This window comes from Thermobia domestica, chromosome 18 (assembly GCF_964235325.1).
Source record: "Thermobia domestica chromosome 18, izTheDome1.hap1.1, whole genome shotgun sequence".
Classification (NCBI taxonomy): Eukaryota; Metazoa; Arthropoda; class Insecta; order Zygentoma; family Lepismatidae; genus Thermobia; species Thermobia domestica.
The window spans coordinates 15786003-15858091 of NC_137471.1; the positions used below are offsets into that span (position 1 = coordinate 15786003).

Here is a 72089-nt window from a genome sequence, read left to right on the forward strand (position 1 = left end):
CATGAATTTTGTACCTTTAGAATCAGAATAGCATTGCTTCTTGTAAGAAGTGGGCCATATATAACATCACAATAATCAAAGATAGTATCAGTGTTTGTCGTCAGGAGTAGCTTGGTATCTTTGGACAGACAGTCTCGTATTTTGTACAAGTTTCTTAGTATTCCCAGAGCTTTGAACATTGGGTAGAGACGTGAATATTCATAGAAAGTTTATCATCAATGTGTACTCCAAGACTTTTTACACAAGGTGAATAGCTAATGTTTGAGTCCATTATTCGTTATTCTAATTTTTCAGGAACAATTTTATTCAACTGATTAGCGCATCCTAAGGGATTAATAACAAGGCCGTTATTAATACACCAGTTACTAATAGAATTAAGATCTTGATTGAGGAGTCGAACAATTTGTGGTAAGTCCTGAGGCAAGGCTTTTATAAACAATTGATTGTCGTCTGCGTAACAGTACATCTTTAAATGTTGTACAACAGATACCAAATCTGCAGTATATAAGGTAAACAAAACAGGCTCTAAAATTGAGCCTTGTGGAACACCTCTATCAAGAACAGCAGCTTCAGTAATTTTGTAATGAGAGGAACTACGTAAAGCAACCTGCTGTTTTCTCTTATGTAGATAAGATTCGAGCCATTTTATGGTATTTAATGAAAAGTTATGGTATTTCATTTTTGCTAAGAGAACATCATGCTGGAAAAGGTCAAATGCCTTTGAGAGATCTAATAAAACTAGTATTACCACATATTTGCCATTTAGTGCATGAAGCACATCGTCTTTGATACTTAACAAAGCAGTAGAAGTGCTGTGAAATCTACGAAACCCAGATTGTTCGGATGGAAGTATGCCAGAGCTACCAATATGACATCATTTGCTGAAGCACTAACTTATCAATTAAATTTAAAAGAACTGATAATATGCTTATTGGCCTAAGGTCACTAATTGATTTAATACAAGGCTTCTTTGGTAATGGGAAAACATTAGCTAGTTTCCAGGGATTAGGGAATTTACCATTCGATAAAGAGCAGTTCACAATATTAATTAAGGGAGATGTGATAACAGGTAAAGCTATTTTAAGCATGTGTGGGGTTATTTCATCAAATCCCGTGACATTGAATTTAATGTTAACGATTGCTCTTCTAACTTCATGTTCATGAACAGGTCTTAACATGAGAGGAGTTCCACAATCAGTGCGTTTCAGTGAACTGCACCGATTTATTTATTTATCAAATGTATCTTTCTTGTTACTGAGATTTCGGGAGCCTTAGCAAAATGACGATTTATGAGATCAGGACAATTTAAGTCTTCAGGGAGGTTCAACGATGAACTTTTTCCACTTATTTCCAAATTATGTAACGTCCTCCAAGTGTCTTTATTAGTTTTAGCATTATTTATACAATAGGAAAAATACGCAATCTTTTCTTGTCGAATAACTGCCGTAGTAAAATTACGAAGCTCTTTTGTACTCATCCCAATGTTGCTGCAACTTAGTGCGTTTGAACTTACGGAGCGCACGATCGCGTATTTTCATTAGCAGCTTCGTATTACTAGACACATAAGGCAATTTGTTATTTGAAACCTTTACCATTTTCATCGGCGCATGATGATCGAACAGATGTTTTAAAGAAGTCTGAATAAAATCAATTTTAGCATCTATAGATTCCTGAAATTCAATTTGTTTCCAGTTCAAGGTTTCAGCATTTTGTAGAAATGCATAATAAGTAAATGCATTAAAGTTGTGATAACGAAATATATCAAATTACTTTCTTGGCGGTTTTTTAATGTTCAGGATAGCATGTGTCACCTAGTGATCGAATGATCCAATGGGTGAACTAACGCCACTTGATGCTATCATGTCAATTTTATCGGTAATAATGAGATCGAGTAATGATTAACCGAACTCTGTTATTCTGGTTGGTTTTTAAATGAGTTGGACAAGACCAAACGTATCCAGGATACGGTCCAAATATTTTGTTTCGGCTTTGTCAGAACGAAGTTAATCACAATTAAGGTCGCCTACTATATACAGACAATCAACTTGTGGATATACATGTATAATCAAATCCTTAAGAATATACAATTTGGTGTAGGGGTACTTGGTAGTCTATACATTGATAAGATACCTATTCGTAGCGAATTTATTTTGACCATTACCGTGAGGCATTCTACTTGATCTGAGTTACGTATTTCAACTAGTTTTACGTCAAAATTTTCAAGATAATACATTAAAATCTCCCCAGTATGATGTTCTCTGTCTTGTCGAAGAACGGAGTAACCAGGCATATTAATGAGCCCTGTATCAACAGATATATAAAGCGAGCCTAAGATTGGTTCGACTCATCACTCACATGTCCAACACGCGCAACCAGTCTTAGGAGAACTTACGGAGATGATATGATTTGTCCAACTTTACTTTTAATAAATTAAGGGTTCAGATCATTAACTCCTCACAGTTATAATGACGTAAGCAATATTGAACACCAGGACTAATTGACCCAGGTTAGCTAGGCCTGAATAATGTGAAATGGTTATATAATTAAACAAATTAGTTTTGTATTAATAATTTAATTTTGTCTGCTTGTACAAAACTGGCTTCAGATGAGCTTGGTATCTGAAATTAGTAAATATTACAGTATAAGAAAATTATATATTTTTAAGAATTACAAAATTCTACTATGTTCGATGTTTCTCTGTCTTTTGCTTCATACATAACCTGATGACGTTCATAGTAATCAAATTTAGCTACAGTGTAGGAGTGTCGAATTTAAACATTAAATTTCTATTTTATTGAGTTCGGTCTTAATTACGAGCGACGGTAAGAGGAGAAATTATGCTGATTGTGGAAAAAATTAAATTCGAGATTTAAGCAGATTTACACGTTCCATTTCTCCTACATGTGGAGAAACGGATCGCTGGATAACTCCCGACCGTTCGTCAAGATATACAACTATCCTAGAAATCATGCCGTTCAACGCCTCGAGACTACATTTTAAATTTCTACCTGTCGTAAAGTCCTCTGGGCAAGTTTTTGTAATTTTCTTCAGACACCGAAAAATAACTTATTTTCTGAACGCCCGAAAAAAAATAAGATTTTCTTTAAAATGCTCTAACGATTTTCTTCATGTTTCACATATCAACAATTCATTAACAACCTATAATATATAAGTGATTTTTCAGAAAAATTAAAAAGCGGTATTTTACTTTTGAAGGTCGGTTGATTTATTCAGAATAACTACAGGAATTTTGTTCACATTTCATAAATATGTACTTCACTAATAACATTATACTGAGCCACCGTAATTAGTTTCAAAATCCACAGGAGCTAGTTTACTAATTGGATGAATATTTTGAATGTTTTATATATATTGTGGCAATACTCGTTTTTCAAGTTAATAATTATGTATATTTTCAATTTTATTTTTAATCAATGTTCATGTTGCAAGGATCGCATATTATAAAACATTAAGGTTAAGGTAATTAAGTGTTACGAATCAGATATAATGCAAGCTGCAGAATGTTGTTATTCAAGAGTCAGCATAATGTTGTAAATAGAATGTTAATAAAATGTCTTCGTTGAGAGTCTGGCAATGCAGGAAGGTAATGCAGACAATGCGTCAATCCGTGCATTAGCCAAATTCTGTACATTGTAAAAAGAGAGACTGTAAGCTTTCACACATTTCACAAAATCACGGATATGAGGAAATTGCTTAGAATCGAGAAATCAGAGTGTGTCGAGAGTTGCAGTTTTTGAGTCTTGACACATGGAAAGAATTTGTTTTTCCAAGTGAAAGGGGGTCGCACGTGCCGTCCAGCAGACGACAGGAGTTGGACCAGGTTGAACAAAACTGGAGGACGAGAGAGCTTCAGGATCAGTCCCCGAGGATAGAGTCTGGTAGATCAGTTCCTAGGAGGATCAGTCTTCGAGAGTCTTGAAACAGCTTTTAGAATCAGCTACAAGTATTTGTTAGTAGTCGTCATGATTAAGTCTTTGCGAGTTTAGTCAAAGATTGCCGGACAGTCAAATGACAGTCAACGGACAGTCATCATAGAATACATTATTCGATCCACGTAGAACGCCATGTCAACATAAGCATTTGGGAGAATTCCGTAACTCAATGCTCGTCCACACCAACCAGTAATTGGGAGCGTCAACTTGGAGCATCTACATCCAACACCGAGGTCATCATTGGAGCATCATCAGAACCATCAGGTATGTGTTACTCTCAATCAGGGCTCAAAGGCTCAATACTCGATCATAGCAATACTCGTCTGGCAAATATTCCGATTATCCGTTATCAACGCATCACAAACACTTGCAGTCATAAAATCTTATTTTGAGAAATATAGTTGTTATTAATCGAATGAAGTTAATGTTTCTTATTTGTATTAATCCCCATTTGGTAAACCTCTCGCATATGAATATAAGTTCATTCCCACTCATTCTAGATGGTGAGTGGAAGGCACTCAGTTTCACTCTAAAAAGCATCCCCAAATCAGGCACAGAGTGACTGGGTTGTCAATATTTCAAAATAAAATGAAATATTTAGTTTTACGTCCCACGGTTATGCCGATTAGGCTAAAGGAGACGGTGATGAATGAAATGGTGGAATGAAAGAAGTGGGAGAAAACGGGAAAACCCGAGGAAACCCACGCACACAATGTTTGTCCGCCACAAAGTTCACTTGGCGGGGGCTGGGATCGAACCCGGGACCCCAAGCACCAGACGTGAACGCTCTGCCACTGAGCCAACGCGGACCCTTATATATATTTCACAAATGCACCATAAAGGAAAAAATGTGAGTCAATTTTTGAAGAAAATGTGGACATCACTGTTTTGTGTTCGTAAGGTAAATGATGTTTTAAAAGCTGTAGAAAAAAGAAACAGATGAACGGAAATATTGTTATATAAAGAAATACACACCTTAGAAATTATATAAGCTGTGTTCTCAATAAGAATTTTGTGTCCTCATCAATGTGTACGGTTTGTCTTACCAAGTATGGAGATGTGGTCCTGTATTTGCGTTTCTAAACTATCTTTCTGCGTAAGCGCTTGCATATTGGATGTAAGGATACGTCCTTCACTTGTGTGAATAAACTTGTGCTTTCTTACTTACGTTTCCGTACTAAACGCTGAGCGACACTCAAAAGTGAAGATATGATCTTTGACCTGTGTACGCTTTTTCTTGTGGAAGTACCCGTTATTAGTACACGCTTTGCAGCAGTAAATGCAAAGATTTAAACTTTTAAATATGTGAATAAGAATCTGCGTTTTTAAGTTACCTTTCGTAGAAACCAGGAATTCAAGTATCTGGCTTTTCCCCTGTGTGTGTAAGCATGTGTTTACTTAAATTACTTTTTTGAATAAATGCTTTACCACACTGAATACAAGAATGTGGTCTTTGACCTGTGTGAATAAAAATGTGCCTCTTTAAACTCCCTTTCTCAGTAAATCCCTTTCCACACTGAACACATGAATGTGGTCTTTCACCTGTGTGAGTAAACATGTGCTTCTTCAAATCCGCCTTTTGAGTAAACGCTTTTCCACAAAGAATGCAATCATATGGCTTTTCGCCCGTATGAGTAAGTATGTGATGCTTCAAACCATCTTCCGTAGTAAACGTTTTGCTACACTTAATGCAATGATGTGGTCTTTCGCCTGTGTGAATAAGCATGTGGGTCTTTAATCTACCTTTTGTTGTAAAACCACTACCACACTCAACGCAAGTATATGGCCTTGCACCAGTATGAGTAAGCAAGTGAGTCTTTAATTTACCTTTCTCAGTAAATCCTTTGCCACACTGAAAACAGATATGTGGTCTTTCCCCAGTATGAATGAGCATGTGTTGATTCAAATGACTGTTTCGAATAAACGTTTTACCACACTGAATGCAAGAATGTCGTCTTTGACCTGTATGAGCAACCATATGGACTGTCAAATTATATTTTTTAGTGAACTCTTTGTCACACTGAAGACAAATATGTCGTCTATCATTTATATGTGTAAACATTTTCGTCTCCAAGTTAGATTCCTGAGTGATCTGATCACGAGGGTATGCGTGTAACGAATATATATCATCACTTGATATCTGAACAAAGGTTTTATATTTTGGGCTAGAAGTACTGAAGTTCGTTTCGTTACACGCAGAATTTGTTATCAAGTCGAAATTTTCGTAAACTGTTCTTCTACATTCATATGAAGAGGTTATATGCGACCTGAAAAATATAAAATACAATGTATTATATGGAGACAAAAATACCATAAGAGCACTAAGAAACGGGCACCGACAGCACAAGATCGTTTGTCAACAAGCAACTGGTGTTCGTTAAAGCGGATAAATATAAAATTACTCGGCGAACCTAAATAAAATATAGCAAATACATTAGTTACAAACGTAAAGCAATTGGAGAGTCTTTTCTATTTTCTAAGCTGTATTTTTGATATGGTTTTCGAATTGCAGAAAAATAGATTTTCTCTGCTAAATAATCATAAACTGACATCATGACCTCTTCGTTATGACATAATTTACAAGATGTTACGAAAAAATATGTTCATATTAGACAGCCTCTGCCCATGGTAGGATAACGACCGGTTATATTGATCGCCTCGGTGAATAGGACGATTGGTACTACAGGAGTATTATAGCAATTTCTGGTGTGGAAACGCTCGCGATTCGATTTTTCCTTCGACAAATCATTTCTTGTTGTATATACTATTCCAGTAGACAATGTGATTTAGGGCTAGAATAAATTTGATTCAACTATCTAGGTGGAGATCTGTAATTATATCATTATTTATTTGCCTCAACTCGCATGGATGATCGTATTCCTTACTTGCTTCGGGACAGAATGCTGTTTTTTAACGAATACAGTATATCTCATTTTTATAAGGGTCGCAGCAAAGGTCGTATATTGACCTATCTTTGTGTAATATGGTCTCCTCTGCTTAATTAAATCGAAATGTCTATGGCAATGATTTTTTTTTTTTTTTTTTTACATTCGCGAAGGCTTTTACTTATTCCCAGTTTCAATCTCACTACACGTTTTCACAAAAAAGTGTACTGATTGATAAATATTTACGCATCACAGTAACTTTCACGCTCTTGAATATCCCTCCCTAGTTAATAATGAAGCTACAGGACATTGCAATGAATGCTGTTCATGGTTCCATTCCACAGCGTGGCAGCATGTCTAAGAGGACGAGCACCATCATTGTATGACGATATCCATGGTTTACTGACTCATTGCCGGGCTCTTGCCACTTTTCGTTTGACTTTTTATTTAGCTTACCTTTCAGTAAACGAAGGTATGAGACTCGCACCTACAGTTTAACGTGGGATCCAAACCACATCCAACCGGGAATCAAGCTCGGGTTTTCCACACCAAAGGCGCGTGCGCTAACGTCTTAACTACGAGGAAGCTTTCTTGTCACTTTTGTCGGAGGTCCTATTGTAGAGTTTTCAATAATTTTGAATTGATTACCTGGCAATAAAATCTCATTAAATTTTCGAAGCGGTAAAACTGGACAAACTTTCGTTCTCTGCAGTGGATTCCCTCATTTAATGGCCACTGCTCTCTCGTCATGAATAAACAAGTGCCTGCAGCATAGGCTATCAAGAAGGGTCAACATTTGAAACCGATACGCTTTCATGATCCCTGAATTTGCAAATTTTTTTGACGAGTTAAACACTTCTTTATTCATATTGAGGGTAACTCGTTATATTTCCGGAGCACTAATACTAAGCGTTAAAACATTATATTTACTGCTCAGCGCTTCGACTTTTGTTTTTCGTGAATCCTGCAACAGATTTTATAGGTTGAATAATATCTCGTGATACTTAGATCGTGCCTTTGCGGCTGTTGAATTGCATCTAAGTAAAAGAGATTTTTAATCTTAATGATTTATACTGGTGTTTCCCATCTTAAAAGATTAAGCAGAATGACGTGTCATTAGCAATACACCAATTTCACTTGTGAGTTGTCTGTAAGCTCTTTGAGTGCTAGTTACACAGCGTCTAGTGTGGTATTTAAAGTAATCTTCGGGCAGAATTTCAGTAGAGGTTTGCCCGTTTCCGATGACGAAAGTCCGGATTCAACAACCCTTTTCACATCAAAAGGAACTTCTTCCCATATTCTTCTATTTAGAAAAGGACAACACAATTTGTTCTGCACATATAACAGAGATTATAGTAGACCTTTACGAACAGTACTTTTTTCAAGTTACTTTAGTTTGAGCTTGAATTATAATCCATCACATCGATTTCTGAAAGAACGTAGTATTCCCAAGATTATATTCCTTATATCACAATATTTGTTATCAATGTCAGTATGTTCCGAAGGAAATCCAAGCTTCAGTTTCTGCTAACAATATTGTTAATTATGTCCCCTATCGTTACCATTGCATTCTCACATAACAGCTTCAGCTTATATTAAATCGTCTTGTTTGCTGGACGAATGATACGGATTTCTTGTTAATAATAAGGACGCCTTTACCCCTAAAGAACTCGCTTTGTATAACCGCAGCATTAACTTGTAGTTTGATGGACTTTTGAGATTTATCTTTTAGATTGATTGATTTTGTAAATGAGTGAAAAGAGGGCATTTTTTTTTCAAATTCGAATTTGGATATGAGGCAAAAGTTCCATCATATCGTAGTACTTTACCACTGGAAATTTCAATTCTCTAAAATACATTTTTTAACCGGTGCGCAATGGGACTTATGCTTGATAGATTTTATAAATAAATACATGTTTTTTGTATATTAGGCAGCTCGTCCCTTGAAGTAGACTGCAATTCATTGTCGTGTCCAGTTGGATTTATAAAGCTACCGAACTTCACATTCTGTTGCAGGTTACATCAAACCAGAACTCACCGCGAGGAGGTGGCTGCTGTCGAGTTCCATCCCACCCATCCACCAACTTTAGACTGAAAGTTTCAGAAGTTTTATTCACGTCTTCGTGCAAAATACTGCGACGTTGTCTCAAAAGTAGGTATGCATATTCTCAAGCCAATTTTGGAACAAATAAAGACATCTCACTATCTCGTGCCCCACGTGCTGATGAAGAAGCTTCACTATTTTCACTGCTTTCATGACTTGGAAACTCAAGGATATCAACATCTGTATTTTCTTAAGTCAAATTTATGCAAGTTGTCTCTGTCACATGAGATAGTATTGGCAGTTCTGTTATGTTACACACATTCCAGTTTACCATTTCTGTGTAATTATAGTGTCGATACTGGCTCTTGAAAAAAACAAATTTCAGAAGTTTATACTATTTTCCCGATAAGAGAAATTTATCGGCAAAAAGGATTCGTGTAGCTGATCTGTCCGCACCAAGCATTGCAATATTTTCAGGATTCGCATAGAATGCATTTCTGCAAATTACCTTATTGACAGAAGTCTACTATGCTTCTTACAAACATCGCCAAACACTTTTGGTCAAGTACAAATATTTAGCTCCGCATTTGATAAGAGATTTCACTTTGATGTTGATCCATACTGGTGCATACATAAAGGTAATGAAAGATTTGTCGCATTTTGTGGAGATCTCCGTTCAATTACCCCGAACAACGTGAGTTGAATGCGAATGGAGATAAGGCGAAAGTCAGTTGTTGGTGTGGGTTTATCCAACATACTACCTTGTTGTGATAGTTCAGTTACTCCGTGAACTTTCCTAAGGATAGAGTGAACATGGGACTTTCGCAGAGCATCATTCGGGCGTGTATGCTGTACGAGTTCAAACGGGTCAAACGCCGCTGCAGCGGGGCGAAAGATATGCCAGCTTTGGTGAGGGTGTCGTGACTCCGCGGAAAATGTAGCGGTGGTTTAAAAAGTTTAAGGACGGTGGCGAAACACTCAAAGACTAACCACGTAACGGAAGACCAACACATGTCCAAAATAAAGATCTTCGGACAGTAATTGAGGCGAACAGTGGCCACATATTTGAGGAACTGGGACTACAATTTAGTGTGAGTGGAGAAATCATTCGGTAGCACCTCCGTCAACTTGGAAAGCACTATGAGTTGGGTTGACGGGTTCCACATGATTTGACTCTGCGTCAGATGGCAACACGACCAGACACCTGCGTTTCTTTGTTGTTTCGTTTGAGGAAGGAGCCATTTCTGGACAGTATGTTTACATGCGATGAGAAGTGGGCCTGTACGAAGCTCCACGGCGCAGTCATCATTGGCTAGTATCCCGTGAACCGGTTTCTAAACAGCCGAAACCAACACTGCATCAGAAGGTCCTCCTGTGTGTTTGGTGGACTGCTTGCGGCATCATGCATTGGGAACAGCTACAAGCTGGTCAGAGCTCTATGCAACTGTGTACTGTCAGCAGTTGAGCCATATTCAAGAAAACTCAAAACTCAGGAGCCAGCACTTCTGAATCGCAAAGGGGTCCTCCTGTTACAAGACAAGGCTAAGCCCCACACGATTAGGAAGACCCGGAACATGATTCAACGCACTGAATGGGAAACACTATTGCATCCGCCATACTCCCCTGACATTGCACCATCCGATTATCATTTATTCCATTCCTTGGGAAAATAGCTTATTAAACGCCAGCACAAACCCCTAGTAGAGGTGCAACATGCACTTGATATTTTCTTCGTTTCACGACCCATCAAATTCTATCGCGAAGGAATCCATGGCCTTCCAGAACATTGACAGAAGGTCGTCAATGCTCACGGGACTATTTCTCACATTCCACGTACGTCTTACGTGACATATCAATGTTTGAAGGTGCTGAGTGAAAAAGCGACAGAACTTTCTTGGTTAGCTTTACACTTTTACCAGGAACCTTGCGAGAGTTTTAAGCTCTTCTGAATTTGCGTTGATATACATAGACGCAAAAGTCTGCAAGTCGTAGGTAAACAGCAAGCATGCACACATTTCCTAGGTATCATAACTGTTACTTTTATTATAGTCTCCTCTTATGAGAAATCGGCGTATTTCTTGCAAGCACCTTTGATCAGAACTGAGATCACGGTTATTTAGGAATTTAGGAAGTTCCGAAGAAATCTTTTCGAAGGCGCACACTGAATTTGCTTCAGGATTCGCCAATGATCTACCAATAGGACCAGGGAAAATGTATGGACCAATGACAGCGTTTTAAAGTACCACCACCAAAGGAAATTAATATTCAACTCTGAACGACCAAAGTGAGGATAACGTTCATTTCGGATGAGCATGAGGTATTACTACTTGCTTTAGAAGCAAATGGTGCCACAATTACCAAAATATACTGTGAATCACTGCTCCGTGCGTTACGAGATTCTGAGAAATCCTAGAGCGTGGCATGCTGAGAGCTGGGAAAAGGTGTCCGCCTTCTGAAAAGCAACACACTCATTCCCTGCTCGAATGTAGGCCAGAGATATGCACGACCCTGTGCATGAAATCCGTCATAGTTCGTCTTTTCTATTGACCGCACACCATCTTCATTCCACTTCTTCCCAACCATGCAGTCATTTTCTAGGGGCAAGTAGCTCTGTGATGTTATTAAGCTGCTTTCTGAGGTGCAGTAATGGATTTTGGACCATCACACCTTAGTTCAGTTCGGATTTTTAACAGAGCAACGGTACACAGTTTCAAGCAGTAAGTTACCACATCAACTACATAGGTACGCAGGATTACACATGTAAAATTTCATCGCTCTACCACACGTGGAAGTGGGTCAGGGTAAAACTTTCTCGCGCGTCTCTGGTTAGAAGGGATATTTCAAAGAAATCACACATGTGGAATTCACTCAAACTATTGATTTGAGAACCCTGGTTCATATAGGTGAAAATTTTCCAAAGTACTTGTAGAATATGCCCATGGAAGTAATGTATCGAATTACCGGTAAATATTAACTCCTTAATATTTACCGTCAATATAATGGTCACTGTGTAAAAAAAAAAAAAGTAACATTCATTTACAACCTTGCCCTGATTGTAATTTACTAATTTTTTTTACACATTATCTAATATTTTTTTTTCAGCATAGTGTTTAATTCATGACGGCAGTTTAGCAGTTGACTTATGGAGGAAAATAAAGAAAATTTTGATAGACTAGAAACTAAAACAAAATTTTGATGTTAGAAATGAAGACTGATAAAAACTTTGAGAACTGTACCAAAAGTTTTAAAGGAATACAAGCCCAAATTAACAACAAAGAAAGAAAAAATTCAGAGGATGGTGCAATTTAGGGAACAAGAAAGAATATACACTCTGCACTAAAATAATAGAAGAAAAGACAAAAATGGATATCGAAACTGGGATTGAAAAGGTTGAGACAGAAAATAACTCAGCAATTGAAGGAACTACGAGTAATATTGAAAAGATACGGTAAAAATACATGACATTAAAATGAAAGTAGGCCAACTTTCAAGATCAGCTATTACTCAAACGAATGCTTCTATTCATACTCAACTAAAATTCTTCCAAAATAAACAAGAGGCCATAGTCATCCCTACAATTTTTTAAATATTTAGAGACTTAATAATAATAATAATAATTTATTTGTACTTAACACCCGAAGGCAATTACAAGGTACAAATTGTTAATTTTATAATGATGCAGAATGTGTTACATGTAATTCTAACAACTAACCATTACTCATGTTTTGTTCACGTACAGTCAATAAGTACCAGATATAATAACAATCTTTACACTTTATTAAGTAACATTTGGACGCATTTTTGTTTAAATATTGAGCATTTTAATCAGGGTGGAAAAAAATAATGATTTTTTAAATAAAAATCATTTTTGTTGATTTTTTTGATTTAAATCGATTTTTTTGATTTAAATCAAATCTTTCTCCTCGTATAATATAAGTCGCGAACTGGAGAAAAAACAGGAATTAATATTAAAGGACAATTATGCCATTTAAGTGAAAGTATTTTGGTTTAATTTCGAATTAATCCTCAATCGTTAACCTATTTCAATCCGAAACAACATTTCTTAAGCATTAAGGAAAAAACGTACAGCAACGTTTATCAACATGGCACTTTTCTTTTCACGAAAGTTCCTGATATTTGGCAGGAGTATATTTTTTAAAAAAATCGAAATTAGCCATGTAAAGTACATAAATTTCACCCAAAATTAACTAATTAACTCTATGGCCTATGGAACCCGGAGGTTCAATACCGCGTTCACGGAAACTTTCCACTGACTTCTATCCTTAGCCAACTGGATCAAGTTTTTATTTTGTATTCCTATTTCTGCGAGATTCATCTTAATATTGTCATCCCATCTGCGCCTAGCCCTTCCTAATGGTCGTTTTCCGATTGGTCTTCCACTTAAGAATTTGAAAGTGTTCCTATTTTCTTCCATCCTGGCTACATGACCTGACCACCTGAGTCTTCTAGACTTGATGACCCTAGCAATGTTTGGTAAACCGTAAAAATTAAGTAGTTCCTCGTTATGAAGTTTCCCCCATTCCCGCTCCTCTTGGGTCTGAATATTCGTCTCAGGATCTTGTTCTCAAATACTTTCAGTCTGTGTTCTTCCCTCAGAGTAAGCGACCATGTTTCGCAACCATACAGAAGCAGGGTGTCTACCAGTCAGGGAAAGTCAGGGAATTTGCAGGGTCAGGGAAAATGTCAGGGAATTTCATTGTGTGTCAGGGAAAAATCTTTCTCAGGCTGTGAGGGGTGAAGGAATGCCACTAAAATAGTCATAAATTACAGGTAAATGAATTGGTTCATTTGTACGTTTGTAGAATATTGTATAAGCATATAAACAATGGCGAAAACTTTTACCATTTTGACAGTTGGGGCGCGGTGGCTCAGTGGTAGAGCGTTCACCTCCGGTGCTTGGGTTCCCTGGTTCGATCCCAGCTTGCACCGTGTAAACTTTATGGTGGACAAACACCGTGGTCGTGGGTTTTCTCGGGGTTCTCCCGTTTCCTCCCACTTTCTTCCTTTCATTCATTACTCATCATCACCGTCTCCTTTAGCCTAACCGGCATAATCGTGGGACGTAAAACTGAAAGATTTCATTTTCATGATTTAAATATAAGTTACTTTTCATGAGTTACTAAGAAAAGAAGAATGACAGAGTCAGGGAAAATTATAATTTTGTCAGGGAATTTGATTATGCTTGCTTGCTAGACACCCTGAGAACAACAAGCATATATATTTAAATCTTCAAATTCCTGGACAGAATTCGTGAGAAGCACGAATTCCCTGCTTTTAGTCGATATTTAATTTCTTCGTAGATATCGTTTTCGTCTGTTAATATTGATCCTAGATATTTGAAAGAAATCACTTTATCAAAAGTATTATTCGATATTTTAACGCATCCAAAATTTGCCGTATTACGATCCCGAGGAACTTCTATGTATTTAGTACATAAATTTCGTCTAATTTTTTTTTTATTATTTTATTTTATTTTATTTATTTTTTTGTTTGTTTCGGAAAGGGGATCGGGCCCCTCTAAATACGCCCCTATTATCTGGAAACAAACAAACAGACGTGGACATAAAAGAATTTTTGTCTTAAATGTCGATGGTGATTTCTCCGTTGGAATATTTAACGATTTAAAAACCCTATGTTACGAAGAGAAGAAAGCAGGATTCTCCCGTTACCCGTTCGAAACGGGATTTTCCCTAATCATTCTCTGCATGATACTCGTTTTCATACTGTACTGTACATACATTTGAGTCTCATTGTATTATGATTATTATCTTCCATAATCGAAATAACAGAACAGAAACGGGATTTTACTTATTTTCACTTTAAATTAATTTATTTCGGAATTTGATTTAAATCAACGATTTTTATTAAAAAAATCAAGTGATTTAAATCTTGATTAAAATCGTGATTTAAATCAGACTGATTTAAATCAATCCACCCTGATTTTAATTGAAATACGTCCAGGCCCATAGTATGTATTTTATTGCCTCTATTACATATCCTATACAACGGAGAGTTTTTAGCTAAATTTGTTTTGTTGTCAGGCATATAAAACATTTGCCTGAATCTTAGGTTTTGAAGTGGGCAACAGAATGGTAATTTACCTAAGAAAGACATATTATCCTCCCTTGGTTATCAATAAGTTTTTCAAGTACAATACACATTGAATAAACCTTCTATCCTCCAGCGACAAAAGCTGAAACCTCCTGAGAAGTATATTGTAAGATACATAACGAGTTGCTATATTATCAATTTTAATATTTTTTAACATTTTCTTTTGTACCTTTTCTATTTGTTGCTTTGGTTTTTGGTAGAATGGTTCCCAAATTATAGAAGCGTACTCTAATTTTGTTCTAACAAAAGAGTTATATAATGTTAATATTGTTTTTATGTTTTTAAAATGACTGCATGACCGTTTAATAAATCCAAGCATTTTAAACGCCTCATTTGTTTTGATATTCATGTGATATGTAAACTTTAAATTTGCATCAAACCATACTCCCAGATCCCTGACAACTTCTTTCCTCTTTAGTACTTGATTCCCTATAATATATTTAAATATAATAGGTTTCTTTGTGATTGAAAACGTTACAACATTGCATTTTGAAATATTGAGTTCAAATTTGCTTCTTTCACACCATTCACTCAACCTCACCAGATCTCTCTATAATTTTTCACAATCATCTTTTGTAGAAATTTGTTTGTATAATTTAGTATCATCAGCAAATATTAGACACGAATAATATTGGAACTCTTCAGGTAAATCGTTTATAATAATTAAAAATAGTAAAGGCCCTAAATTGGATCCTTAGGGTACTCCAGAATATACAGAATATTGTTTAGATTTACAATTGTTATATGTTACATATTGGATTCTGTTGCTTAAATATGACTCAAATAGTCGAATTAATTCATTTGAATTACCAAACCCTTTAATCTTTTTAAGAAGTATTTCATGATTAATCAAATCAAAGGCTCACTTAAAATCTGTATACACTACATCAATTTGAGACCTTACGTTAAGAGCTTCACTAATTGCTTGACTTATATTCAACAAATTTGTTACTGTTGATCTGTTATGTCTAAAACCATATTGTGAATCAGAGAGATATCGTGAAATGTGATTAAACAGGTGTTTACAAATTAATGATTCGAATATTTTAGCTGGAGAAGAAATCAAACTTATTGGCCAATGGTCTTGTATTAATTTTACAGGATTAATTTTGGGAACTGGGCATATTGCTGAAAAATATTCGAATTTTAAATTTTGCAGGAAAATAACACTGAGTGATAGACAGATTAAATATGTAGGTCAATGGCTTAACAAGAAATTCCTTACAACCTTTAAAAATGTAAGATGGTATATCATCATTACTAATTAACCTTTTACCTTTCATTTTGTCAATAGCTTCGATTACTTCTGTTTTAGTGAACATTTTTATTATTTCAGGAGTAAACCAGGTTAGATATGAACATTTCCTCTTTATATTTTTAGGTGTACATTCATTTAAAACTCCATATAATTCAGAATAGAAAAACTCGACACAATTATCAATATCCTTAATCTCATACAAGGAATCCCATTTCTTACATCTCAATAACTGATAAAGTTTCAAGAAATCACACTTACAAAAGTTGTAGACTACATCTTCCATTTCATTTCGTGTCTTACAGTTTTTATAAAATGGAATACTAATATTCAAACATGGGTGATGACGATCTGGTTGAACAAAATGAACATCAGATTCAAGAACTTCAACATGTAATACATTAGTAAATACAACATCTAAAATTCTATTGTTTAGATTTCTTACTTTATTGATTTGTGAGAAATTTAAAAAAATTACTTTATGTAAGACATTGTTCTCCAAATTAGGCAAATTTAAAAAATAGTCACCACCCAAATATCCTGTTAAAAGCGCCAAATTCAAATCTCCTATAATAAAAACATGTTGAGATAATGTTAGTTCATTAAAGCTTTCTATATTTCGAAAAAAATTTAAATATAATTCTTCTGAACTATGTGGCGGGAAATACACTATACAGACATATATACATGTTAAATCTTATAACTGAATTTTTACCCACAGATCCTCATTATCTGGCAATTCAAATCTTCTTATTCTTTCAGAGATATAATTATTGTGAACAGCTAAGAGAACACCACCCCCATCTTTCATATTACTACACTCTAGGTTGCGATTTTTTCTATAGACCAAATATTTATCGTCAAACAACTCATTATTAAATATTTCATGTCAGCCATGATTCAGTAATGGCAACACAATCAAAATTAAACATGATAGAGCTTAGGTAAAATTCGTTAATTTTAGTTTTTAACCCATTCACATTCTGGTAATATATATCAACAGTTCTTTTAACTACTGCCATCTTAAATTATAGCCTACATATTTCAAGATTACACTGGAATAGAATTTGGAAATCCTGGTATATCTTCTTTTGTTTTAATAATCATAACCTGGCTATTTTCGTTTTTCCTAATTAAAATTTGTCCATTGCCATTTACCCAACAGTATTTTCGCTGTGTATTTCTTGCAGCTGTTCTAGCTTTCCAAAATAATTGCTTATTTTTTGGAGTTAAATTTACATTCACAAATATTCTACTATCATTACCTCCAGATACTAAATTATTACTAACTAAACCCGTATTTCTTCTAGTTAACCACCTATCTCTCACTGTGCGCGATGTAAATTGTACAATTATTGTTTTGGTTTATTTTTACCGTTTGATAATCGGTGAACAACATCAATATCTTCCTCCCGGCAAGTTTTATTCTTAATTTTTGAGCCATGTCGATTACAACCTCCTTTAAATTTTCACCAGTACGCTCCTGTATACCATGTATTTCAATATTTTTATTACGTCCATACTGATTAAGATCATTTATTTCCACATCCTGTAATTTTAATTGTTTTTTCAATTCTATGTTTTCTGCTTTTAGCTTGGCTATATCCTTATCTCGTTGAATATTACCCTTAATCTCTAGTTCAAGTTTCTTCAACAGTTCATCGTGTTGATCAGACATGAATTGAACACTAGCTGTTAATTGAGCTATTTGAGCACAGAGTTCCTCAAGCTTCATTCCTATATCAGAAGGATTCAATGATTTGTCATCCAATTTCGAGGATGTACTTTTGTTAATTAGCATTGACTCAGTTGCGCTCGGTGGTACAGTTTTTGTAATTACTACCTCCCTCGGATTAGAACCACTACAATCTCTACATACCCACTCCTTTATAATACCCGTCTGCTTCATGTCCGTATATTTCTCCACAGATATTTTGTAACACACTATATGAAATAATTTATTGCAATTCTTTTTTGAACACTGTAGAGCGTCATCATAACGACTAACTTTTGAATTAGAAATTGTACAAGAAGACATTGTGATCGCACTAATGTGTTAAATATATTTAAATCGGGATTCAAAATGGCTTCAAAGTTTACGTATGGTTCCTGCTTATCAAAGAATTTGGCACTAGTGCACTGATTCTCGATAACCAATTTGAACCGCATACAACAGTATATTTATACTATACAGCACACTATGCTAATTATACTTATATCGGGATCCAAAATGGCGGCAAATTTTAATAATGGTTGCTGCTAATCATCACTTTAGAAATTGGCACACTAATTTTCCATAACACAGGGAAGCAAAAACACATAAGTAATATGTTGCATGCTATATACAGCATACAACTTGTGAAGTATTAGGTAAGCTTGAGGAAGAGGCAGAAAAGAAAATATGATATAGAAGACAAAATAGTTAGAAATACAAGACTATCTGAAGCATCCTATATAGATTAAGGACTCATTCCTAAACTATCTGAAGCAGTTTAGAGAATGCACAGGCTAACCTTACGGATACTAAAGCAGGAATATACGTAATAAAACAGGAAATGGAGACATGAAAGATAATTTAGAAATTATTTCAGATACTTTACACAATTTACAGAAAATGTCAGTAGAAATTGAATCTAGCATTACTACAGTACTTTAATTGAAGTTTCCGATAACAGGTATCATTGACGCAAGAGACAGCGAACATAATGAAAGCATTGAGGGGGAAATTAAGGTTAAGGAATCTTACGAAAGTAAATTTAATCATAAAAAAACAGGTGAAGTTTATAAGTAATGACAGTATTATAAGAGGATGGAAAAATGAATTCTCACACAGACTTACAAAAATTCATAGGTTACGCTACTTTTATATCCGTTCATAAATATCTACAGAAGTACATTGCTAAATTTTTCATGATGCAGGTAAGGCGTTACTTCAGACATCTTCGTATATCAAAAGCACTTTCTTATTTTTTTTTTGAAAACAATCTCTACTTTCATTTGGCAAGAGAAACAAAGTTTTTACATAAAAATTACACGTTTCTTTAACTATTACATTTTATGGTTTCTTTAACTATGAAAGTACATTTGATGGTACCTTCATGAAAGTGAACGCTTTCCCTAGCTGAATACAGAGATAGTGTCTTACAATTCTATCTGGAAAAAGCTGTTTTCAACAATGTCTTGATACTGGGTGTGTCCTTATTTCAGTAAACGTCTGCTACCTCTCTCATACATTTTGGAACTAATACAATGCGACATTTCAAACAAGGATATGCCTTTAAATTTGTATGCTTTTGCTTGTCCAAGTTCCCTTTTTTAATAAACGATTTGCTACGCTATACACAAAGATTTCACTTATAATTATGGTAGTAAGTATGAGCGTTTTAAACAACTTTCGTTGTAAGTAGAATTCTACACTGAATTTAAGTGTGATCTTTCACTTGTTTGAGTAAGCGTGTGTATACTCGAATTAGTTTTTTTGAATAATCACTCTGCTTTATTCAATACAAGAATGAAATTTTTGACCTGTATGACTAAACATGTGTTATTTTAAATTCTTTCTTCCAGTAAAATTTTTCCATACTGAACACAAGGACGTGGTCTTTACCCTTGTGTAAGCACGTGTTCACTTAAATTACTTCTCTGACTAAACGCTTTGCTGCATTGAATGCAAGAATTAGGGCTTGCGCCTGTGAGTAAACATGTGCTTCTTTAAATCCTTTTTCTCAATAAATCTCTTTCCGCATTCAACACATGGATACGGTCTTTCACCTGCGTGGGTAAACATGTGTCTCCTTAAGTCCCCTTTTCCAGTAAACCTTCTTCCACATTCAAGACACTGATGCGGTTTTTCACCTGTGTGAGTAAACATGTGTTTCCTTAAATCCCCTTTACCAATATATCTCTTTCCACATTCAACGCACTGAAATGGTCTTTCACCTGCGTGAGTCAACATGTGACTCTCTAAACTCCCTTTAGAAATATATCCGATTCCACACTCTAAACACGAATACGGTCTTTCGCCTGTATGAGTAAGCATGTGTTTCTTCAAATGATTTTTAAGAGTAAACGCCCTGTTACACAGAATGCAAGGATGAGATTTTTCCCCTGTATGAGTAAGAATGTGTCGTTTTAATTGACTTTTAGTAGTAAACGCTTTACTACACTGGATGCAAGAATGTGCTCTTTCACAGTTATGAATAAGTACGTGTGTCTTTAAATTACCTTTTGTACTAAAACTACTACCACAATGCGTACAAGTATATGGCCTCTCACCACTATGAGTAAGCAAGTGCGTCTTTAATCTACCCCTCACAGCAAATGCTTTGCCACATTGAAAGCATAGATGAGGCCTAGAACTTGCATGATTAACCATGTGTTTATTCAAATCACATTTTCGAATAAACTTCTTCCCACATTCAGTGCAAGAATGTAGTCTTTGATCTCTATGAGCAACCATATGATTATTTTTATCTTTGTCGGTGAATTCTTCGTCGCACTCAAGACACATATGTCGTCTATCTTTTATATGTGGAAGCATTTGGATCTTTAAGTTAGATTCTTGAGTTATTCCATCTTCATCACGAGAGTGAATATGTGACGAATATATTTTATCATTGGATATCTGAACAAAGGATAGATATTTAAGCCTGGAAATGTTGACATCCGTTTCACGAACTACAGTATTCGTCACCAAAGGGAAATTGTCGTAAAGTGTTTGACGTCCATATGAAGAGGTTACAAACGACCTGAAAAATTTCCAATACTGTGTATTAAATGTTCACAATAATACCACGAAACTATTAAACAACGGGTACCGATAGGACTCGACTATCTACCAAAAACAAGGTGCTGTTCGTTAAAGCGAATATACAGAGTGTTAATGAACTAGACCGACAAACTGAAACAGGTGAAAATCACATCAAAATTGAAAAAAGGTTTATATGGAATCGTGGTCAAAAATGAATAGTTTCAGGGCTAGGAGTGTCCAAAACCGTAGGAAAATGAACTTTGGGAACGAATGTCTTCAAAACTAGCTATTGAGCTGCGGCGACATGTTATTGTCTTACACTTGTAATCTGCTCTATTCAAAAATGCATGATTCAGAATCGTTCAGTGGCGGTGGAAGGCAGTCCCCCACAGGAAGTACAAGGTTCCGGATACTCCATTAAGACAGATAGACCTGATTCATGGTAGATAGAGAAACATATCATCAAGCAACAAAAAGTCGTTGAAAGACCATTAATATTTTGAACAAAATCAAGATGGAGAAGGATTCTGGTGTTGTGCGTGGTTGGATAACTACAGTTGGGACTGAATTGTGGATAAAAGGAAATTAAGAAAAAAAAATTACATCTGCAGGTTTCCATGCGTTGTAAACAATGTTGTTTGCTACGTGGGAAGGGAAGAAGAAAAGGTGTTCATAGTAAGTGCAACGGGTTGCACTTTAGACCTACGAGCAATTGAGTTAGTAGTGAACAACATTGTATCTTGTTCTAATTTTCGGTTTTCTTGTTGGGGGTTACTCCCATTTCCTCTCAAATCATCTTTGGATCAATTATTCCAAATTCATTATTATTATTATTATTAATGTCTGTCTCTTTAAGCACACAGATCATGACTATCGGTCATGAACCTGCAGATGTAATGATTTTACTTAATTTCCTTTTATCCACTAAATTTAGTTTCAAATGTAGTTGTGCAACCACGCACAACGGACCAAAATTCTTTCTCCATTTTAATTTAGTTCAAAATATTGATCATTCAACGACTTTTTGTTACTTGGTACGTTTTTCTATCTGTTATGAATCGGACCCATCTGTCGTAATAGAATATTCGGGACTCTTGCGCCGCCACTGAACGATTCAGAATCATACATTTTTGAACAGAGCAGATTAGAAATCTAAGACAGTAACATGTCGCCGGAGCTCAATAACTAATAGTTTTGGAGATATTCGTCCAACAAGCTCATTTTTCCACGGTTTTGGACAGTCATACCTCTGAAATTCTGGTAGTATTCTTAGTAATGACATGAAATGCGAACGTGAAATAAAAGCAAGGATAGGAATGGCAAAAGAAGCCTTTAAAAGAAAGAAAAGTCTGTTTTGTGGGACCTTGAACAAAGAGTTGAGAAAAAGACTCATAAAATGGTTCGTATAGAGTGTTGTACTGTATGGGGCGGAAACGTGGACATTACGTAAAGGTGACGAAAATCGACTGGAAGCCTTAGAAATGTGGGTGTGGAGAAGAATGGAAAGAATTAGTTGGGTCGAGCGGAAAACGAATGAGAGAGTGTTAGAAATGGTGGGTGAGAAAAGAACACTTCTAGATATTATTAGGAAGAGGAAGAGAAACTGGTTGGGACATTGCCTAAGAAGAGATTGTATCATGAGGGACGTCCTAGAGGGTATGGTGGCGGGAAAGAGAGGGAGGGGGTGAAGAAGACTACAATTAATGGATGATATTAAAACAGAAAGATCATACGCGAAGACGAAAAGGTTAGCGGAGGACCGTGGAGCATGGAAGCTTCTCAGCTGCGGCAAGTGACCTGCCAATAAAGGCAGAATACCTATGATGATGATGATTATGACCTCTGGAATTATGCCCTTTTCGCCACGGGTCTATATGAACTTTTTCCCCTTGTTTTGATGTGACGAATCGCCTGTTTCAGTTAGTCGATCTAGTTCATTAGTATCTTGTATATAAAATTACATTCAATGAAACTAAGCAACATATGGCAATAAATTATTTAGAAATGAGGTAATTTGTGGGACTCTTGCTGCGCTCAATTTCAGATGTGGCTTCCGAATTGCAGAAAAGAAATATTTATCTGCTAAATAATCATTAACTGAGCATAGTTCTCGTTCTTTAGGATGCGATTAAGAAGATGCTATGACCCACTTACAGAGATCGCCCTAGTGACTAAGACCATTGGCTCAGTGACTAAAGGAATACTCAGGTCATTTCTGGTGTGGAAATGCTTACAGTTCAACTCTTTTTCCATCGACGAATCACAGCTTGATGCATACACCTTTTCAGTAAACAATGTGACTGAGTTCTAAAAATGTACGATCCAACCAATTAGGCAGAAATGTCTCTATATTACTCTTTATGTGGTTCCATTTGCATGGACGATCGTTCCTTCAGATAACTGGCTTTCCAGAAGATAATGGGATACAAGTTTTTTAACGAATACAGGACTAGTCATTTTTCTACTGGCAGCAGCCCAGTTCGTGCACTAACCTTTCTTTGTACAAAATGGTTTTCTCTGCCGAATCACCCAGATGTCTATGGGAGAAATAATTTTCTTACATTCGTGGAAGTTTTTCCTAATGCCAATCACTCCCACTTCACGTTTTAACGTAAAGGATGGCAAGACATTTACGGACCACAGAAAATTTTACACACCTGAAGATGGCTCCCTAGGTAATAACATCTACATTACAAGAAATAGATGTAAGTGTTGTCCGTGGTTCCATGACAGAACGCGCATGTTTCAGACGTCGGGTCTCATCATTGCATGGTAACATCAATGATAATTTTCTGACTTACCTCCACGGTCTTGCTACTTGACGTGATTTAATTATTAGTTTAGCGTCTCTTTTACCAGCAAGGATATATGATAAGTGGATCTACAGCTTAACATGGGACTCAAAGCACATTAAAATTAAACCCTGATCTCCCATGAAAAGGCACGTGTGAATACCGCTCAGCCACAATTGAGCTCACTTACCAGTTTTGCCGCAGATTCCACTGGCGAGGATTTTCAACAATTTTGAATTCTGATTGCTTGTGCACAAAATCTCAATAAAGCTGGAAAAGTTTTCGCACATGGAGGGAAAGACTAACGACCTCTTGAATTTTAATCTATGACAACGTTAACTGCAAGATGGTATTCCATACTCAGTATTCCTAATATTACGATATTTACTGACACAATATGTTCCGAAGGAGATCCAAGCTCCTGTCAATTTTACGGTTTCCATCAGCAATCTCGTTATTTATGGCCGCTATCGATACCATTGCGTTGTCACATGAAAGCTTCAGCTTATATTAATTCGTCTTGTGTGTTATGACGAATAATACAATTTCCTGTTGAGAAGACAAATAAGGACACTCTTTTCCCAAAGAACTCGCTTTGTAAAATCGAAGCATTAGTTTGGTGGCATTACTCTCTTATTTGATGAAACGGACTGGCTTTCCAGGTTTATCTTTCATTGCTGCGTAACACATTATTGGAAACTGCACATAAATAAGCTTATATATAATCTTGCTGAGGTAAGAATATGTTTCAAGTAATTTATCGTTCTGGCAATGAGAATCGTTTCTGTTTACATTATACAGTTATTTAATCCGATTGAAATTATAGCTTAGTTGTCATGTATATCAACATCAATTTCATATGGAACATTATTCATTACCTAATAGTTCCAATAGCTACTTATGGTTTTGATACTCGCTGGGATACCTTTCCTACTGAAGCAAATGAACTATCGTTGGATTGTTTTTCAAAAATTTCTCGTTCATCACAGAACACTATATTCGTTGTTTCTGACTATCTCTTTATAAGTGGATGGCCCCCCTTACATTTTGTCATTTAATATATCCCCCAAGTTTTCACCTCATATGGAATGATGCTCTTCGGTTGCAGCGCAGAATTTTTGTTAACAGCACTCTACTTTTTTACATTTAAAAAAAATAAATAATGTAAAAAAATAAAAATAATAATAATAAAATGAATTGACTTAATTGAATTGTCTGTGTTTGTATGATGTTCCCTTTCCTTGAGATGACATGCTATGTTGAATGTATCACTGACTAGTGACACCGAACCTACCGGGCCCGTATGGGCTCGTCATCAACAGCCACTGATACACTCACCAAGCCAATCATCTACGGAAAATAGAACTCAAATTTGGCCCGAAATATAAAGCTTCCAAACTCTCTTCCATCTCGACTCACAGTCCGATATCCAGGCCTGCAGTTCATCATCCACATCCCATCCGGAAATAGGTTGTGAACCACGACTACAGACACAGGACACCGACCTCCGAGTGGAGCTGGCGCTGAGCACAAAGAAGATCTTGATGTTGTCTGTGAAAGCCCTATCTGAATTTAAAAAAAAAAAAATCTTGAAACAGAATTTTGTAAATTAAAAAAAAAAAATCTAAACTGAGATTTTGATCGAAACTGATAAAATGAGAAATTTCTACAGATTCGGTTGTTTTCAACTCGGTCACACTAAGGAAAGTCTTTTCCCTGAATTTCACAGCTATTTCATTTCCCCAGCAAACTTATTCTGTACATACTGCTCTCTGTTTTGATCATGCTTCGCATGCATACCAAAAACATCGACTACATATTTCTATGACTTCTTAAAATTACAAACTAATTAGATTTTGTATTCGAAAAGAAAGATGCGTTCACGGCTAGTAAGTTTTATTCTTAAACTATTCATGAATGTATTATTGGACAAAATATTCGATAATAAGAAAATATTTACATTGAACTGACATACCCATCTAAATAAAATTTTATAAAATCAATTTCTATACTTTTCAGAGCCGAAACATTCTTTACTTTTGCTCATATTCTCGAAATATTCAGATTCTTTAATATTCATTTAATATTCTTGCCTTCTAGAGCATTGACATTGTATCGACACGCAAAACAAACAAAAGGACACAATAGAAAATACGAAACACTACTGAAAATAATAACTTCACTGCTTACATGTTGTAGTTAGCTTATTTCACTCCTGTATATATTCTTTGGTGCTTACACTCCTCTGTGCGTCGAGATTGTGGCCGGCGTAGAGGATTTACGCTCTTCGCGACCTCTCTTCAGCTCGGACCCACATGACAATCTAGCACAGGCAAAACATTCATGTACATATTGACATACTTAAACCTAAAGCCCTACTCTAACTATACTAACTTAACCTAAACAAGCATGTATATAAAAAAAAAAAAATCACACATCTATTTCATAAAGCACCATACTTATTTTGCATTTATATTTTGTTTCGTATCCGCTACCACATTCCTACCGAAGACGCAGTGGTTATTTTTGCATCAGTGTCGCTCTGAATATATTGAATTTCTTAAAAAAAAGAAGGAAAAGATATTTACTAGTAATTAACAAAAATTGCAATTTCTAACTTGATGGGTATCAGAATTTTAAAATATTACGTAGGTTTAGCCTATTGATGAAAGTTTTCAGTTATCGGTACGCAAAATGCATGTACCCTTGCACTTGACAGTAGCCGTGAAACTGACACTTGTTTACATCTTCAACATTCATAATCATTCTATTTCAAAAAACCAAAGAAAACATGCCAAAATAACTAAAAGTTGAATTTTGAGCAGAATTACCGAAATGAATACTTTCTAGATTTTGGGGAATCTAAAACATCTTTTCATCACTGGGGAAAATGTGTGTGGTACACACATTTTCTTGAGATTACACCAATCGCTCTGTGCTGAGATTCTAGCTTTCTTCCCCCCCCCCCCATCGAATGAAAACACGATGTCACATTGCCTGAATCTACATGTGTGCGGCGTTGAGGGAAACTTTACGAACTTAATGCTTCATATTACGAATATTACACGTACACCAGAAAATATATTCACACATGTTTGTCAGAACAAGGAAATTTTGACGCCAAATACCTGGATTGAGTTTCACTTTCACTATTCCTTACTTACTTGAATCCTCTTCTTACACAGACTGAACGGATATATTAATAACAAAAAAAAGTTCCTGACGACTTTTCCACCCGAGATTCCTGGGAAACTCGTAAAACGTGGTCTCAAAACAGTTTTAGGATACTAACTCCTACAGCACCTATCCAGGAAAAAGCATCGAGCGTGGCTTGACTTCTTCTTCCTCGATGTCTGCACCACTACTCAACGTTCTCTCTCCTTCACCGTCTCCTCTGGCTTCTCTTAGGCTCTCTGGCTGATCGAGAACGCAAAATTTGCTAAGGAGCTCATTCCATAACACTAGACATCTACATGCTAGTATCCATTATGTTATACGAAATCACTTCCCAATTGGACTATTTCTGGATTAATAATCTGTTGAAACACCAAAACACCGTACGTTTATCTCTGATGACAATTTTCAATATTCGCCAAAACGAAGAATTTAACACAATTTAACGTGATCACAAATTATTCCACTTTACTGCAGACGCTAAACACTGCACGTCTGACTCTTGAAATGGCTGACGCCGTAAGACAAAGAGTTACAAGAAGATGATCCCTAATTGGAAGATAATCATGACGTAATGATCGGATGATAGGCTTCTGTGCGAAGATCAAAGTAAACCGAAATCTCAGCCGCAGCTGTGATTGTGGATTATCCAATCAGATAATTTTACTTCGAAACAAAGAGATGCACCAAGAAGAAATTATGGCTGACTTTATTAATTTGGAATTTTGAAGAAGATTTTACGAAATAAAATTTCTAGCTTTCTTGTGAAGATTCCCTATGCCGAAATATGAATAGAAATGAATTGAAACCATTGAAAAAGCTGAAATATACACTTATTTGTCTAAAATAATAATATATTCATGGATAAATGCGTAAAATATATAGAATATAATTAATAATCATGTAATCTTCATATAACATCTATCGAAACGCTCTGTTGTACTAAAATTACGCAAAATTCTCGATCTACGGTTTTCTACTATAAAATAAAAGTTTCTCTTAACATTCTAAATAAATTTTAAAATTTTCCTACCAACATACAAGGTGCTCAAAAGCATCGGGCCATGTTACGTTATGCTGGGCATAAGGTAACAACTTGATAACACAACAGAACTCTTTTTCGTAGCACCCAGCAGAGAGAATCAAGTAGGCGTTGCCGTGTCACACCCGAAACAAAGACGGTATGCTGACGTGAGTGAGAAGAAGAAAATAATCCCTAAAAATCTATAATCATCAGCAGTGAATTAAAGATTTCATGTTATGACAATTTCTAAAATACGTGGGAAAAACATAGTAAATTGAATCACATCCATATAGTGTGATATTTACAGTTTTTATTGGTAATTAAACATAAATTAGCATAATGTACTGGTGTAGGAATACAAAGGTGACATAAGCTAGCCCGCGAGAGCAAGCGTGGTTCGCTACAAAAGCTCGCTAAAAGTCGTAGGACGATTTTCAACCAGATACGAAATATTTAATTGTATTATAGATATTGAGTGTGCATCCTATACCAAGAAGATGAAAATATTAACTATAAACATTACGAGATAATTTTCCAAATAAAATCGCCCAACGATTACGACGAAGTAAACACCAAAACTCAAATTTACTCATATTTACGCATAACGCCACGAGACTTAAGGATAGAAGAAAACTTTCATTATGTAACCTAAAAACAGCGCGGTAACAACGTACTAATCCATAAATGAATATTATTATCTAGAATTCCCCTATATCATTTGTGCGTGTCAATTAGTGATATATAAATATTAAAAGCCAAAAGTCAAAGTGAAATGTGTGCAAGTGCTATATTCGAGAAAATGAAAATATAAACCGGCACTTCGATACAATATCATTTTCGTTATTGAGCTCTTATTTCTTTCATAACATGGGCTATACTAAAAATTAAAATTTCAATATTCTTAAACATGATACGTAAGTATTTCATAAACGTGAGTTGAAACTTTGAAAATAAAATATATTAATTCATCCCAAGTCTAGGCGTTTGATTCAAAAGAGCAAAATCTCGTTTCAATAAATGTTTTGAGTGAAATCATTATATATATGTGTTAAAGGTAAATATTGAGTGATTAATTTTTATGTTAGAGTTTTCTTAAATTGTTTCTTTTTTTCAATCACGAAGTCGAAGACATTAATCATACAACTGTGCAATGATTCAAATCGTAAATTCTATATGCAGCATGCACAGATTTACCTTGAGCGAACAGTGGTAAATAACTAGTATGAGGTATGACGTTGGATTAATCTGGTAAATGCTATATGCCGAACCGACTCAGGTTAAAGAAATACTGCACTAAACAGGAATCGAACCGAATCACATTAAAGAAAAGGCGTACCGAACAAGACACGAACCCCTACCGGTTAAACAAATGGTTTCCCGAACAAGGACGTACGAGAATCGAACCCTAACCGGTTAAATCTTAAGCTCTCCTCTATGCAGTAGCTGGATGCATGACTAGTGTGGGACTTGTTTTGCTTTATACGTTCAATGTAGATACGTTGTTACGAAATTCTTATTTCAAGCGAATTTATGTTGCCAGACCTTTCATTTAATAGTGTGTTCCCTTTCAACCTATATGTTGCCTCCACAAAGGCACTATGTTCGTTTGTCGCCATATCCTAGTCAACAATAAAGTTACTTCACGAATTATAGTTAATGTTGAGATTTCTCTTCAATATTACAGCAATTTTAGTCTCTTGTACACGCGAGATTCAAGGAGTGGCAATTACCTTCCGTCTTTCTTCATCTCGATCAAGTGTAACTTGAAATGTGGTCTGCATTCTATATGTGTAGTTTTCGCCTTCAAACAGCATTTAACTTTGTACACGACTATACACTTAACATTTCACTACGTGTTGTACTTCCAGCATTGTCATGCAAAGCGTTACCAAAAGCCTACAGAACGTTTTAGGGAGACACAATCCTTAAAAAGAAAAGGTTCATAACAACAGGACTTTTTTTTTTCATAACAATCGACGCATGTCGGCATTTGGGGAATCGAGTTAGCCAAATCATAAGTCAAAAACAACGCATTGCAGAGTGCTGCATTGAATCAGTCCCTCCGACACAATAAATTTAGTAGATATTTCAGCCAACGCATGCGGTATCATGATAGGCGAAGTGGAAAAATGCAAAGAAAAATAAGACCCACTTTGCGCAATTGGCCGCCGTCGTTACGTACTAACTGCAGAGATAAACTTATTCCACATCACCTTCATATCAAACATTTATCTTCTTCAGTACTATTTAGCAAGCAATGTGAACACAACCAAACTGTTCGCATTATGAGAGTGCCTTTTGAGTATACGACTAATTTTTGCAGAACATCTGAGACCACCAATGAATGACTACTAATATTAGGGGGGGGGTGTTGAGAATAAAACTATTTACATTGACCACAGTCTCACATTTCTTCGTGTGATTAAAATATTTAACTTTCTCTGAACTTTGCTTCAAAGATTTCCCTTTATGTACATAGCTTTTATTTCTATCCAATGAGTCAATTTCTCGTTAACAATTCTTCCTTTCTGTATTTTACTTTTTTTCAATACTCGTGTTGTTTTTACAGAAAACATTTTGATGTATTGATTCGACGAACTTATTTTCGATTCAGAAGAAAAAAATATTAAATAGATATAGTTATTTTACATGTTAACCACTATAATTTAAACGTACAGTCCCAGCCCTCAGGTCCCCGTTAAACGCCAATCATTCAATGATCAGTTTCGAGGTGAAATCGTCTAAGAAACCCGTCATCAAATCAAAAGCTAATTAAAAATGAAATCTTTAAGTTTTACGTCCCACGGTTATGCCGGTTAGGCTAAAGGAGACGGTGATGACGAAAGATGAATGAAATGGTGGAATCAAGAAAGTGGAAGGAAACGGGAGAACCCCGAGCTGAGTTGATTTTGAGTTTATTGTCCCGTTCAGCAGCAAGGCTATATGAGACGTGGACCTACTGATTAACGTGGAATCCGAACCACATGAGCTCCCACCGGGAATCGAACCCGGGTCTCCCGCGCCAAAGGCGCGTACGCTAACCGCTTAGCCACGGAGGAGCTCGGGAGAACCCCGAGAAAACCCACGAGCACGGTGTTTGTTCACCACAAAGTCCACACGGCGCGAGCTGGGATCGAACCAGGGACCCCAAGCACCGGAGGTGAACGCTCTACCACTGAGCCACCGCGCCCCAAAAGCTAATTAAATTTAAATTTTTCTAGTACGTCATAATACTTCCAACTGCATTCTTCATGAGCCGATTGCATATTCAAATGATATTGAAATGTATCAGCTTACTTTTCCAATACATTTCAAGCAGTAAAAATTGAATGTGGACAATGTGCAATTTACAACTTTTTCTCCCGTTAAGCAGACGCATATTGGCATTTTGTAACTGCTTCTCTATATATGCATATAAACTAACCACAATCAGAAGAAAATATTCAAGCTCGTTTAGTCGAGTATGAAATCTCTTTATTCGGTATTTAACTACGAAAATAAAATTTCTAGTTGAACTCTTTATTAACATAAAGCAAAAACTGTCTACCATATATATATTGTTTACTTAAACTTTCAATGATCACAATATTCACTCACTTTCTCTTGATTACGCAGAACTGCAACGAACTACCTCTCACTTTACAATAAGCATGTCATCCACAAAACCATAATATTATAAACATCACAAATTTAAAAGTTATAACTAGTAAGAGCTTTTGCTTTGAACAAAACCAAAATAAAATTGCACAAATTCTCACTAGTAATAGTATCACAAATTCAAAACCTTAATAACTGTAAGTATTAATGTTCACAGAATCAACGAGAAAATATCAACACTCACTGTATCTTACATCTCATAGTAAAATAATAAATGCAAATATAAGATTACTAGATTAACGGCAATCGTAAATGTTTCGTACTGTACAAATTCCTAAATTGAGCACAGGGAATTATGTTAAGCTACTTTTAAACCGTTAAATTTACCTAACCAAACAAAAATGATAAATCATATATACTGTACATGCAAAAGTTAACGTAAGTGTACTTAAACTAGTTTAGAAAAATTACAAATAAATGCACCAACAAATATAATTAGAATAAAATATTTGCTAAACTATTAGAATAGTTCGCTATGAAGAGTTCTTTTAGCAAGAAGATCCTTTCCTTTTCTCCGTAGTCGTTCAATCAGAAGAGAGAGCTTCAATCTTCCAAAGATTCACAATCATAGTTAAACTGATATATTAAGTGAGATATACAGGAAACCAGCAACTGTTTCAGAGAACCCTAGGTCAATGTTAGCTGTAAAGCATGCAATAGCAAACATGTACGATACAATGAAAACAGCATTCAGTCCTCTCACATATAACATGCACCACAATACCCAATCTGAGTCGCAATTCCTTAATGGCAAGTAGCATGTAACACCCACTACGCCTCTCTGTTGAACATACGAAATTATATTATTTCCTAGGTTAGATTGGATAACAGCAAGTATTTCCTACGTCATTCAGTTTCACATCCACAAAATCAATGGTACACTAGTAGCCTCTACTGTTCGTCGAATATTATACAAGTTGCTTAAACTAGTTCTGGAATGGTCCAGTTTGAGGAAAAAGACATCCTTCTGCCTTTATCGTATGTGGTACTATAAGTGATTTGAGCCACTCTAACTCGTCCTAGTGCAATTACAACTTTTGTGCTATAAGTAATAATATAATCTTTCCTTGAAGGTAAAAAAACACCGACAAAATTAAAAACTATGCCAATTGAAGAACTTATTCAAGCTTTACAGCCATTTTGGCTTTATAGTTAATTCATACCAATAGTTCCTGCAGCTGAAGATGAAACTGGAAACACCAACTTATATAACTGTGATTCATGGAAACAACCTTTCATACTCAAAAACAAAAATTAGGACTAGAATTAAACTTTCTTCCGTGTTAAGATCTTTCTACCAGTCTACAGGATACCTGTTGCGCGAATTACTCTGGGTTACTTAATGAAACAAGAAGACAACGAAATCTCGCTGACTAGTAGCAGCGAAAAATTCCGAAACGTCATCAGTTAAGGACTACCCTAAGTGTATACAACACTTTTCTTATACCACACATTCATTTACTAGTAAAAAACAAAAAGAATGATAATAATAATATTAATTATATATATATTATATGGAGTATCTAAAATACTGTTTACTACAATCTGAAAAAATATTGGATTTTTTTTTTAAAGCGCCCTGTATGTAAAGATCCTTACCTTGGAAGTTCAGGACCATCTCCTTCATTTGCTATCGTGTTACTTGACGATGAATCACATGGTTTAACAGGAGCAACAAATGTTTCATCCTTCAGTTCCTCAAAATCATCAGTTATATCAATTTTATCATCCTTGATTTCAATCTCAGTTTTTAGTGCGGAAAGTAATCCTGAAGTTGAAGATGTAACGCCTTCATCCGTTATCGGATCCACATTTCCAACTATGGTCATCTCGGTTCCTCTGTTATCCGTGACTCCCTCATAACATTTATCATCAACTGGATAACCTTCAAAATAATTGTTTTTCTCATCTTGGTAGACAAGTTCAGATGACATAGATATTAATCCATCTTCCATCATGACAATTGTAACAGTTACTTGCTAACAACTAGCTAAACATCTTCATCTGTTTAATTAGTAGGCGACTGTGAACCAAGTGATGTTTCCAGATGATGAAAAAAAATTGTTCCTCCTTTCAATACCCTGCAAAAATCAACATTCATAGATAAATATTTCTCAACGATATTAGCAAAAGAAATTAGTCATAAATTGAAAGTTACACATACAAAGACGCTACGAAATTTGTAACTACCTAGGTAGATCATTTAAAAAATATTGTGTACTTTTGATAACAAAAAGAAATCTATCATATTTATGCAGTGTATTTATTCTAAAATGAAAGATGCATATTACGAATTTCTTACCAACATGGCATATCTGTAAATCTACAATAAGCGTTGAAATTTATGGGTGCTTTTCTGCAGGATTCTGCTGCCAGCACATTAGTATTGCGTATAATGTTTTGCATCAAGCCTTACAATGTTTAAGATCATCAGTCTTATACTTTGCATGGTCGTTAGTGTTAAGGGATACAACCTGGGAAGTCTACAAACATTGTGGAAGTTAAAGAATAATCATACTTGAAATGAACAGCAATACCCAGAAATTCAATGACTAAGCTATATCAATTTAACTGAATTCTATTCATAGTCATTAGGAAAATCACAAAAAGATTTGATCAGTTAATAGCGGGACAACATACTCAAAAGTTATTTACAAACAACAGAAAAGGCCGCAATAAATAAAAGTGAGAATCTAGAGGTGCACGTGAAAATGAATTACATATTTTATGTGAAAATGAGGAGGCGAAGAAGTAATTAAAGAATACAATTTTTAAACAGACTAATTATATACAGTAACGAAAGGAAGTGTGATAACTTGAGACCCTTTTGTTAAAATAGGTAAACACGGAAATTTCTGCACTCGCCGAAACATGCAACCCACGGAATAAAGCCGTCTCAATATTTTCCTGCTTCAGCATGTGTGTCAGCTGATATAATCTGCAAAAGAAATTTGGCGCCCTCAACATCTCAGATTTACCCGCCTACTCATTTTGCAGAGGTCTCGTGAACTGTTTGTTTTTCCGTGGAAGGAAGTTAAAACAGGAAATAAACACCGCTTCAGCGGAAATATCATCTAAACTATTCAGCTTATTAACAGAGAACTTACGAGATCACGCTAACTCGATTCTTTATTAAAGTAGAGCCAAGCGAAGATGAATATACTCAACAGATAGAATTTCGGAGAAAGGATGTTCTATATTTCTAGATGAAGGTATAGGACACCGGTAAATCCGATTCAAACAAAACAAATGGAAAAATGCAACAAGAATCAACGCCGGTATTGTAAGCGCTTACACGAAATTTAAGAGTTGTACATTTGTGAACTCTCACTCCGTTGGATTAAGCGATCTGCTGAGAATTAGTTAGCAATTTTTCCACGGCCTTCTAGGTCCTTGACAGTTTGTAACTTTGTTCTTTCGGGTGAAAAATGAAGTGCCAGTGCCTGCACTACCAAAAATTTTGGGTGAACTCCAGAATTACATTACAGCTGCATTTACGACCATTAGTCAGAATACGCGTATAGGGTGAATGAGAGTTACGTGATGCATTGAAATGACTTGTATAATCAAAGAAAGCTACTTCCAACATTTGTAATAATATATTTCAAATCTGAAGTATCTGTATGCTTTCATGTAACATCCGTTATTGTATGTGGTATACTTTTTAATACAGCGCTTTCGAATCTATTATTTATAACCACCGTCTACTAAGGATAAACTGCCCTAATATTTTTAATATTGTTCTCAATTTTTCCATTAATACAATTTCTATTATCGCATTTCTTTAATATTTATAAGAATTATCGCATAATAAGCTGGGTTTATCCTTCGGTACACCAAGTTGGAATATCTTATTAAAATATTAAGCAATCATACTTAATGATAAATTACAAACAAATCAGTTTTAGTTCTGGGTATTAAAACAATACAATTCACATTAATGGGCTAGTGTCACCTGTAAATAATTTACATGTTGCTACCGTGACAAATAGTTAGTCACCTGAAAGAACCACCAGAGGAAGAACGGAGCCTGGACTATTTTCTTCACAATACTGCTACTCTAAGATTTGCTATTGTAGAACATATGATAGTTCAATATGTATGCAAACAATAGCATCTCTAGTAGTAATATTTCCAGCCCAAAATCGAAGTGCTTTAGACTGTTAGTAGCGACTACAATGGCAACAAAAGGGTATAAAATCTACACTTGTACAGTCTATTTCACCAACACAACATTCTATTTCCCATATGCACGAACTGCGCGTTACAAAATATCCACAATTTTCGAAGTTGCTAGTTTCTAAGTTATCACATTTCAAGATACCAGCTTTTAAAGTGAACTACAACTAGGCGGTAGCGTAGGAAAATATTAATCACCTTCGTATCCTAACAAGGGCTCAATAATATTCCAGTATATGAGCGTAGCAGACATCATAGAAAGTTATCTCTTACTTTCAAATACATGTCCTAAAGTCAAGAATAAATTGGAATATCTCAGTTATACAACACAGTATACTAGCCTTTAAGAGTCAGGGAAGCATTGTCCACTGTTCTTTTTAAAGTAGAAGGAAAAATCTACGTATGAATGACTGTTTTCCGTTTTTATTCTCCACTCAGAGAGTCAGGAGAAAAAAATTCCTCCAAATTTTATATTTTACAAGATTGTTTTATTTATATCTCATTAGTAGAAAAATATATCTCAATAGTGGCAAACGAAAAAAATACCAATTAATGCTTTACACTATATCTGATATACTTCATAAATTCAATAGTAACACAAATTTGCATGGTGACAGAGAACACCTCAACTATGTAGGCTCACCGTAGATATGGCTCAGAGGAATCCCGATTCAGCCTTTCTGCTTTCATCTTTTCCCAGGATACTTTGCAGTCGGTAACGTCGCGTGGAGGTATCGCCAAGGATGTTATAAATAGAGGATCTGCCCATATCAGAAAATCGTGAAGCCATACGTCACAGACATACGTATCCTATGATTGGTGATTTTCTTACCTGTGAATGGTTATTTCGGATAATTTCTTCCCACTTCTATTTGTACATCTATAGAAGAGTCATATAACCATTGTGCAGCATGTAACATAAATCTGAAGCAACAACTTAAAATAAACGAGAGACATACTACATCAAGAATGTTATAAAATATAGGATCTGCCCATACGACAAAATCGTGAAGCCATACGTCACAGCTACGCCACACCTACTCTGCCCACTCCGCGCCACTAAGATCGCAACGTTTCGAGCCAACAATCATGGCGGAAACGACACTAGCCAATCAAACGTGCCGGATCAGACAATGCTCGGTTGTTTTTTGGCTTCATTGAGTTCATATGTTGAAGATACATATGGGCAGGTACTCTATTTTATAACAGCCTTGTACTACATGTCTACGTATGAAGATCGCACTGTTATGAGCGAACATGTATGGCGGTCATTCAGTTATCTAACAGGATGAAGATACATATGGATAGACACTCTATTTTATAACGCCCTTGGGTATCGCGAGGTATCGTTCAAGAGAAAAAGTGAAATACTGCATACACGAAAGTTCCTCCACATGACGTCACGGACAGGAAGCCAATCAGAACGCTAAACGTGAACTGAGGCTACCTGTTATTGTATATACCTTGGATAAAGCTATCCAGGATTTGATTTATCCTTTACTACAAAAAAAAAGTCCGTAAAAATATGTTCCTGTAATCCCAAATGTTAAAGCAATCTCTCATTTTCAAAGAAATTATAACAATGATCATTCTAATATATTTTTTCAATATGAAGCAGTTTTGCACTAAAACATGTACTGCCTTTAATCCGCGCAATATTAATAAAAATCTTAAATATTTGAAAACAAAATTCATACGCAGTCATAACACATCCTAATGCCTACTTCCATAGTTTTTCAATGGTACAGTTCGAGAGTGTATTGAAATCACACAGTGCTGAGTTTCTCTGCATTGCATCACCTTACTTGCCTTGACACGAACTTAAATCTTCAACCCTCCTTTAATGTAACCAATGTATTTACATTTTATTACCACCGAGCGAACTCTTTTGCGAAATATTCATGAACAGTTTCTCTAAAGCATTTATATCCTGCGTAGTTAATTGTCCAACGTATCAAAAAACTGGATCAGTTTGACAGTTTGTGAGAAACAGTAGGTATGCAGCATATCACTTGCACCACAGTCTCGTACTTCACAAACGTTTCAGCTAACTTATCTAGTTACGTGTTACACTCACAGCTCGTATAATATTCTTTTCCCTTCTTCACTTAAGATTGATCATAAATTTCTTCCTTTACAAGTGAACTCTGTTTAACATTTCGGAAGCATGTTTCTCCCAAAAACGTTTCCAACAATGTTGGCATTGTATATATATCTACGCGCTATGTTCGCTTGAACATAGTTAACTCACGTCATATTTCGCAAATATTACGTGAAAGATAACGAACTAAGTTCTTTAGCCTCTTCACAATAAATACGTTTAGTGGACTTTTACATATATATATATATATATATATATATATATATATATATATATATATATATATAAAATTTAAAACAGTAATGTGGTATAACCACCGAAACGCATCACCTGTCAGAAAATGTTTGAATCACTGAATACGATGACAGTTTCTTCTCTGTACATACTCGAAATTCTTAAAATTACTTGTTTATATTTGGATAATATTAAAACCAATGGTGACACTCAGAACTTCCTTAACCATAGAAAAACTACTGAGTATCATAGGACATCTGCATACGAAGAAATACATATATATGTATATGAGTGTAAAATTGTGTAAGTTACCTGGGTACATAGAGAATTCTCATGAAGAGAGTTTCTTTGTCTGCCAAGTGCTCAAATTACTATCAGGTAAGACATTTTATACAGTGCACGAATATCTTAGTATCTAATTGAAAAACTTTAAAAAATAATTAAATTCTTATTTTATATATCAAATAGTGAATACAAATATATCTAGTAATTAAGTATATATTCATACCATTCTTGTAAAGATTGTAGAATTGGTACAGCTAATATATATATATATATATATATATATATATATATATATATATATATATATATATATATATATATATATATATATATATATATTCACAAGTGGTTAAGAACAAGACGATTCTATTTGTTCTATGTACCGGTATTGTAACTATTTTACATACTTACGAGTTCTATACAATTTTGTAAAAACGTACATACAGTATGGTCTATAGGATGAGTAATACATATAATCTAACCTAATCTAATAAAATATCACTCTACTTGCTACTTAATTCTACCGCCTGAAGAATTTTGCTCCATATAAACACGTCCTTGCGTCCAAAGTATTTCAAGGTACCTGTAAGTTTTGATAATGCATGCTTAAACCTGACCTGCACCATATCCATCTGTTTAATAATATCGAAAAGAAAAAAAAAAGGGGGGGGGCACAACGACGTCAGAAACCAACCTTCAGACTTTTAGCCGAAGTATGCCAACTAAGGATGTAGACCTCAGTTAGTAACAGGTAAAGGATCATATTTCATGTATGTAATTGATTTATCTTAAAATAATAAATAATAAGGGTTAACTGCTCTATTGCCGACTCAATTTCAAAAATTTACCAGATGAATTGGAGAATTTATTTTGGTTTTGGAGGAAGAGTGAGTGAAAGTCAGGTGAGGGGAATAGTTGAAGTTAAGAAAATACCTGTTGTTGTTAGTTGTTTTAGATTATATAATTGGCTCTATATGTGGAGGAGGAAGAGACTAATTGGCCGAGAGATACACTTGTTATAATTTATGAGAAAGGCAGTGTGGAAATGGTGCGTAAATGTCAAGATTGTCACATATCGAATTGTAGTTTTACCGAGTTGTACGAAACTGAACATTGTCAGTTGTTGAAACAAGAGGCATGATCTACTAAACAGGCAACAGTTTGTCGTAAGTGTCGAAAAGAATTGAAACTACGGGAAAGACGAGGAGCATCTAACGAAACCTAATTTGGTACTTTTTTGATGGCATTAAGTATCTCCCCCAAAGCTGTGAAACACATAAACCATTCATTTTATTACGTTTAAATTGTTTTCCTACTAACCTTGTTTATGCGTACACCCACCGCCGCTGACTCGCCTGCTCCCTACGGACGCAACACCTCCCTGTTGCGCTTCTGCTCTGACACAATTGGTTTGTTTTATGCACTAGTTTTTATGTAATACTATGGTATGTCCACACTGATTTCGAACAATAATCACTACCGAGTGAGGCAGGGTCACAACGTAGTGTTTTGAGAGAGAAATTATTATTATTTTCGATTTTCGTTTGGTCTGCCGATACAACAGTAATGCCAATAACAATTTTCTTTCTCACTTGACCGGACGTCTCCCCTGAATTTCCTTCGTATGAAGCGTAAGTGGTATGTAAATATCAATCTCCAGCAAAAGAAAACTCCTTCACTTTCGAAGTATTGGCGAATTCTACATATTTTGACATACGGAAAATGTTTAACCTGCGTATGTAGGAACCATACAAATACACATGCAGTACACGCAACACAACTATAGGTCTTCTATATTCTAAATCATATAATTTAACTCTTGTTTTTCTAGTTTATTAAATATATACAATACTCATATCTAAACAACTGTTTTTTTCTCTCTCTGAGAGAATTAAGAAAATAAACTTGACTTTGCTTGTCGTAGACCATAACCGGTCACATAGGTAGGTGCACCAGCTCACTAGACGTGTGTGCTAAAATTGCAAAATGGTCAAATGTGTACCCCACATGGAGGATGTATGATTCAGAAACAAAATAGAATAAAATACAGTACACAATTGGAAAGAAAGGACACAATCGAGAAAAAGGTCAACGCGTACAGTGAGTATTATAAGAGGCACCACTTCCTATACAACGAATGGAAATTCAAATTTCTCCCAGAATGCCACAAAACTGACTCTAGCGCCTCTACTGGTAGGAGTCGTAAGTCGCTTGCATCGTCTGCTTCTAGCGTTGTCTGCTACCAGCAGCGAGAACACCGCCTTGTCATGTTCTCGTTCATAGGACAGTTTGTGCATGCGGATAAAGCCGTCCCCGTTGTTCTAATGGCTAGCGCGTGCCATTGGTGCACGTGGTTCCGAGTTCGATTCCCGACGTTAGAGTGCATAAAATTAATTTCACAATAATTTAATTAATCATCCGTCATCTTTAGCCTCAAGCGCATAAGTTATATTAGAGGAAATAAAAAAGAGATAATTTATTCTGCCAATAGTTTCGAGTAGCATGTCCTTAATTATACCATATTGTACTTATATTCTGAATGGCAAAATAAATTAATAGTATAGCATATTTATTGTAGGAGAAGATTAAAGTGGTACTGTCTAATTTTATGAGGAGACACGGTGGCTGAGTGGTAAAACTCTGCTAGTTCGTTTAGCTTGCGTCAAGCGGGTTTTGTGGTTGACAAAAACGTATACGTGGGTTTTCGCGGTATTCTGCCGTTTCCTCCCACTTTTTCATTCATTGTTGTCATCACCGTCTGACTCGGTGCATAATTAAGTAAAAGTAATAATAACTAGAACCCCTCCTTCTGAATATATAACATGATAGACGAAGTAGAGGTCTGCACGAGCTCAGACTGGGTCCGCAGGCCGGTTTCGGGCTTACAAAGCATAAATCATTTCCGTCCTGGGTAGTAAATTTTTAAATATACATAGTTCTCGGGCCTAACTTTGTAAATATGCTCTACAACGATATTTATTGGACCGTTCTTTCTGGAGAACTTTTAAAGCACAACTGCATAATTAAACCTCTAATTGCTGTAAATAAAACTACATATTTACGTTAATTATTAAATGAAATGAAATAAAATCTTTCAGTTTTACATCCCACGGTTATGCCGGTTAGGCTAAAGGAGACGGTGATTATGAGTAATGAATGAAATGGTGGAATGAAGACAGTGGGAGGAAACGGGAGAACCCTGAGAAAACCCACGCACACGGTGTTTGTCCTCCACAAAGTTAATTATTAAGTTTCTGTAATTTGGGCTTATTTGCTTATCACACGATCTCAGGCCTAAATGCCAACATATATTTCGGACTCGGGTGGGGTCTCACATTATAAATTCACTAACAATTCCGGTCCCTGTTAGACCTCTAAGATGAAGTCGTGGCGGTACGCCCCCCCCCACACACACACACAAAAGGATATTTACAAACACAAGAAAGTTACTACACACACGAAAGTCATGGCATTACTCTAGCAGACGGTTCTACTCAATTTTGGCACATTTACATTTTCAGGTTATGTTAGAGCTTTGTATTTCTTTTAGCAGATCATGCACTAAATGAGGTGCTCCATTACTACTTGCAGATTGACGGCGCAGTGTAAATAGTGTAGACGTATGGCATAAAAACTACATACAGTGCATGAAACACGAATCAACTTATGCTAGGTGGCCACTAAAAAGCACGAGTGCTATTTAACCGAGTCAGGGCAGGAGCGCAGCAGGAAGATCTGAGCGGCGGCGAGGGGCTCCGTCCGTAGGGAGCACACGCATAAACGAGGGTGCACTTACGCATACAATACTTTCACTATCACTCAGAATTCATTTCAATATGATGTGCAGTAATTACTTATATTCACACTCTCATTCCTTCACAAAAAATGTTTCACATCGTATTTTACCCATAAATGTTCTATTTGGTAGAACCGTCTGCTCGAGTGAACCTAAAATAATTTTGCCATTTAGTTATAGCTCTACTTTCGGTGAGTCCTATCCTACTTTAATTTCTCTAGTCTAGGGATACAAATAACCACTCGCCTGGGACCAGTGGTTCATCTGTACGTGCGAGTATTTAACGCAGGGTGTCTATTGACCTGGAAAACTTGGAATTTGTTTTTGTACCTGGAATTTAACAACAAACCTGGATTTTTCTTAATTTTACATTTTTCACTGTATATAATAGAAAAGTCCTAATAAAAAAAATAGCAACCAGGGGGATATCTGGTCGGAGTTCTGTCATTGCTTCCGCTTGCTTGTGACTTTTTTTTTTTTTTTTTTTTTTTTGTACGCTTCCCGTGACAGAGTTTCCATAGACCTCTTGAAAGTATTTAGGTGGAATTTTTATCCATATTTTGGGGCAGTTCGAAAACTCTTTTTGCTACAATAACAAATCTAGAAATCAGGGAAATACGGGAAACTTCTCCTTTAGGAAATTTTACGAAAAAGTAATGGACAAGACAGGGAAAATGGAACTGGAAATCAAGGAAAATTTTCAGAAAGTAAAACATTCTTTTAGGTTTTGTCTATTTGTTAAGAAAAGCCGATAACTGAAACACGAGAGGGATATTATCAAGAGCTATGAATCACACGTTACTTAAAGATGAGAACCCTGGTTGCTATTTTTCAGTTACTGCACGTTTTTCTCAACTGGCCTTGTGGAGGGGATATTAAGAGTAACAACTTTTCTTTGAAAAAAAAATGGAAAATAATATAAATAGACCTGGAGAAAGTCTGGAATTTAACAACAAACATCTAGTAGACACCCTCTAATATCATACCGAAGGTAAGTAAATGATTCCTATTGTGGGATGTGTGCTAGTAGCTCTCTCCATGGACTACTAAAATGTTGTTGCTTATTTGCATCCCTGCTCTAGTCCCTTATATACATCCAAGGAAATACCTACCTGCCTTGCTTATTACGTAACAGTCTCCTACTATAATTCAGCTGGGATTGCTCCTCAGAGGAAAATACTAGCAGTTACGATTAAAATAAACTGTAGGTTTCGTGTCATAGTGAGAATGCCTATCTGTTGCGAGTTCGAATCCAGTTCAACCTTGACCATAATATATCTCTTGTCTGCTTTGGCCTAATAACTTCACCAATAATAATAATAATAATGTGCTTTCAACTAATGAATCCAAGTTGTATCACTAACTTCAACTTTGTAGAAAGGCTTCAAAACAATTTACCGATTTCATAAATATACATTTGATGTAGCTTGTACTTATTTATAGAATCTTGTCGTACACGAATGGATCAGTCAAGTAATTTTGTTACTTCCGCTGTCAACAAAACTGCAAGAATTTGGCCTATGATAGATTGTCTTTACTTTCATGCAGATAGATTTCTTTCCCTTCCTTATTTTTGACCCTGTTATCTTTCGAAGACCGCTCTTTTGGATTTTTTTCTTTTAACCGATGTAGATATTCTCCCCTTTTGTCATATTGTGAAAAGATCAGCGAAAAACTATGCCATTATATCGTTTGCAGTAAATTTCTCTTGAACGTACCGAAAACAAATTAAGCTGAATGAAATGGCGGAAATACGTCATACTTGACCCATCCATTAGTCCTTTCTGAGTAATTGTCAAAACAGAACTTTAATTCTGATGCCACGATTGTAGAGAACATCTCTAAGTTTTTTTGGATATCGATGAATATATGAGTATATTTAGTTAAATCCTTCAACAATACCTTGAACATACACACTTGATCTAGAAATCAATTAGATAATACAGCGCGTTCAGTGCACAAGCGAATCAAATCCATTTTGAAAGTATCTCTTCTTCAGGATCCCCATCGAAACTCCTTATAGAGCTTAAAAGATTCATAGCTTTGTCTCCTTTTGTATTAACTTTGGTAATTGAACTTGTTTCCCTTGTGCTCTAATCGCCCCGCACTCATGCCCTTGGCGCACTAGGTTCCAGGTTCGATTCGCGGTGAAGAACTTTCGAAGGTTCTATCGCATCATTGTTGTTTATATTCCACGTAAAACTATAGGTTCACGTCTCATATAATCTTGGTAGTGAAAGGGATGCTAAACTCTAATGTAATCAGCAAATAAATAAATGCATTAATAATTGCCACTACTTTTTCCTATAATTACACACACAGATCATAGTTGAAAAACACAAATACGTAATTTCACACTTATGGTAGCAAACGAAACAAATGATCAGCAACAGAATAATTAGGCTTGAATTTTATTTAGACATTAATAATTAAGAGCTCTTTAGCACATTATCTCATGTTACCCGCGCGAGAAATGTTGCATTTAACCAACAATAGAAACATATGCTACCATAATTGTGCATAAGCTAAAGATTACCCTAAACCAAGACAAGGAAAGAAAATAAAACAATAAAATACAGTAATAATAATTTTATAAGGTCCATTAGGAAAGTACATGGAAATTGCGTACTGATTGCTACTGATAAAATGTGTGTTAATTCCTGTACCTCATTTCTCCTATTTAGAACTTAAACTATTCAAAATGCAGGCTCATGGACAGTGACGAAAGAAAGTTTTTTTTTTTATTTTTTTGTTTTTGTGTGTCTTTTTTTGGTCTTTTAAGTCATAAGAGAGGGACTACATTTCCAATCCTGTTCACGTGAATTAACTCCATTGACAGACATGCTGCTTTCCCATGAAGTCTGCAAACAGACTGCTCTCCTCAGATATACGTCGGAGTTCTCGCCAAAAGATCCGTTCTTGAAATAGCTGTAAGCCACTGCTTGCATCTGTAATACAAATTAACATAATGAAAAAAAAAAAAAAAAACTGAACATACAGTACATTTTACTGTCGGTACGTATTACGAACTTTGAAATATTCTACTTACGAAAATAAGCTTTAAATTTATTATGTGTAGTAAAAATTAGCTTTCCTTCGGAATTAAAACACTACAATACCCTATATAGAAAAAAATATATTTTGAGACCATTACTCCAAATAAAGCAATGCAGTACATTTTCAAGAAAGTATCTTACACTTCTGAACGTCAAAAACTGAGAATTTATAGGCGAGATAGTACCGTAATATTTCTGCACAAATACAAGTGGCTGAAATTTAAATTGTTACTCAAAATTTACAGTAGTTCCCAGAAAGTACTTTGTGACAACTACTACCAAACAAAAGAAATTGAGGTGAATCTTTCTAGTAGTAGTTTGAAGAAATGCCCGTGACAGAAAATTTCCCTTTTTCCTGGAATCACCCATATATATATATATATATATATATATATAGGGGTAAACGTGCAGGGAAATGTCGTCCCCCACCTCGAAAAAATATGTACGGCGTGACGTGACGCCGCTACCCACCGTCCCCCCACCTTTTCAGATCCACTTTCACCCTATATCTATCTATCTATCTATATAAGTGACCAGTAAAAGCCATAATGCTACTAACCTAGTTAGGGCTTAATTGTAGCAAGGAGCCTGCTCGAGGGCGTGTCTATAGGGAACAGACGCATAAGTGATGGTGAGTATTTGCGTACGCGATTGTAGTGAAATCGTGGGTTTTCGCAGTGATGTGATTACCTATAGCACTTGTAATGATTCTTGAGAAGAGAACAATAGAAAGAAATGCAGAGGTCTTATTAAAAGCTAGCAGTGAAATGGGTTCGGAAGTAAACGCAGAAAAAAAAAAAACTAAATACCTTGAAGTGCGTCGGGACCATAACACGGCAAATCATAAATGCGTTAATACTTTTGATAAAGTGGATAGTATCAGATATCTGGGATCAATATTAACAGACGAAAAACATATTCACGAGCAAATTAAGTGTCGACTAAAAGCAGGAAATTTGTGTTATTATTCAGTTCAAAATTTCTTGTCGCGAATTCTGTCGAGGAATTTGAAGCTTAAAATATATAAAACGATAATCATGCCTGCTGTTCTGTATGGCTGCGAAACACGGTCGCTAACTCTGAGAGAACAACATAGATTGAAAGTATTTGAGAACAAGATCACGAGGCGAATATTCGGACCCAAGAGGAACGGGAATGGGAAATGGCGGAAACTTCAAAACGAGGAACCAGAGTGGAAAAAAATGATTTTTTTTAAAATCATTTTTGCTGATTCTTTTTATTTAAATCGATTTCTTTGACTTAAATCAAATCTTTCTCCTCGTAAATTACAAGTCGCGCACTGGGAAAAAGTATTAGGAAGTAGTATTCAATGCTAATTATGCCATTTAAATGAAAGTATTAGGGTTGAATTTTGAATTAATCCCCGATTGTTAACCTCTGTTTATCCCAAACAATGTTTCTTAACCCTTTTAAATTATGGCTTTTTTTTTTTTAAAAAAAAAGGGAAATTATGGACTTTCAGTCAAGCAGCTACAACATCATCCCTATTTATCCTAGGATCATGGTTCATACCTCATTCTCTTCAGAATAGAACAGCCTCTGAAACGGTAACATTCACATTTCTCTATCATGTCCCTGAAGCGGGAAATTTTGAGAGAAAATGGGATTTTTCTGATTTTTTTTTTCAAATTTTTATCCCTTCTGGACTCCCTTGTGTTAACGCACATATCGCAAAATCAACTGGGAAATACTAAGGGGTGTACTAAATGTGTGTATAAAATTTCAAGCTATCTTGAATACTAAGGGCGGGGAAAATATTTAACAATGAGCTAAGAACATCCCCACAATGCCCCAGATAACCCGCATGTAATATAAAAATTTCCTCAGACATCTCTATTTATTCTAGGGTCGTGATTTGTACATTATTCTATTCAGAATAAATAAGATTTTCAATCATACCATTCAAATGTCTCCATCGTGTATCTGGGGCGGAAAAATCACGAAAAAAGGAATTTTATGTTAAAAATATCCCTTTTTTACCCCTCTGGACCAACCCCCTGTTTTAAGGTAGAGATCTGAAACACTGAAAAATACTAAGGGGTGCATTGAATAAATCTGCAAAATTCCAATCTTCTACGTGCAAAATTAAGCCCGCGAAAAATAATATCCCCCAATTCCCGTATAACACAGGATCTCAGGTAACAGTTTCCTGAAACATCCCTATTTATCCTAGGATCATGGTTCGTACGTCATTCTCTTCAGAATAGAACAGTCTTTCAAATTGTACCATTCATATGTCTCCATCTGAATCGCGGAAAAAGCTATTTTGTTAAAAATATCCTCCTCTTTTTTTTTTTTTTACATTTTCCCCTCTGGACCCCCTCCCCCCGGTTTTCACGCAGAGATCTGAAAAATAATAAGGGGTGCAGTGAACGAGTGTGCAAAATTTCAGTCTTTTGAATGCAAAATGTAAGCCTACCAAAAAATAATAATAATAGGCATAACAAAAAATATCTTTTTAAATTTATGATGTTATCACACACTATGTCTCGACGCAGAAAGGCGTGAAAGCATATGTAGCATGTTCTACAATGCCTTCAGTCTTGGGGAAAAAAAACGAAGTAAAAAGGTTTATTGGTACTTTTTTAATCGAATAATGAAGATTCGATTTTTAATAGAATGAAAATAGGTAATATAATTTAAAAGGTTAAGCATTAAGGAAAAAGTATAGCAACGTTTATCAAAATGTCACTTTTTTCACAAAAGTTACTGATATTTGGTAGGGGCATATTTTAAAAAAATTGGAACTAGCTTGAGGCAGAAATACATAAATTTCGCCTAAAGTTATAAATAAAAAAAAAAAATCGGAGAGGGGATAAGACCCCTCTAAATACGCCCTATTATCTGGGAACAAACAAGTAGAGACACATGCAAAAGAATTTTCGTTTTAAATGTCGATGGTGATTTCCCCGTTGGAACAGTTAACGATTTAAAAACCCAAACCCATTGTTACGAAGAGAAGAAAGCAGTATTGCTCCGTTACCCATTCAAAACGGAAATTTTCCCTAATCATCCTCCGCATGACACTTGTTTTCATACTATGCTGTACATACTGCACATTTGAGTCTCATTGTATTATGATTATTATCATTTTAAATTAATTTATTTCGGAATTTGATTTAAATCAACGATTTTTATTTTTAAAAAATCAAGTGATTTAAATCTTGATTGAAATCGTGATTTAAATCAATCCACCCTGCGAGGAACTACATAATTTATACGGTTTACCCAACATTGTTAGGGTCATTAAGTCTAGAAAGCTTAAGTGGGCAGGTCATGTAGCTAGAATGGAAGAAAGTAGAAATGCTTTCAAAGTCTTGACTGGAAGACCAATCGAAAAACGACCATTAGGAAGACCTAGGCGCAGATGGGAGGACAATATTAAGATGGATCTATTCAGAGTAGCAACAAGGAGGTTTGCGCGAAAGCGCGAAGGTAACGAGCAGGCGTATCTGCGAAGGAGGGCATACACATAAATGAATTTATCGAAAAAACATTTCATATCGCAATCACTCACTTTAACACCACTGTGGCCCTTGTAATGGTTTGACACTAGTAACATTATATTTGTAAACATCACCCTGGTTTCCAACATTGTGGATATATGCTTCGATAATAGGAACTAATATTCTACGTAATTCTCTTTGATACGCACTAACTCACTTTCACCATAAAATGACGATATTCTTAGCCAATACCAAATAAGCACTAGAATGTATAACACGCTGGGTCTAGACGCAAAACTCAAATCAAAGTTTATCTAAAGCTTTTCATAGCCATTATTCTGTTAATCCCCGCAAGATTTTCAACATCCTAATGACGACTTATGAATAGGTTAAGTTTTATTTCGTTCACTAAGTACATAGCTTTGGCGCGGCGGAGCGTATCGAAACTTAAACAGCTTCTTCTTCCTTGGAGGAAGTTGGAATTCTGAAGAAACAAAAGAAAATACTACTCTCCAGTTCACCTACAGAATAGTCTGTTCAAAAAAAATCTACATATTATTCACTAAGACGCTCTAGACTGGTACCAAGTTGGCATGCCTATTAGAATTGTTTCGGCCTAAGCCAGCTTACACCAATCCACAGGTATGCAGATTGATAATAGGCGTGCAAACTCATGTCTTTCCCTTACAAGTACGAACTTGCGTCCTTACGTACGAAAAAAAAAAAACTGCGTAAAAACACTAACTTACGTTAGATGGCTAGTAAATGCGTAAATGCTACCTTTCTGAATCAGAGCAGAAGTACTGTGCACGAGCGCAGGGGTTCGACATGGAAAGACGCGTCAGCGACGGTGGGCATGCCCATAAACGGATAGTAAAAAAACTCTTGGTTGGCTACATTGGTATCTAACCGAGTCAAAGCAAAAACACAGCAGGGGCCCTGTACGGCTGTGCGTTTGTAAGGAGCAGGACATACAGGGAATTCGCAATATCGAGAATAGTGAAAAAATTTACATGCGATAAAGTAACAATTTTGAGCACGCAATGATTTCACCTTAATAACTCCTTACTTGTAACCATAAAACGTATCATGCGGAAATAGTTCACTAGTGGAAAATAGCATGTTACAGCCATAACATATTCTCGTCTATTTTATCCCTAGTAAGTAAGCACAAAATACTTGTTCCCTACATTGTACCCAAATGCTCCAACAATGGAAATTAGTATCTTATACAATCCGTTTTCATATGTACTCAGTCACATGCCGTAAAATTATAAAAATTAAAATTATAAACTTCCATGACAGACTATTCTGCGGCATACCCAATCTTTAACAAGTTACAAGTAGGCATTATTTACGTTATGGAAACCTAACTTTAGCCTCCAAAGTAAGAAGCTGTAATTTCACTCCTAATCTTATTTGGAAAATGAGTTTTGCCTCCAGACTTTCCATATATGAAGTGTGTAGTTAAAAGCTACTTACCTTTCGTTGTCTGTAGGAAATCTAAAATACGATACATCGGAGTCCTTTTCATATTTTGCACACACACAACGCACTTGCTAGTGTTCGGTATTATGAAACTATAAAATGTTACACTTTATATACACAAGAATATATATACAATATATGTGTATATATATATATATATATATATATATATATATATATATATGTATATATATACACAAAGAACCACTTTTTATTTTCAAGAACCACTTTTTATATAACCGACGCTACTCATCTTCGCGTAACGATCTGCACAGTGGAGTGATAACAATAGATTTGAAATTTACCGCTTTCACTGGCCGCTTCCGCTCTGAACGGTCAAATAACATAAACGATTAGTTTTTGTTTGCAGTAGTTCATACTTCCCGAACTCCTTTGGGTGGCGGCGCTAGTTGTTCAACCAATTTCAGCGGGAAAGGGGAGTGGAATCTCTTACAATAATCACTCTACGGGTCAACGTCAGCAACAGGTCAAAACCGGGAAAGAAGTTCAGACATCGAAAGATGACTGAAAGCCAAGTTGAACAGGGTAAAAAGTTAGAGGAAAGTGGGAACTATAAAATGAAAAACGAACAAAGATTAGAAAAAAGAAGGGGATGTGTGTACGTGTACATGGAAAAGAAAGTGTAAGTGTAGCGTAGGTGTATAGCAATTCCCACTTAACTCTCTTCCTCAGAGCACACCACACACCAGCTATTCGCCGTGACGGCCACTGTCGAACTCAAAAATAAACTGAAAACCCACCCATTGGTTTAAACCGTAGGCAGTGTTGCCAGACACGGCAAGAGAAATTACACACATCTTCCGTCCAAATTGCAAAATTTTACACACTAAATAGAAGACAGAGTGATCATGAACATATATATATACGTACATCGACCAGGCATTGTTCAAAGCGCTTGATTTATTATTATTATTATTATTATTATTATTATTATTATTATTATTATTATTATTATTATTATTATTATAGTAAAATCGTCACCTTCTTTCCGCCCATTGTCACTTTCTTTTACTTTCAACGTACTTGATGTTTTTAATTGGACACCGGCCGGTCATCCTGACCAGTTTTTACCTTAGCCAAGTCACACCAGTTGATTCAGTCAGATAACTTGGTCGCAGTGGTAACTCATAATTTATACACACATCACTACTGCGCAGAGCCTTAGCTACGGGGGGAAGGGGCGAGTGGAGCGGTCGTCCCGGGTGTTGATAGGAAGGGAACGCCGAACGAGCAAGAAGAAAGAAAAGGTGTCGGAAAAGAGTAAACGACGCGGCGCGGCGCCCCGTAAAAAAATTGGCGTCCTATTAAATCAATATTGTTGTATTTTATATAGATTTTGTTCCTTGAGGCGCTTGTCGTTGTCAATGTCTATGTTCATTTATATATTTATTTAATATTCATGGAATCTATAAGAAACTTGAAACACTTTATTATGCTGATGAATATTACAGTACCAAATCCACGACTATCAAATATCTTCATTAACATTTTTTTTTCTTAGAATGAATTAAATATATATTTTAATACACTAAGTAGTACTAAAAGTTAAAAACAATAATTTATTTTAGGAACATTTATTAACTGTTATCTAAATTATAGTATTTTGAAACTATAATACTTTTATTACAAGTAAATTATGGAATATTTTTATGTATAAAAATTAAGAAACAACCTTGACATAAGTAAAATAAATATTTTTGTACAGTCCTTATGTAAGTAATTACATCAAAAGGAGTTTACGTGAGCACTTGGCAAATTCAATTACAAGCTGGTCTAGATCTAGTGCACGCAGAATATCTTTGTTGTATGCCAGGAGAACGAGGTCCGATTTTCTTTTATGTCCCATAGACAGACGTTGAGGTCGAAGGAAAGCTGTCAGATGTGAGAGGCAGTTTTCGACCGTGGACGTAGAAGACGGAATATTTAGAGCAGCTTCTGTAATCATCTTTAGGTCCGGGAAAGCCTCGCCATATTTCCCAATTTGTTTTGTGAGCTCTTCCAGAGATGATGTCTTGTTGATCAGTCGATTTGCTAGATCTATTTCCTACTTCAAATTCTGAAGCACTTTGCAATGCAGGTTGTACTTTACAATATCACACAGAGGTTTATATTATCTTTACTTCTTTTCTCGCTCAGTAAGTAGTGAATGGCACCAATCACAGCTGTCCCTGTCTCACTGTATCTGCTCCGAATTTCTTCGACGGAGATATCGAGAACTTCGCAGAATAATCTTTTCAGCTCCTTCTCGTCTTCCTTTCCCTTCTCCAAATTTATGCCTTCCAAATCAACAACCGAATCAGCTATGCGACTGGGGAGTGTGTATTTGCGCTTCAATGGTTGCTGAATCGAAGTGTTTAAGGCATATGCCTTCATCGCATCGTGAAGGATATTTTCAAATATTCCTTCGTCTTGCCGGCAAGACCTGAGCTATTCCGTTACCGATCCTATTAACTTCACAGCGGCATCAATGTCCAAATCTCTTCTTTGCAGCAGTGCGTTTGTCGGTTTTAGATATCCAAGAACCCTGAACATGAGCTCAGTAAGGAAAGAGAAAGTCTTAGTGAAGATCTGATGTAATAAACCGGTAGCTTCAACTTTCATTGAGGCGTGTTTTTCACGGGAAGTTTGAATTGCCATCAGTGCGCTTAATATGTAAAACCTGTCGTCATGAATTACAGTTAATGTGTCAAGATGTCCAGTCCAACGTTGTTCCAACAATCGTTTTCAACTCCTTCCTGCGTAATCTACTGCAACGCGTCCTTTTCTGAAAAAGTAATATAGTTGTTGGCAAATATCAAAGAACTCTTTCAGTTCAGGAATTGTGCCAATGGCTCTACAAATAACTAAATGTAATTGGTGATTGAGACAGTGAACAAACAAAATGTTCCTCTTCAAATCCTCCGACAAAAGAGCCTGCACTCCATTTTTCTATCCACTCATGACAGGTGCTCCATCGTAGCACTCTGCTATTATCGTGTCGGTTTTGAATTCTACTTTTCTTAAACAATCTAAAGTGGCGTTCTTAATGCTGCCCGCATCTTGTTTGTCCAACTTCAGTATAGCTACGCATCTTTCTTGCACTTTAAAATTCACAAGGTACCTAATTGCGACAGACAAATCTTCGATTTGTTGCTTGTCTCTGGTTTCATCTGCAAGTAATGAACAAAATGTACTTTCGTTTGCTTCATTTACTATTTTCCTCTTAACAGATTCTGCCATGAAAGGAATTATCTCATTCTGAGTATCCTGACTAGTGTATGTTGCATTGGCAGGGATAGTTTTGACAATTTCTGCTAATTTCGGATCTTTACGAATATTAAATTCAAACAAATTTAAGAACAAACCACTTGATTGTTTTTCAAGTTGCTCACACCCAGAATCTCCCCCAAAGGATAACTGATTCACAGCCAAGAATTGAATAACTTCCATCTCACTTTTCACATAATACCTATTATTCATAATTACATAACTACACACCTTCTTCACGACCGTTTTGCCCGAGTCCTCACGTTTCCGTTGCTCCAAGTAGCAAGCCACACCGTACCTATGAGTTTCAGAATCGGCGTGACGAGAAAATCTCTTATTTTTGTTTTTTGCATGCTTCCAGTCTCTGAAACCATTCTGCACAAATGAGGGATCACTGTTTCTTGACGGATATTTCCGGCATGGGAAGCAATTAGGCATGGGCGCGAGACCAAACGAGACGAGAACTGAAACAAGTCTCGTCTCGTCTCGCAAAATCAAAAGCTGTTCTCGTCTCGTCTCGTCTCGCAGACCTAAGTTGTCGTCTCGCGTCTCGCAAAATTTTGGAAGTCTCGTCTCGCGGTCTCGCGCGAGACTTCTCGCGGTCTCGCAAATCAATACTGGAATAATTTAGTCTTCATTCGACCCTTTTAAAATAATGTATACTCAAAGTTTACATAGTTTTGTTTCATAGTTGCATTGTTACATAATGCTTATCCACTCATTCCGATTCACAATGCTTGATTTTACACCCCACATTCTCGGTAATAAAAATGCCAGTTTTCTGTAGTCTCTGTTTATGTGAAGTATGAATGAAATCGGCATGTTACATTTGAGTAATCTTAGTTGCAAGATAAAAGCTTTCAAATAACTTGGTAAGAACGGTAACTCAAATAGCCGTATTTATAGTAAACATGCAGCGTTAGTAATATATATTTCACAACTTAAATGCACTTTCATCTAAACGTTTTCTTAACAATTGAGAGTTAGAAGATTAATCTTTAATAACTACAAGAAAGACTACAATGAGCTTAAATAAAAATTTATTATTATTATTATTATTATTATTATTATTATTATTATTATTTATTATTATTATTATTATTATTATTATTATTATTATTATTATTATTATTATTATTATTATTATTATTATTATTATTATTTAGTCTAACCGAATTACATACAAGATTTCCAATACTTGGAATTATTGTCACATGGAATTAAACAGTTACAATTTTAGATCTAACTCTTTTAAAGTAACACACGTTGGAGATACAGAAAGCAACAATGCAGAATCGATAGTCACCTTGAACAACTAACATAAATATGAATCTTACTTACATACTCTACAAAGACAATCACAAATATTATCTAAGAAATTGAATAATTTTCACATTAATTCGTCTTCAATAAGAAATGAATTCATTTTCTACAAAACACCCCCCCCCTCACACACACACCAAAACAATTTCACTGTTCCGCACTGAACAAAGTGAAATACTGATCTACGTAGAAATGATCCAGCCAGGATCGATGGATATTTTTAACATTTAATATTAATCTGAACCTTGCATATTCTACAGAGGTAATTGCAAAATTACCTAAGAAATTAAAATAATGTTTTCTTAATTATTCGTCTCCCATAAGAAAATAATTCGCTTTTCTTTAAAACACACACGAGTCACAAAAACAATTTCACTGTTCCGTACAAAACAAAGTCAAATACTGATCTAGACGTGATCCAGGCAGGATCGACAGATATCTTAAACATTCAATATCGGGTCTATTCTTCAGAGATGATCACAAATATTGCCTAACAAATTAAAATAATGTTTTCACAATCATTCGTCTCCAATAAGAAGTGAATTCACAGACACACAAAACAATTTCACTGTTCCTTACAAAGCCAACTTTGAACAAAGCAAGGTACTGATCTAGAAGTGATCTAGAAAGAATCATTGTATATCTTGAACATTCAATAGCAATCTGAATCTCACATATTTTTCAGAGATTTCACAAATATGCTCTATTACCTAAGAAATTTTAAAAAAAAATCAATTTCAATCTGAATTTTACATTACAGAGATAATCACAAATATTACCTAAGAAAATACCGAAGTTTTTCACAATTATTCGCCTCCAATAAGAAATGAATTCATATGTATATGTATATATAAGGGTGCGGCACGTAAAACCGGCCCGTCGTAATATTCTGGTATATTGTGTTTTTGGCAACACTTAAATAATCTACCTTCCTACCAAGAGATGGCGTGTCGAGGTCGGGTCGACTTACGTGACCTGCAGCAGTCACGTGCAGCCGCAGCCAGTGAAACTTGTCGAAACCAGTTGAGAAAAAGGCCTCATTCTGTTAAGCCGGGTGAGTGTCAGTGTGTGATAATGCCGTATTCGATACCCGAGCGTGTTGCCATTGTTGAAGGGTTCATTCTCACTGGATCTTTTGTGAAAACAAAGAATTTGTTTCGGGAGAAATTTCCAGGACGTTCTGTGCCAGCAAAAAGCACCATTCAGGAATTGATTGAAAAATGGCGACGTACAGGATCGGTTCAAAATGCTCCCAGGAACAGACGACCATCTGTCTGCACACCTGAATTAAAGGTGCGGGTGGAGGAGATAATGACAGGAAGTCCTCGAAAGTCAACCAGGAGATTGAGTCAACAGGTTCATGCGAGTGAGAGAAGTTGCAGACGTGTTTTAAAGGGACTGAAGTTCATTTTATGTGTTCACTTTACGGGCCGGTTTTACGTGCCGCACCCTGTATATGTGTGTATCAGCACCAAGGAAAGATGAATTTACTGATAAGTTACATTCAAACACTCTCTGTAATTACCAGAAATCCAAGAGTTTATACAAAGAAGAGCTCTAGCAGAGTCATTCGAAAGCCTACTTCTTTGCTTTCGAATTGTTAAAGGAAAAAAAAGCGCTCTGATGGTACAGATGTTGCAGTGATACTGAAAATGTCTCTGGCCATGTGAGCAAGGATAGGGAATGACGCAGAATGAGATTTCCACCACTCCAGGATGTTCGTATTGTGGTCTTCTAGTGGGAGGCTCAAGTATCGGGACAGTTCCTTCCCATCAGTAAATGTTGCTTTCTTCTTGTATAAAATATCGAGGTCTAGTTCATCCTTTTGGTCATTGTCCATTGTTTGCTGATCCGGGTCTTGGTTTCCTGGAGTATATCGACGAACATATTCATCTAGCATATCTCGGAACTTTCGCAAAGATTCTTTCTTCAAGTCTCCGCCCCATTGAGTTAGATCAAATGCCTCTTCCTTGTGTCTTGGGTCAAGAACTAGACAGGCACAATATACCCAGTTCATTTTTTGATAGTGGCTCAACATTCTATCTCTCGCTGCTTGATACGCCATTATCAGCTGCTCATCGGAAGCTGATCGATCTATTTTGCAATCTACTTGCAAAAGAATACCATATCAATATCACAAATGTAAACTATGCGAGACCGCGAGAAGTCTCGCGAGACTTCTCGCGCGAGACTTGCTGAAGTCTCGTCTCGCGTTCTCGTCTCGCAAAAGATATCAGGTCTCGCCTCGCGTTCTCGTCTCGCAAAATATTATAAGTCTAGTCTCGTTTGCGAGACGAGACGAGACGAGACTTCTCGCGTTCTCGCGCTCATGCCTAGAAGCAATAGGCAGCATCTAATATAACAGAATACTCGAGCCAATCCCACGTTTTGTACCATATTGGACGAAATCGTCGAATTGAACCAGAAATGCTAGAACCTGAAAAATTTGCAAGATGCGGCTGAGCGGGTTTTGTATCTCCAAGATGTGATACATGGTGGAAATCAACACCAACATGGTGGAAATCAGATGTTTGACGTTTAGTTTCTTCTTGACCTTCTACACATGTTGATACAGATGACCCTGCTTCTGAATTAGTTTCATTTTCGATAACTTTTGCACCAAAAAATGCCTGCTTCATATTTATGGCGTTATAGTAGTCAGTAGAATAATTGGAAACATCTGGCGAGGTACATTTGCCTGTAGTTCATTTTCTATTGTTTTTGTTTCCTTCTAGAAATTCGCTAAGCACTCTGTTACTTCTTATTGCGCGCAATTACAATGCTGTGTGACAAAAGCTTTTTAAAATAATAGGTTCGGTGTTCTGCTGCCGTCTTGATTTTTTTCTCTAAGTGCATATATGGAATTTATGCATGCCTATGGCAGCCTACGTAATATATGTATTTGCCATAAAGACATGGTCTCGCCAAAATAGTTTCTTATTTATACATAAAGTTTTAAAAAATCGGTATTAGTACACAAAGGAATCAAAGGAATGAGCAGCATAGAAGTGAGTAAAAATTAAGAAACCTAAAAATGTTTTCTACCCGATTTCCTGCGAAACTTTACCTCAGGAAAGTCCTGTCGTAAGGTCCAGTAATAGTCAGAAAACATTGCCGCACTCCACTTCCTTGATAACGCTTTTCCATTTGAGAAATATCCTGGTGAAAGCGTTCACCATGTTCGTCACTAATGGCTGCAAGATTATCTGGGAAGAAGTCCAAATGGTCCTTCAGGAAATGCAGTTTAGATGACATGTTACATCCCATACGGTATTATTATTATTATTATTATTATTATTATTATTATTATTATTATTATTATTATTTATTATTATTATTATTATTATTATTATTATTATTATTATTATTATTATTATTATTATTATTATTATTATTATTATTATTTTGTTAAGCCTCCACTTCCCCCTGCCTTGGCCGATTTCTTACGGTCTTATTATAGGGCAGTCGCAACTTGCCTCTGCCTTTTTTTCTCTCTCTCATATACTCTTTTATTTCATTTTTCTCTCTCTGCTATTCGGCTTTCGTCCTAACAGATTTGAGGTGAGGCTCTGTTTTATGGCATGGTGCCTAATTATATAAACCATGCCTTATTTTCTTCTTTTTTTAAAATCTACTATTTATATTTATTACAATTTTCATTATTATTATTATTATTATTTTTTACAAAATTACATACACAAACGATCACAGACATAAACACTGAAAAGAGACTAAAAATAAAAAATGATTAATATAATATATAAAAGTGATATTAAAAATGATAGTTATGATAGTAAAAACACAAAAAAGTTCCTTCTTGTTTATTAGGGAATCGGTACTCCAGATTTTCCCCAAAAAATTCTCATATTAACTTATCTTTATTGTTTATTTACTTTTTAACTAGACTTGAATTTTGCCTCTTGACAGAACACAAACACTATACATTCTGCACTACAACACTACACTAACACTAAAACACTAAGCAGGTCAAATTTTTAGCTCTTGGCTTCCTCAGAGCTGATTTTTTTATTTGATATCAAATTTCTTTAATTTTATTTTTATTTTTAGTGTATCACACAAAATTTATCTTCTTTCTCCTCGTCTTTCTTTCCAAAGGTTTTCCAAAACATGCCTAGCCAGAGTACTAAATTTTTCTAGTTTTTGTTCTTCTATGATCGTTTTTATGCTATCTTGTTTCAGTTCATTCCTTATTTCTTTTATTGTATCGTTTGTTATATATCTGTCACAAGACCAGAAAACATGCTCCGGAGTGTGAAGATCGCCACAAAAGCATTTATCGTCGTTTCGTAAGTTTAGTCTTTTAAAATGTGTTTTAAATGGTCCATGTCCTTATATATATTCTATATGATCCATATATACTCTATTCCATATGATCCATATATTCTAATCCATATATACGGTGATATGATCTCACTAGTTCATGTACAATATCGACATAATTGTCTACCTTATGATTGCCTAAAAAGTTATTACACTTACAAAGGACAGCCATGTCATTTTCTTAACATCACTCAACAAGTCAACCAAGTTCTCATCATTCATTAATTCCCTAATTTGTGAACCTGCAAATATTCCTTTAGCATCACTGATCTTTGGGAACTTCTGTCGCAAGTACACGAATGCATGTGATGATTGGTCCTTACCTTTCACAAAATTTTTGATAAAGTCTCAATTTAATGTGTAGTTTAGGCAGGGACGTCATTTAGGGAGGGCAAGAGCTGAGGAATGCATATACTTTTATCGATTGCCTACTAATATACTAGTACAAAACTTGAAAGTCTTATGTCGGTGGGGATCGTGCTCCTCTCAAGCGAGGTCTGAAATGACGCCCCTGAGTGTAGGTAAATACACATTTTTAGGGTCAACAAGAGGAGTGTTCACCACATTTTTATGTTCAGGCAGCAGTTCATTGTGAGCAGGCCATCCCCACCCCCACAATAATGACTTTTCTGTTTCTGTTGTCCCACTCGCATAGAAAACAGCAGTACTTTGTGTACCGCGGCTGCATGCTAAGCGGAATAGGAATTACATTTAGATCTTCACAGATATTCCATTTGTATTTGTCATATTGGATAAGAGTGAGAATCAGTTTAAAAGTCTTGTAAGTCTCCTTAAGGTTAAATGCGTAAGCAATCAGAACAGAAGGAAATTTGTTCCCATTGTGGAGAACAACTGCTCGGAGACTCAATTTACTAGAATCTATGAACAGACGCCACTCATTTACACTGTATGCATCTGCCAGGAGTCTCCATAACGGATTCGATATTGTTACAAATAAAACACGTCACCTTTTCTCGAGGAATATTCAGAAAAAAAGAACAACAAAAACATTCTGTTTTGCATTGGGAGAAAGAAGATTCCATTCTTTCAATCGCGAAGCTAAAGCTCAGATTGCTGCTTAGACAAATTTAAATCGCGAACAAGATCGTTGAGATTACCTTGTGTCAAAATGTGCGGGGTAGGCCTACCGTATTTGATTCAAAGGGCAATTCAAATATTGGATCGGTATGAGTGGATTTCCCATTTGCTGAACCTTCTAGCTATAATACAACATAAGGGGATATTTATTTTTCTCAAAGTTGAAGCGGAACAAAGCCTCTCCATGCACCCCGTAAGTACGGAGAGATCAGTAGAGGATACAGAAGGTTAAACTTGGGGCCTAAGAAACCAGACTATGATAGGTATATAATGAGTTTACTATAAACATTCAAAAATATATAAATAAATAGCTTCAATTATTCTTGTTGCTCAAATAACTGGGGGGCCTAGCCCCCCGGCCCCGGTTAGATCCGCCACTCGGAGAGGCTTCCCCATGGTTTTGATATTATGTAAATAGACGTTTAGGCAACATACCCTCACTATATTTCAACATTTAAATAGCCGGTATGTTGAGTCAAAATCGTCATAAAACATATCGCCTCTGCTTTTTTCCATTTCGAACACGATTGTATTATATAGATGAAGAATATAAACTTACTAGTCAATTTCAATGTTCTTCAATGCCACAGAACACACACACACACACAAAAAAAAAAAAAAAAGAGAGAGAGAGAGAGAGAATGATATGATAAACTGCTGCTTTTCTTATAGACCTAAACAGATGATGTTTTCTTGCATTAGTTCAGATGATCAGTTCTAAGTAGTTCTAAATATTGTCACGAGATGTCATCGCCAACGTACACAATTACCGAAATTAATTCTTCGTTCTTCTGCCACCTGTTGCCGCTGTCTAAACTACGTGAAACTAAAGGGAAGCCATCTACAGAGAAAGAGAGAATACACAAAGACGCGATTTGCAACAATACAGACAAAACAATGGGAAGTTAATGAACAAGTCATAAAAGCTAATAATACCAATGACAATATAAGAAGTCAATCTTCCGAAGTTGGCATCCAGTTCAAAAAAGCTACTTCAAGGAATTTTATAGAGATAAATAATGCTACCACAATTGGCACAAATAAATATGGATCGCATCATTTCGCTCCATATCACGTTTTTGTCAAGTCTAGTACAGACGAACTAGGAAAAAACATATAATGTCTATTAGTAGAAAGTTATATCTCGCAGATATAGCAGGTATCCAAAAAGTAGACAAAATAGGTCGCAATTTATTGAAAATTACATTCAGGTCGGGAGAGGAAGCTAATTCCTTTTTAGAGCACGAAATTCTAGCACAAAATAATTGGACAGCATTCATACCTAATCATCTAATTTATTCAATGGGAGTAGTTCACGGCATTGAAACAGATATAGAAATGTCAGATATCTTAAATGATATCAAATGCGACACAACAGTTACGTCAGCCAGACGAATATTCAAAAAAACCCCAAAGGGTGATTTAGATCCCACGTCCACAGTCATTCTAACGTTTGACTCCCAGCAATTACCGAATGATATTAAGTTATACTACATAAAAAGAACGGTTCATACTTACATACCGGCCATTAGACAATGCATATCAGGGTGTAATAAATTTGGGCACCGCAAGATTAATTGTAGATTAAACAAAAGTCTATGCATAAAATGTGGTGATCCACATCCTTCTTCAAACTGTAACAATCCTCTGCGATGCATTAACTGTAATGGAAATCATGCAGCAGATTATAAAGAATGTCCGGAAAGAATACGACAAGGGAAATTAATGGAAATTATGGCAAAAGAAAAGATTTCTTTCAATGAAGCGAATGCGATCTTAAAGAAAAAGAATTCGAATAATGGAAATTTTAACTCAGTTCATAATACTGTTAATCTTCATTCCTCCGAGGGTCAACATCTTGATAAGAAACTCTCAACTTATGCTTCCTTGTTTAACATAGAACAGATGCCTCCACTGGTAACTCCAGTGATGAATAAAACAATTTCAAGAACCCAAGTCGTTAGTGAACTTCCCAGTTCACCTTCGGAGAAAAGGCGTAAAAGCCAAGGAGAATGGCTTTCTCGAAATTCTTCTCAATTGTTTACGCAATCAGACAAAGGTAAATCACATAATAAAAATGTTAAATTTAACTCTACCTTTACAACAACCGATGAGTTGTTTACGAATAGAACACCAGTAAATGGAAAAGAAAAGTCATATAACAAAGTCGATTACTCTTGTATTTCTAAAGATAATTCAATTTCATTTAGGAGAAAAATGGCTGTACAGAACCCAGAGTGTTCTGGAACACAAAAATCCCCTTTGGTTGATGCAAAGGGTATAGATAGACTGAATTCTAGCAAATTAGAACTTCAGGAAACTACTTATCCACTCTTTGGTAAGGACTTAGAGGTCCCTTCAGCTTCAATATATTCTCCTCAAAGAATAAATAAAATAAAAGAAGGGATGAAAAAGATAATATTTTCTTCAATGAAAATAAAAGAGGGAGATAGTACATATATTTCACCTGAAACAATTCTCAATAACCTATATTCTCTATTTCATTGAAAAAAAAATGGACATGGATATTGATAGGAAAGATAGACTCATCTTTATTCAATGGAACTCCCAAAGTATTTACGGCAAATTATTTCACCTAACAAATTTAATAAATATCTTTTCCCCGGATGTTATATTATTACAGGAAACATGGTGTAATCCTAAAATTCCATTACGCATTAAAGGATATCAATGCATAAATCAAATACGTCATGATTCACATGGAGGCATTGCCATATGTGTGAAAAATAATTTAAATTTTCAAACTATAAATGTGCAATTTCAAAATTCTCATTCGCATATCCAATATCTTGGTATAAAAATTGGCAAATTAAAAATTTTAAATCTATATATCCCTCCAAAAGTTAGTGTTAATACATCTTTTTGGATACAATTATTTGATTACAATTTTGATTATATAGGTGGCGATTTCAATATTCATTCTGTAGTATGGGGGTCCAATAAAACTACCAAAGAAGGCAGTGAATTTCTCTCACATTTAATGAATTCATCTTATATTTTTCTTAACAACGGTTCACCTACAAGGATTCAATTAAATACATTCTCAGTACCAGATCTTACAATTACGAAAAATGTATATTATTTGGAAACTGTTTGGCAAACTTATCATCACACATGTTCTAGCGATCATTTCCCTATTATTTTTTATTCTCATTTAATTTCAGACGAAAAAGTAAAGGATAATTCTGTACAAACATTTACTAATAGCTTCAAATCTAAATTACCAAGAATAACTACAAATATATCTTGGACAGATTATCAAAATAAAATACAAAATTATTTCACAAAAAATAATGACCCAGACAATATATTTAAAATCATCAAGAAAACTGTATCTGATCTTCGTAAGGAGAATCATAAAGAACATTCTAGAGAGTTTAGTGTCAAGAAAAATCAGAGACCCCGCCCGATATGGTGGAATAATAATTGCCAAAAATATGTAAATAAGACAATAATATTATTTAAACAATTTATATCAATACGGACTCCAGATTTATTTTTTGAATATCAAAAACAAAAAGCGCAAACTAAAAAAATCATAAACCAAACGAAAAGATCTTGCTGGCAGGAATTTTGCAATAACTTATCGGACAGAACATCACCTCATAAAATATGGCATTTTTGGAAAAAATTTAAATTATATTATGATCGACAGGACACTCAAATTCATTTGAAAAATTTAGATTGGTTACCATTATTTCATAATAAATTAACGCCATGCTCTGTAAATAATGATCGTAGTCTTCTTTCTCAATATCTAATATCAAACAACAACGTAGTCATTGATAAAAATTTCACATTAGATGAATTAGAAGTGGTACTAAAAAATATTCATAAAAACACCTCGCCGGGTATAGATGGTCTTACATATTCACATTATAAAAATCTTCCTCATTTAGGGTTACAAAATTTATTGGAATACTATAATTATATATGGAACACAGGACATATCCCTTCAACTTGGAAAAAAATCTTAATTCTACCGATCCCAAAGAATTCCAAAGATATAGCTCTTTATAATAATTTTAGACCAATTGCTCTACTACCGTGTGCTTATAAAATATTTGAGAATCTTATTCTTAACAGATTGAACTGGTATTTGGGAAATGAACAAATTTTTCCTCCACAAATTACAGGTTTTAGAAAGAATTTCTCCACATATGATGCATTATCTAATTTAACATTAGATATCTATAAAACCTTTCTCTCAAGAGGAGCTCTTTTGGCTATATCGTTTGATATTTCTGGTGCATACGATCATGTAAATTTAGATATCCTAATAGAAAAGATGCATAAACTGAAAATATCTAACAAAATTATTAGAATAATTCACAATACCTTAATTAATAGACAGGTATTCATTAAAGTCAGAAATTCCTACTCAGAATCAAGAAATACCTCATTAGGCCTTCTACAAGGTAGCAAATTAAGTCCACTTTTATTTAATATCTACATATTGGATTTAATCAATAAAAAATGGCAGAATAATAACATTACTAGTTACGCTGATGATATCTTGTTAACTTCATTTACTAAAAACATTGAAAGAGCTATTCCACAGGTGGAAAATCAATTACAAGAAATCAATATTTGGATGAACAAGAATGGATTGGAATTAAATTGGAAGAAAACTAAGTTTATTATATTCTCCAGGAAAAAAAAATAGAAATTATCATTTAACATTTAAAAATAACAAACTATATTGTGAACAATATATTTCTTATCTAGGAGTTAGAATGGACCAGAAATTAAACTGGAAGGCTCAATTTCAATATTTAATTCAAGAACAATTCAAATACCAAAATTTACTAAAATGTTTGTCAGCGAAAAAGTGGGGAATTAATCCTTTCACCTTATTGAAAATTTTACAACATGGCTACATATCTAAAATTGCTTATGGCAATCCATTGTATAATAGATATGGTACATACTATCAGGAATTAGAAAAAGCTATATATAATATCATTAAAATAATTTTTTCACAGCCAGCATTCTGTCCTAGACAAGCCATGTTAAAAGAAGCAGAAATTATACCGTTCCCAGTTCTTTTCTCTAAGTCTGCATCAATGTTTTTAATAAAAATCTTTGGTAAGAATTCCTCTACAATCCCAAAGCAGCTTCAACAAATAGAATTACTTCTTCAACAAAGGAATACACCATATACTAGGAATTTCCCTTGGATTGTACAAGCGTACCTCAATTTCAAAAAATTTGCCTCAATGATATATAAAGTACCCTCTTTACCATGCTTTGTTTGGAGTTATATTACAAATATGGCACAAATAACAGTTATAAATCCTCATTACTTATCAATATCTAACGAGGATTTAAAGGAAAAAATTTATCAAAATATATGGAAAGATTTCAAGCAACGTTTTGATGATGAAACATTTTTCATTTATACAGATGCTTCGAAGTACAATGATAGAAATGTCGGAGCAGCAGTTTACATCCCGAAGAATAAAATCTCCCTCCAATACAAACTACCGAAAGAAGTTTCTATTTTTGAAGGAGAAGCATTCGCTATTAGACAAGCCTTATTATACATAAAAAAACACAAAATCAAAAAATCTGTGGTATGTTCTGATTCGCTGAGTGTACTCATGAAGTTACAACATACCTATTGGGATAAATCAATGACATGGATACTCTTAAATATAAAATATCTATACATAATTTTGTCTAAGAATAATTATCAGATTTATTTTGCATTTATAAAGGCACATGTAAATATCGAAGAAAATAGCAATATAATAGACAATCTGGCAAAGCAATCATGTTCAACAGGAAATCCTACTAATATCAAAATTGCGCCATGTAACCTTTTTCGTACAATCAAAGAATTCCACGATAAAGAATTAGGGAAATGGTATGATGTTGAAAAAACCTTACCAGGAAAATTTTACTGGTCTATATCGTCATCATCACAAGAACAACTCAAGAAACACATAAAATCATGGACTCGGCAAGAAATAATTTTGTATTATCGACTGCTTTTAGGAACGGCTTTAACTCCTGTTAAATTGTACCAAATTAAAAAAAAAACCAACTTATCATTGTTGGTGTGACAGAGGCATTGGAACTATGAATCACATACTATTCGAATGTGATCTATTTGAATCGTTTGGAAATCAATTTCTTTTTCAACTTTATAATCATCTAGGTTGTGCTCCGTTTTCATACAAATATATTTTAGCTTCTAATCAACGAATACCAATTAAAGCTATGATACAATTTCTTAAAAAAAACCGGAATCTCGATATAAAAAAAAATTTAAAAAAAATATATAAAAGTGTGTTGACATATTCAAGAAGGTTTATTAGTACAATTTCTACTGAAGAAATTATTTAACTTACTACCATATTCCTTGTAGCATTTATGGCACAAATTGGTCATTTCCTGGTGCCCTTCTTATTTTTCCAGCACTTTTTAAAAGTGAAGACAAGACAAGACAAGTGAGTATCACTTCACAATGTGAAACTTACACTTCCAAATTATGCGAATTCCATACTCGAAGTAATGCATCTAGAAGTACTGGTCGCAATAGAGTAATAGGATCAAAGATAGAGAATGTTCCTCGGATACTGAATCCATTTCAAAAAGCCATTATTGGCCAGCCCTTACTGTTGTTGTATGGTGATAATCGTTGAAATCAAACCAAAAATAATTTATTTCAGCCACTTGCGGTTTGGATAGAGGGCTAAGGACGAGATGAACATTATTCTGTAACGCTGAATCCATTACAAAAGAACTGCATCTTAATAGCATTTAATGTTTTCGCTCTACGGAAAATAGTATTGAAACAGGAAGTAGGCCTAATAGTAAATTTGAAGCACTTCCGGTTTCAGTAGTGTGTTGCGGATAGTCATGATATGTTGTCTAGAGACTCCGAATCATTTATTAAACAAAAAAACGCTTCTCGCTATCCTGTTACCGTTTTCGTTCTATGGCGATAAACGTTGAAACCGGAAATGGCTAATTTGAACCACTTCCGGTTTGAATAGAGAGTTAACGGAAGAGATTAAACCTATCCTTGGTATACTGAATCAATTGCAAGAAACCGCATCTCGGTATATTTTATCCGTTTTTGCTCTGTTACCTGTCCACAGATGGACGAACAAAGCTGTTCTTTAAGACTTCCGACACTTATCCATAGCATAGATTGGAAGTCTAAAATAAATTAGAAAATGAAATGAAATCTTCGAGTTTTACGTCCCACAGTTACGCCGGCTAGGCTAAAGGAGAAGGTGATGATGAGAAATGAATGAAATGGTGGAATGGAGAAAGTGGGAGGAAACGGGAGACCCCGAGGAAACCCACGCACACGGTGTTTGTCCACCGCAAAGCTCACTTGGCGGGAGCTGGGATTGAACCCGAGACCCCATGCACCGGAGGTGAACGCTATACTACTGAGCTACCGCGGCCCCTAAAATAAATTAGAAATTATATGTGTGGGCATTACTAATACCTAATGTCTTCTACGAGGGGCATTCAATAAGTAAAGAGACAAATTGCTATAGCTCAATAAAGATTTGTTTCAATCTTTCAAAACTAAGGCTATTTTTCAATATAATCATCCTTTACAGTTATGCATTTGTCCCATCTTTCTTGCAGCTTCCTAATTCCCTTGGCGAAGAAATCTTTCGATTTAACACCGCTGGCTTAACTTCCTCATTGTTAGCAAATCTTTTTCCACGTAGAGTCTTTGAGTGGTCCAAACAGGTAAAAATCAGATGGGGCGAGGTCTGGGCTGTAGGCAGGATGAGGTAAGACCTCCCAACCCAATTCTTGAAGCTTGTCTCGGGTCAGCTGGGCTGTATGAGGGCGGGTGTTATCGTGCTGAAGAAGACTCCTTTTGACAAGAGTCCACGGCGTTTGCTCCTGATAGCTGGTTTCACTTTGTGTTCTAGCATCTCAGAATAGTATAGGCCATTGATAGTTCGCTGATCTTCAAGGAAATCGCAATAGATTGGACCTGTGAGTCCCAAAAGATGGTCAGCAGCACTTTACCAGCGGAAGGTTGAACCTTGAATTTTTTGCGAACTGGAGAGCTAGTGTGTTTCCACTCCATACTCTGCCTTTTGGTCTCAGAGTCGTAGTGATGGATCCAGGCCTCGTCGCAAGTCACTATTCTTTCAAAAAAAAGCGTCTCCTTCAATCAAACTTCGTTGCGTTAAGGCTTGACAAATGGAAAGCCTTGATTCTTTATGAGCGTCAGTAAGCTGTCTGGGAACCCATCTGGCACACGTTTTTCTGTACTTTAAAACGTTCCTAATGACATTGTGAACAGTTCCAACACTTACTTGAACTTCCTCAGCTATCATTTCAACTGTAATTCTTCTGTTATCACGAATAAGTCCGTCAATCTTCGATTCCAACGAAGAACCAGAAACTTTCACTGGACGTCCACATCGGGGTTCATCACCTACACTTGTTTGGCCACTTTTAAACCGATCAACCCACTTGTACACATTCGCACGGTTCATACAACTGTTACCGTACTGTCTCAACATTCGAGAAAAAAATTCACTTGGTTTTACACCTTCTGCGACTAAAAACCTAATGACTGAGGGCTGTTCTTCAAAGGTGCAATCTTCTAGAGGACTTGCCATGATGAATTGATATTTTTGAAGTTATGTTGGCATAAAATTACGAAACAGCAGATCAGAGCATATCCCAAGGTTACCAGCTAACACCCCTGAAACAAAAAAAAAAATGATTAGTGTTAAAAATATAGACTTTGTCTCTTTACTTATTGAATGATCCTCGTAACAAATAAGTCCGTCACGTATTAGTGATGACGTCCGACGGCGATCACATTACACGGGGGAATTGGGGAAGAAAGGATGAATCCTGGGACCGCGGTGGCTCAGTGGTAGAGCGTTCACCTCTGGTGCTTGGGGTCCCGGGTTCGATCCCAGCCCCCACCAAGTGAACTTTGTGGTGGACAAACACCGTGTGCGTGTGTTTTCTCGGGGTTCTACCATTTCTTCCCACTTTCTTCATTCCACCATTTCATTCATCACTCATCGTCACCGTCTCCTTTACCCTAACCGGCATAACCATGGGACGTAAATCTCAAAGATTTCATTTCATTTTAAAAGGTTTTGGACTTCAAAGCTTTCTTGTAGTTAAAGAAAGAGTGTTGCTGACTTTACAGAGCCTTTTGCTAATGGGTGCTTATCTACTGAAATACTACAGAATAAATTGAAGGTCTAACGGGGCTTGCTAATACACAGAATATTTTGACAAAAGCAATATATATATATATATATATATATATATATATATATATATATATATATATATATATATATATATATATTGTTTTATTTATTTATAATGCATATGTTGATGCTGTGTAGTTGGACTACTTATACAATTGTAAAATCAGTTAGACTATTCTGGGATTTTCTAAACTTCAGAATTTTATTGAATATCGCAAAATCTGTTGGTCACAAACGTTTTAGAAAACCAAGACTAGTATTTTAAAGCGCGGGGTCTGATTTGCCCTACGTAAAGCCCGCAACTCCTCGTCCCTCCAGGATACAAAAATGGGATGAAATCGAATTTGAATTGAATTGGAGTCTTTTGCGGGAATTTTCAAGAAAATTGAAGTCCACTAATTATTTGGATTCCCCCGAGAGTACAGATAACTCCACAAATTTTACCTTTAAAAAGAAATACAAAACTGAAACTACATATGCAGATGTATTGGAAGTCTTCAGGGGTGTAGCCAAGGGGGGGCCCATCGGAGCCGGGCCCCCCCAAATGGTTTCCTGGCCCCCCCAAATGACCAAATTTTAAAACATCATAGTAAAATTATCTCGCTTCATTCATTTAAAAGTAACAAAGTTTATTGACAATTAATAATTTATGGTAAAATACTATGGAGAAATATTGTTTTTCCATACCGATCGAAAAATAGTATAGTATCTCTTCCTTATACCGATCGAAAAATAGGATACTTTTTGTGACAGCAGATTACACAATATACTGCGATTTATATTTGACAGTTTGAAGACAAACGTTTTAAGAAGGTACTACAAATACAGCCATAAAACAAAGGTACTAAACTGATTTGTAAGTACAGTATATTTTAATATGCTTTAACAAGTGTTTTAAAAGACAGAGGATGGAAAATTTGGTGGGAAACAATGCTTTTATTCAATTTGGATTTCATTCGCTCTCTCTTTTATTTCTACCCAGTGTAATAAAATAATAATTTTTTTTTTTTTAGTCACGAATAATAAATAAATATATTTGTCAGGAAACCGTAAAGAAATTAAGTGAAATTTCAAAGAAAATCAATCTTGTGTAAATAGGTTCTGTATACAAGGTCTTAAATTTAAATATAAAGGTAACCAAGAAAAGTTTTGTTGCTTTTTCACCCACCACCTTCGAACATCGATATGCCACCTAACCTGGAAGATGAATAATAGTCCCCATCAGCATCGACGACCTTCTGAAAACGTTCTGGAAGGCCATGGAATCCATCGCGGTAGAACGTGGTGGGCCTTGAAACAAAGAAAGTATCAGGTGCATTTTGGACTTTTACTAGGGATTTGAAATGGCGTCCTCTAATGTGATTGTCCAAAGAATGGAACAGATGATAATCGGACGGTGCAATACCCAGGGAATATAGTGGTTGCAATATTGTTTCCCATCCAAGGCGAAAAATGGTGTCCTGAGTCATCCTAGCCACGTGGGACTTAGCGTTGTCCCGTAAACGAGGACCCATTTGCAATTCAGAAGTAATGGCTCCAGAGTTTTGAGTTTTTGTTGAGCACAGCTCAACTGCTGACATTACACAGTTGCATTGATACTCTGACCAGCTGGTAGCAGTTCCCGATGCACGATGCACCAAACACACAGAAGGACCTTCTTCTGGTACAGTGCTAGTTTCGGCTGTTTTGAAATCGGTTCATGGGATACTAACCAATGATGACGACGCCGTGGAGCTTCGTATAGGACCCACTTTTTATCACATGTCAACACCCTGTCCAGAAATGGCTCCGAAACAGTAAATAAACACAGGCGACTGCCGCGTTGCCTTCTGGCCCGGAGTCAAAATATGAGAGACCCATCGATCCAACTTGTAGTGCTTCACAAGTTGATGGATGTGCTGCCGAATGGTTTCTCCACACACTGAATTGTAGTCCCAGTTCCTCTTTGTACATGTGTTGGTCTTCTGGCACGTGGTGTTTTCGGGTGTTTCGTCACCGTCCTTAAACTTGTTAAACCATCGCTGCAATGTCCGCGTCATCACGACATCCTGACCAAAGGCCTGGCATATCTTCTGTCCCGCTACAGCGGCGTTTGACCTCCACTTGAACTCGTTCAGCATACATCCTCCTATGACGCTCTGTGGAAGTCCCATGTTCCCTCTGTCTTTACGTAAGTTCACGATGTGTCTGAATTGCCACAACCAGGTAGTATGTTGGATATACCCACAACAACAACTGACGTTCGTCTTATCTCCGATTGCATTCAACTCACGATATGAGGTCTAATTGAACACAGACCTCCACGAAAAGGGACAGAACTTTCTTGGTTACCTTTATAGTTATGCATAAAATGTATAACGTTTGGTCCCGGGCAGTAGTTCTTGATTAAGCATAATAAAAACTATATTGAATATAATTTATGGATAATAATAATAATTAATAATAATAATAATAATAATAATAATAATAATAATAATAATAATAATAATAATAAGAAGAAGAAGAAGAAGAAGAAGAAGAAGCTAAAATAGTGTTTTTAG

At 35.6% G+C, this 72089-nt stretch overlaps 2 protein-coding genes and 1 long non-coding RNA gene across 4 annotated transcripts; all 3 read right to left on the reverse strand.

The window, feature by feature from the left end:
• Positions 1-4753: 4753 nt before the first annotated feature.
• Positions 4754-40610, reverse strand: LOC145675951 (uncharacterized). Its single transcript, XM_081746764.1, has 6 exons — positions 39786-40610; positions 33266-33747; positions 19948-21017; positions 17645-18213; positions 8013-8170; positions 4754-6220 (listed from the first exon to the last, which is right to left on the reverse strand). Exons 2-6 carry the CDS (start codon positions 33622-33624, stop codon positions 5308-5310), a joined length of 3069 nt encoding a protein of 1022 aa, XP_081602890.1. The 5' UTR covers positions 33625-33747; positions 39786-40610; the 3' UTR covers positions 4754-5307.
• A 4225-nt stretch (positions 40611-44835) lies between these two features.
• On the reverse strand, positions 44836-50994 carry LOC145674784 (uncharacterized). Of its 2 annotated transcripts, XR_014129027.1 has the most exons (3): positions 50451-50994; positions 50267-50406; positions 44836-45209 (listed from the first exon to the last, which is right to left on the reverse strand). It is a non-coding gene; the product is annotated as an uncharacterized LOC145674784 (long non-coding RNA). The 2 variants fall into 2 exon arrangements; XR_014129028.1 differs by lacking the exon at positions 50451-50994 and having other exon boundaries at positions 50267-50426.
• A 2227-nt stretch (positions 50995-53221) lies between these two features.
• LOC145675952 (zinc finger MYM-type protein 1-like) lies at positions 53222-53977 on the reverse strand. Its single transcript, XM_081746766.1, has one exon. The coding sequence runs from the start codon at positions 53975-53977 to the stop codon at positions 53222-53224; it is 756 nt and encodes a 251-aa protein (XP_081602892.1).
• Positions 53978-72089: the final 18112 nt, after the last annotated feature.

Coding starts and splice junctions, on each gene's coding strand:
- LOC145675951 (XM_081746764.1), bottom strand. CDS start 33,624: ATGATGGAAGATGGATTAATATCTATGTCATCTGAACTTGTCTACCAA. Junction 21,018..33,265: donor GATGGTCCTGAACTTCCAAG/GTAAGGATCTTT, acceptor GAAATTTTTCAG/GTCGTTTGTAACCTCTTCAT. Junction 6,221..8,012: donor AATACCACACTAGACGCTGT/GTAACTAGCACT, acceptor TATATTTTTCAG/GTCGCATATAACCTCTTCAT.
- LOC145675952 (XM_081746766.1), bottom strand. CDS start 53,977: ATGCCTAATTGCTTCCCATGCCGGAAATATCCGTCAAGAAACAGTGAT.